Below are 66,758 nucleotides of genomic sequence, written 5' to 3'. Positions count from 1 at the left end.
AGAAGTCTGACTCATGTAATTAGCATGAACAACCACAAAGAAAAAAGTTCCTTCCATCTGGCCGGTCCTGTCCAGGTTAATATATTTATATCTTGATGATTTTTAAATATTCAGATCTGGTCTCCTGTCCTGAATGAAAAGGGAGGTGCTGATACTTCAGTGGGTTCTTTGAGATCAACCTCCACCCCTAGAAGCTGATTCCTCAGGTTTTAAACACCAGCAGAACAAATATAATGGAGGAGAAGAGAGTCGGCTGTTTTAGGACAGTGTTTTTCAACCTTTTCTGAGCCAAGGTAATTGTTTTAATTGAAAAAATCTCGAGGCACACCACCAACCAAAAATGTCAACAAAGATACTCTGTAGCCGCCTATGTTACATATATACAGTCATTTTTATCAAAGTGTCTTGAATAGGAATCAAATAAACACAAAAATATATTTTTATCACATTTTACATTTCTTATTTCAAATTGTACTTAACATGTCCACTTCAAAAATACACCTGAACACCTGAACAGCCACAACACTGTGGTGTTAAATTTAAAGAAGTTGTAGAAAACTTCAAAGTGTTTTACAAACTAATCCACAAGCATTCTTATAGCCAGAATACAGAAAATAATTCTTATTCTGAAAGAAGCAATAATATTTGGGAAACATTTCACTGTTACAATATGAAGATTTGCATGTACAAAATGTCTATCTGTATATTTTACCCATCTAGTGTGAAACCTGTGCATGTTTGGATGAAAGCAGCTGATTTCCTGGCAGAAATTGAAGAAAGACAAAGCTCTTCCTCAACAGCTCTCAGTCTGTCTGGTTTCAGTTTTTATAGTATCCAGGCTTGAGAAGCTCACTTCACACAGACATGTTGAGGGAAATGGACCCATGTTCTTTCCAACTACTGCTGAGCTTCACTGTCTTTTCCATCACTGTCGTCAGTCTTGCTAGATACGATGGTCTCACACATAGACATTAATACGTAGACGCCTCATGGAGCGGGTCGGCCCGTTGCAGCGATACGTAATCGCGTCCGCCATATTGAATGTGGCATCTCTGCCAGTAAGCTAATACAAATGAATGGACCGAACTTCAGAAAATGCCGTTCCACAAAGTATTTTTAGCTAATGTTCGTCATCGACCCACTCACATATAAACGTGAATATATTTGGAAATTAAACAATCACCAAAGACAACATTTATGACTTTTAATATATTTTAATTGTAATTTCTGAATAAAGAAAATAAATGTGAACCTATAATACAATTAATTTTGATAAATCATTTTTATATATACAGTTATCAACATTTATGAACATATGTACACACACAGATGTCAATATATTAAATAATAAAATATATGTATATATAAAATATATAATTTATTTATTAAATAAAAAATATTTTATTATTCAAATAACAAATATATGAATAATATATAAGAAATTATATATATATAGTCTTGAACAGTAAGGTTAATTTTCTCCTCTTTTCTGCTGAAGAACTGTGTGTGTGTTTGTGTGTGCAAATATGCACACACAAACACAAATATATATAAATATAAAGTGTGTGTGCATATTTACTGAATGTGGAATATGTGCCAGTAAGCTAATACAGGTAAATGGACCGAACTTCACAAAGTGCCGTTCTACAAAGTATTTTAAGTTAATTCCTGTCATTGACACATTTTCTCACACATTAATATATTTGGCAATCAAAGAAATGACTAAAGAGAGTTTCTAACTTTAAAGAGCACAATTAAATTAAAGAGCACAATGTTTTACTTGATAGAAACGATTCTGATAATTTTTATAATGACATTGATGAACAGACACATATTTACAGTGTTTTATTGAAGAATATATTTACATAATTCCATAATTTAATGTACATTTAACATTTCAAGACAAGAAACAAATAATTTTCCTGTATTTATTTTTTATATATTATTGAGAAATGACTTTTGATTTATTAATCAGTCATTGTCAAACATTAAACTACATATTTTTCTTACTTTTTTTCAGATAATTTACAGAATGTCAACTCTGCTATTGACAGCAAAGAGTGAAAATAATTCCAACAGTCAATTATTTTTTATTTCATTATATAAGCTACATTAATACACTAATACTTCACATTGAGATATTTAAAAACACACAAAAAGTGAAAGAATAAAATATTTATTATACTGGGAACACTGGCCACAGGCTTCAGTCTGCTGGTCTCACTGGGAGAACTCAATGACTTCTGAGACGTCCAGGTTCTCAGGCTGAAGCCGAGGATAAAAGAGAAATGATCCAAAATAGAAACTACATATATGTTTCCTTGACATTCATAACAAGCCATTTTCAGCATGTTGGGCTCTGACTCGTAGCATCTTTATAGCTAAATACCGACATGGAGAAGCTGAGCTGGAAACAGACTGAAGAGCAGCAGCTCCAGCTCTGATCCTGACTGATCTTTCCTCACTAAATCCTCTGGTTTCTAATGAACTTCTCCTCTAACAGCGGTTTCTCATCAGCTCTCATTAGAAAACAGTGTGAAAACGTTAGCTGCTATGCTAACAATCAGCGGCTACTTTGGGCCAATTTAGCTACATAGGAAATATTTCTCTGTTGTTTAGAAGCGAATTTCTGGCTGCAAAGTAATTCTGATCTTTCATCCTTACCTGGGGAAGGTGATGCCAATAAATCCAGTTTGTTTCGTAAAACGGTTGAAACACACAGAACAGGACTGAAGGAGCTCCGATCCCTGCTGCCACATACAAGATGGCGGACGCAGTTACGTAGGACTCAGCGCTTCATGAGGCGTCTACATATTGATGTTTTTGCTCTCACCTCTACCTGTAACCATAGACATAATATAAGACATATTATATTATGTCTATGTCTGTAACATTCATGGATCACTAATTCTCTTGTTTTAATGCAAAATGCTCTGTACCTACTGCCATCTAGTGGTAAGAAAATTACATGATTACACCGCTAGCCACTACTAGCCATGGTTTCGTTCACACCGAGCTGAAGTGCAGCGGCTTTATTTCCCTCCTGTAGTGGCAGATCGACAGTCCTCAACTTAAAAGCTGCATCATATGAGTTTGAAAACATTTCTCCGCCGTGCCTGCTGCTAGCATGTGGTTGTTCTAAATGAAAATCAACGCGTTCTTCTTTGATTTACAATTTTGACTTCTAATGATTCACTTCCTGCTAGAGAGCCCCCTGGTGGTTGAAGAAAAATACACAGAAAAGCTGCACTGGGCTACAATCCGCAAGGTTCAAAGTTTAGGAAAAAAGTAGCAGCTTATAGTCCAGAAAATACGGTACCGTAGGTGAAATTGAATAATTTCCACGGCACACCTGACGATCACCCACGGCACACTAGTGTGCTGCGGAACAGTGGTTGAAAAACACTGATTTAGGATATAACTGGCATCTAGAGGTGGAGCTGGTGATGGCGGGCATCTGAGGAAGAAAGTCTGCCATGCAGCTGGAAAGTTTCCTCCAGCCGATCATATACCAAAGAAGATCTGAGAGTAAAGCTGGAATCTGGTTCTGCCTGGGTTCTGAACAACTCCTGATCAACCGCCTGGTCTGGGTCAAACACGCCTCAATGATGAACCCCAAGATCGTCGTCATTCAGTGCCCCCCCCCGTCTAACAGTAACAAACGGCAGCAGGAAGAAATATCGGTTGGTATCGGCCTGGTTTTATTCATCGGACTGGTACAGATGTTGGTGCCAATATATTGTGCTTCCCTAGATGCTCAAGCTGACTTCTGTCCAAGAAAACTTCAGCTTTCAGTTTTTCACTCTTCCTGTGGCTTTTTGAGACGAGAGTAGAAAATGTGTCTGACTTGATGCTAACAGGATTAAAGAGGTAAAATATCAGTGTAGACGGTCAAAGCTTACTCTCTGCTGATCTCTCTCTTCACCTAATGAACTAATCAGAGCAGGAGCCGCGCTGCTGGGTCCGCCTGAAACGCAGAGCTTCGCTCAGGAACGCAGTGCAGCATCTGAAGGATCATCCAGGTCCTGATCCAGGCCTGTCTGGATTTAATCCCACTTTTTGAACAGTGAATTTCAGGTCAACCGATGGAAAGTTTCAGGAATGACGTCTGTCCGCCAGTTTGGTTTTAGGGAACCATTTGTCCTGGTAGGGTGGAGGTTTGGACGGAGGCCTGGACTCCATCTACAGAAATCGGCCCGGAGAGACGTTTCCAGAGCTGAACAGCTGCTGATCCAGATCACTGAGGTCTGCGTCGCAGGAAACGCCTCAGCTCCTTTCAGCCGATACGCCGATGGAGGGAAGCAGCCTGGCAGCAACGCAAGAGTTCAATTGTTCTAATCCCAGATTACACAGTTTAAATGCTGCTTTTTAACCTGAACACGAGTCAGTGGTTCTCACAGACTCAACCGAGTGTGTGTGTGTGTGTGTGTGAGAGAGACAGCTGGCTCGTCTGACTTTGCCGTGACATCTGGGAAACCCTCCGGTGTGCTGCCATGAACGCTGGTTGATGTCGCTATTTAAATGCAAATGTGTGTGTGCTGCATCACTCTCTCTCTCTCTCTCTCACACACACACACACTCGGCAGAAAAACAATATTTTATTTCAAATTCTTTAGAGCTTTATTTAAATGTCACATTGACATTTTTCAACTAATAAAAAGTAATTAAAATATAACATTTATAAAATTTATCTGAAATAAAATTACTTCTATAAAATGTAGTTTTAAGTCAGAGAATTTCCTGGTTTTATGTATTTGGGAGCTGCAGCCTGTCGGCGCGGCTGCAGGACCCGGCGGCAGACGGGGAAATGAAATCAGGAATAATTTGTCCGCCGGCTGCAGCTGATGGATGGAGCGCCGACACTAACACGGTTTCTCTTTATGGAAATGAGATCAGATCCAGAATATCTCTGTTTTCCTGATGAACATTCTCAGAATGAAATTCCTGTCTCCAAATAATTTGCTCTGAATTAATCTGAAGTTCCAGGATTTAATCTGAGGAATTCATTCAGTGCAGCTTCAGAGAAATGGGGAAAGCAGAAAATATTAAAAACTATTTTATTTAAATTAGAACCCAGATAAAGTGAAACTGGTGAGTAATTTGTGGTTTTTGCTTGAGGCCCGGCGCACTCCTCTTCCTCCTCCTCCTCTTCCTCCTCCTCCTCTTCCTCCTCCTCCTCTTCCTCCTCCTCCTCCTCAGACCTGCAGACAGCTCATTTATTGCTCCGTTTAAATTGAATTATCAGCTTTTTATTACGACGCAGAGCGAGCCGCAGGCTCTGATCCTCATTACCCAGCATGTTGTTGTTACGGAGTATTGATCAGGACTGATTGATCGGAGGCTGGGAAGCTTCACAAACTAAACTCTGGGAACTAACTCCTCTTCCTCAGCTTCCTCCTCTTCCTCAGGCTGGAGTAGACCTGAGGCTCTGATAAATTCCCGTCTCCCTCTGCGGAGCTTCTTCTCCTTCAGCTTTTTATTTCTCCAGAAAAACATGAAAGCCCTCCGCCTCCTCTTCCTCCTCCTCCTCGTCTTCCTCCTCGGCCCGCCCCTCGGAGCCTCGGAGGCCCCAGTGGAGCGGCGGTGGGCCGGAGCGCTCCGGCTGTGAAAAGCCTTTTCTCGCTTCCTGTCTGACGGTTCGGAGTTAATCAGCTGAACGTAACGAGGCGCAGCGGCTGCTGCAGCAGATGCAGCGGCTGCTGCAGCCGCGGTTCTGTTTCTCCAGTCTGAACATAAGGATGGAGGAAGCCGTCAGCAGAGGTTCTGACCCGATCGGACCTCCCCTCCCGACCCGCTCAGGCAGGTTCTGTGGACCTCGGCGCTGCTGGACAGAACCGGGTCCTGGATCTTCTTGTCCGGGTCAACGTTGGGTTTTGTGCAGAACTTGGATTTGGACCTCCCGGATTCTGACCCGGTTCTTCAGCGATGACCTCTGACCTCAGATATTCGGTCCTGGCATCTTCCTCTGGCCCGTCCAGAACTAAAGACACGACCAGAACACGTGATCCAGGCGATGGTTCTGGGTTGTTCCAGCAGTGACCCGGTTCATCAGCAGATTCAGGTTCTTCTGGGTCAGCGGTACCAGTCAGGGTTCTGTTGGGTTTTCACAGAACTCTGAGATCTTCTGTTGCTCAGGTTCAGAATTCTTCTGGAACCGTTTGGGTTCCGGTGCAGATGGTTCTGGTTTGCTTAGGTTCTGATTTGGTTTATTTCTGGTTCGGGTCCGGCTCGCTGTTTGAAGAATCGATCCTCTGACCCGTCGGACCTCGGAGGTCCTGATGGGTTCTGGCGCTGCGTTTCCATGGGAACCAGTTCAGTAACTGGTGGGACTGGTGCAGCACACACACTGCTCCGTCAGTGTGTCGCCCCCCTCCTCCCCCCCCCTCTCTCTCTCTCTCCCTGTGGGTCCAGGCCCCGCCCCCGGCCCGCCCAGGCCCCGCCCCCGCCGTGATGTCAGCGGCTGGGAGGAAGACCCGTGGGGTTTTTGGGTTCTGCCGTCCAGTCCTGTGGGGCCGCAGGGCTGAGAGTTTGTGGTCCGTCCCGGGCGGCCGCCTCGCTGCTCTCTTTGGGGAAAAGCCGAGCGCTGGGCTTCGATTCGCCGTCCGAAGTGTTTCCTCTGAGGATTCTTCCTCTCTTCCTCCTCCTCCTCTCCTCTGCGGGTTCATCATGTCGGCCGACTGTTGAATCTTTTTTCTGTCCTTCCATCGCCTAAAGTTGAATAAAAGAGAAAAACAGAAAGTTCTGAAGCCAATAAAGAACTTTTCAGATCTCCCAGTTTTTGCTCTTAGTCCTCCATTATTAAAATGTCTTCCGCCCTGAAGCTGCGCTCCATCCAGTAGCGCTGCGTTCCTGCAGTCCAGCTCTTCTTCTTCTGGTGTTTTTTTGTTGGGAGATGTTTGGGATCCAGGACAGCCTGCCTCGCGGCGCCGCGGCCGGCCTGAAGGAGGAGCCGCTGGCCGTCCGCTCCTGGATGCACTCGGCCGGCGTGGTGGACGCCAACACCGCCGCTCAGAGGTAAGCTGCTGCCGCCCCAGGGGATTCTGGGAGCTGGAGTCCCAGCTCTCCGCTCCGATGTTTACAGATGGGAAAAATTCATTCTCCTCAGACAAAATCAGTCCACTGACCGTCTGCTGAAACTTAATGTTAATATTTATTATTCTGCAAATGGAGGAAAAAATCTGGTTAACACAAAATGAAAAAACTGTTTTAATTAAAAATGAAAGTTTTCCTGATTTTAAAAATGATCAGGTCAGAATGTGTGCTACGTTTGAAATGCAGACAAAATAAATGTGTATATATGTTTATGTATTTTTTTATATTTGAGAGAAAAATACATTTGATTTTGAGAAAGCTGTAAATGTTTTTCCTGAGGAATCTTTAAAATAATTTATTTATGGCGTTTTAACTTGGCTGCCAGTTTCCACCAGAAAATAGATTTTCAATCTTTATGGGACTTTTCTGGGGAAACAAAGATTACATAAATAAAAAATTGAAGTTCTCCTCAAATCTGAGATGATTTTTATTCCTGTGAAGGAAAAAACATTTATAGCAAGTTATTAAAATGATTTTTCTTCTAATTATTTTAAAAAGTCTGCATATATTTCTATTTCGTAAGTGGAGCAGGCTGGACTTCTTTGCAGCGGCTGCGTTTGAACATCGTTTCATCTCCTCAGCTTGAATTATTCAATACACACAACTTCAATTAAAATAAATAAAATCATTCAAATCCCTTTGAAATATTAACACAAAGATTCAGGTCTGCAGAGCTAAAAGAAAACTAAAATAGAATAAAAGATCTACATTCAGGAACATTTATTTTAAGTCAGTCTTTTTATTTTCAAGTAAAAATATTAAAATGAATATCAAATGTGTTTATTTACATTAAATAAAATGACACTGAGCTAAATAAAACCTCAATGAATCTAAATTAATTTAATCTGAAAAGAAAATTATTTTCCACATTGAGAAATAAAATAAAAGATTCTTTAACACCTGACTGTGAGCGGCTGATTATTTCTGGGATTATACAGTAAAGTCCAAATTGAACCTTAATGTGATTCTGCACAGTAATTATTATAATCACACAACCCTTTAATAATACAGCTTATTATTCACTTTATGGAAAATCTAATCCCAGAACAATTATAGAAACAATTATGACTTTAAGGTTTAAAGTAAATATTTAACATTTAAAATATTTGTTTTAATAAAATCATTTAGCTGATTTATTGAGGATTTAAAATTATTTATTGACCAAATGTTTCAGTGTGTTTGTGTCCACTGCTCATTTTTATATTTCATGAACATTATTAAATATTGAAGTGTGTGTGTGTGTGTGTGTGAAACAAGCGCTCCTGGTGTTCTCAGTCATATTATAATGAGGAGCAGATTTACTGTCGGGGTCGAAGCTGCAGTTTGACTTCATCTCCATGAATATTAATCAGTCGTGACTCCACTGTGATTCTTAACTTTATTTCCTTTGACTAGACCTGAAGCCGTGCTTTCATCGCCGCACACAAACTAATCAAAGGCGCCAACGCGCATCCCAAACACGTTTCTGATGCGTGCAGCCAGGTGTGGCGACCTGCAGACTGTCCTCAGAGGAGCGCTCCATTCATGCCGCGCCAAACTGGTGGATTTTTACTGGTCACCAGTGGCACGATGATGTTTTAGATGAAGCTTCAGAAAAATGCATTCTGGTTCTGTAAAATCTGCAAATACTCTACAGATTTTACAGATAAAAACAAATGTGAGGATTTATTTTAAAAACACAATTTAAACTGAACTTTATTCTTATAAATGCAGGTTTCTGTCTCATCTCTGAGCTGCTTTTTTGTATGAAAGATGAATTGACTGTATAAAATAAAAATGTGTTATGTTACATGTTAAATCTATAAAACAGTGTTTTAGGTGATTTTTCTGCTCGTGTGTGTTCCAGCGGGGTGGGGTTAGCGCGAGCTCACTTTGAGAAGCAGCCGCCGTCCAACCTGAGGAAATCCAATTTCTTCCACTTCGTTCTGGCGCTGTACGACCGGCAGGGGCAGCCCGTTGAGATCGAACGCACCACATATGTCGACTTTGTGGAGAAAGAAAAGGTGAGTCAGACAAAGGCAGGGAGGAGCTGTGACACAAACCAAACACGCCCACTGGACATCAGAAAAGCAGATGCACCTGCCAGGTGACAGAAACCCCCAAACATCTGGCAACTTATAAAACAAACGCACCCTGAAATCTCATAGATGGATAAAAACATGAACTGTGAGCTTGGAGGTCAGCGCGTCTTAAACAAACTGCAGGCTGAATGAGCGTTCTTCTTCTGTTGTTTTAGGAGCCGAGCGGAGAGAAAACCAACAACGGGATTCATTACAAGCTGCAGCTACTTTACAGCAACGGTAGGTGCACTTCTTTCACTGTACAGAGCAGCTGAAGCCTGCAGACCAACATGAACATGGCCGATTTCTGCCTTCAGGTGTCCGAACGGAGCAAGACCTCTACGTCCGACTCATCGACTCCATGACCAAACAGGTGAGCGATTCAGGAAGTTCATCTTCCTCCTCTCCATATTATTAAGTTCCTGTTCTTCAGGGAGATTTAAGCTGACGACAGGAGAAAAACTTCCCACTGAGCACCAACTGGAAATTTTCTGTGGTTTCATTTACTTCTCATGTTTCTAGCAAAGAACTGATTTTATTAAAGAGTTCTGACAGTTCGGACGAACTGCACACTATTTCCACTGGTTCTGTTGGTGTGTGTGTTCTTGTTGGTTCTGGTTCTGTATGGTAATTCACTACTTGAAGCAAGGTTAAAAGCAGATATAAAACGTCATAACGACCATATTTTACTTTATATGTTTTTTAAAAAAATCAAAACAAATATTTTCTAAATATTCTTCAAATATAAAAAACAGAAACACTAAATTAATAACTATAACATTTATAAAATTAAAACGACTAACTAAAGTAAAATATGTTATCATATGAAAGTAGTGAAAACTATGGTGAAAACAGCAGATCAGACCGCTGTCTGGGTCCGGATCAGCCTGACTCACCCGGAACCGGAACAGAGCCGCTGGGTTTGGTTGTGGACTGGAGAACTGATTCCTCTGAACTCAGGCATAAAAATCCAACTCAGAAGCTTATATATTTAGATTTTTACCTTAACTGAAACCTTTATTTGGTTTGAAATTATGTTTTAATAGGTTCCATTCTGTAGAACAATGCCATAGCGAGAAAAAATAATGAATATTTAATGAGGTCAAATTTGATTACTTGAACGATTAAAATGTTTTCTTTGGGTCATCTCTCTCTCTCTCTCTTTTAATAAAATTACAAATTGTGTATGATCTCACATTCATTTATAACGTCCATGTGCCTATCATTAATATCTCAGCCACTCGGCTGTAAAAATCGTTCTTGCTTGCATCTGGCCTATCAGTCAGACTGGACCGGTGCTATTCTGATGCTAACTAGCCAAGCATGTCGTAGTTGCTCACCTTCATCCCGGAAGGAGGTAGGCTGGTCTGGGGGTCAGGACCGCTGCTGATTCAGACTCGTCTGCTGGTAAATGTGGTAAAAGGTACAACGACAACTTAATATATGAATTTATATCTTGCTAAGTATTTCCTTTGACTAATGAGATGTTAGACAAATGGAAGCTAACACTCGTCGGTCGCTAAGCTAACAGGTAGATAGTCACTCACCTCTCAAGGTGAAAAACTGTGTAACAGATTAACATGCTTTATTTCTTCTTTTTATTTTATCTCTCTCCTTTTTAAAAACCTGTTTTATATTTCAAAGCAGCATCGTTATTATTTGTGTGGTTCTCATTCTGTCTGCTACTAAACGCCGTCAAACGCTAAAGCAGAACAAACAATTTCAATCAGAAACAGGGGGGCGTTCACTAAATATGGAAGTTTGCTTTTTGTCTGTAAGTGGTAATATTTAACTTTTACAGGATAAAACAAGTAAGAACACAGCCATCATCATCAGTGTTATTATTGAGAGGGCCCCCCAACATATTTAAATACATTTTTTTTTAAATCTTCTTTTAGGGGGACCCTGGCAGTCAGGGGACCTTGGAAATGTCCAAACTTTCCCCCCATCCGCCTTATTCCGAACCCCCATGAGGCTTTGCGTGATTCATAGGCGCGACTTCCGCCGCAACCCGGAACCACCATTTGTTTACATGTTAGCAACTCGCTAACCGGCTTTCCACAGAGGTTTTAGGCTGTAAAATATGTGGGAACTCCAGCTATCACAGCTTAAATGCGGCAATATTCTTTTACTGCTACCTACAGCTAATGCGGGGAGGGATGGTGACTTGAAGAAATGGCCGCAAATAATCCGCACTAGCATATTTAGCTACTTCACTGACTCGGTTGCTTCGGATGCAGATGCGGGTTTTTCTCCACTGGCTTGTTGTCCACACAATACAGTGATCACACATAAAGCATTTTGGGTTCTCTCTTCAAGTTTAGAGCTTTTAGTCAAATTCTTTTTTGTTTCCTTATCTGTCGGTAGGCGATGAAAACTACCGCTTACCACAGAAACTCTGCCTTTTTGTTTCGGGAGCACATTCAAAACACACCTGCTGCTGCAGCCACAAACTAAACCTGGTCGGATTATTAGAGAACAGCTATGAACAGCACAACAGTTCCCCGAGCTTCACCAGGGCGTCTTACGACACTTTCCAGTGGTAAGTTGCTCTCTGTAACAGATTAATATGCGATTCGGTTCGGTTCTGGTCCAGATTCTCCATATTTCTCCGCTGATTTGGAGCGACACTCAGAACGGAGAACCTCGAGGTTCTGGTTCTGATGGATTAAATAAACCCAGATATTTTATTTTGTCTTATTAAAAAAAAGTATTGCTGCCCCAAACATAATGATAAAGACTCTGATCATGAACTTTATTATTTTTTAAATTCAAACGAAAAATAAAATTCACCTCACACCGAGGTGATATGTAGTTCTGGTGTTGGTGTGTGTGTTCTGGTTGGTAGTGGTTCTGTTGGTGTGTGTTCTGGTTGGAACTTGTCAGTTCTGGTCGGTACTGGTTGATATTGGATGGAGTGGTGTGTTTGTTGACTCTGTGGTTTTCAGCTCTGGCTCTGTTGGACCAGAACCGGTTTGTTCCAGTTTCACCTCCTCAGCAAACATCTGGTCGGGTTCATGCTCACACACAGAAGCTCTTCGCGATGAAACTGAAAAACTGAAAAGTCAAGTGTGTGAAGCAGCACAGACACCAATTTCTGTTCCCAGCAGGCGGTCAGTTCCCCCTGCTGGAGGAGTCCTGACCTGCGGCAGCAGAAAGACCAACCTGTGTCTGAAGCCACAGGCCGACTCATCCCTCTGAAACTCCTCTGATCAGATTCCACACAGTCTGATCAGAGTTGATCACAGTCAATACACATGATCACTTCAATCAACAGATGATTCACAAACTCTTTAAATTTTGAAACCAGTGAATATTCCTGGAAGGAGTCTTTAAATGATCAGTTTAAGCTCTGATCATCAGCTGATCTCCAGCCTGCAGGGGTGCAGTCAGGACCAGTTTCTGTGTGGCAGGAGACTCCGTTAGCTGCCTGCTTCACTTTCTACTGTGACACTAATGGAAAGCACCAGCGCTTAAATCCAACAAGTCATTTACTTATTGCGCCTTTAGCGCTGCTCTGAGTGGAGACGTTTGGCTCCAGCTGCTTCCTTCGAGCCTCCAGTGGAACTCGCTCCTTCCTGTTGCTTCAGTCTCACTAGTCACCAACAATGAGTCCTAATTGAGACAAAGGTTCAACCTGCTCTCTAACTCGAGTCTCTGTTTCAGGCCATCATCTACGAGGGCCAGGACAAGAACCCAGAGATGTGCCGAGTCCTGCTCACTCATGAGATCATGTGCAGGTAAGAACACCTGGACTCACCTGACTAAGAGACTACAGGCTCTCCAAGCTGGAAACAACCAGAACCAAACCCTGTAGACTAGAGTTAGACCTCCAACCCCAGTTATACTCAAAGCTTAGGAATAAATGACTGAACTGGTAAAGAACCAGAACACCAGCAGGTACCAGTCAAATGTTACCTGATGCCAGTCAGTTCCCTGGTTGGTACCGTTCTATGACCTAACTGGTACCAGCACTCTCCCTCTTCTCTGCACCATGTTTGGGTCACAAGAACAGAAAAAACAATTGAGTTAGAGGAGAAGTTCTGGGGAAAAGTTTTTCCTGAATTCTCAATATCTCTGTTTCTATTCAAACAAATAAAAACATGGAGGGTTTCCCTAGGTTTTGTTACCCTGGAAAGGCACAAATATGCCAGTTAAGCGTTTCCTACTTCAGAACTTGTTCAGTAAATGTTTCCATCTACCCTGGCATGTTAACTGTTTTTTGGTAAAGCCAAAGGCCTCCTGAAGAGAGGCCTGCCAGTCTGCAGGTGATCTTCTTTAAAGATTAATCTGATGGAGCTGTTTGTCCTTCTTTGTGTTAGCCGCTGCTGCGACAAGAAGAGCTGTGGAAACAGGAACGAGACGCCATCAGACCCGGTCATCATCGACAGGTAGTGCTTCAACACACCCACAGACGGCTGATAACATGCTACCATGTGGTCCACCGCTGCTCCTTCACACACCAGCTAGCTGGTCATGACAGAAATAGAAATAATTCCACAGCTGGAGTCTAGATTTTCTCTGAGAAAAAACGACAACCATTAAAAGCATCATCAACATGTTGAAGCTGCAAGAGAACAAGAAAATGACAAGAACAGCTGATGTCAAAACACTGAAACACTAAAACACTAAAACACTGAAACACTAAAATACAGAAACACTAAAATACAGAAACACTGAAACACTAAAATACAGAAACACTAAAATACAGAAACACTGAAACACTAAAACACTGAAACACTAAAACACTGAAACACTAAAATACAGAAACACTAAAACACTAAAATACAGAAACACTAAAACACTAAAATACAGAAACACTAAAACACTAAAATACAGAAACACTAAAATACAGAAACACTAAAACACTAAAATACAGAAACACTAAAATACAGAAACACTAAAACACTAAAATACTGAAACACTAAAATACAGAAACACTAAAACACTAAAATACAGAAACACTAAAACACTAAAATACTGAAACACTAAAATACAGAAACACTAAAACACTAAAATACAGAAACACTAAAATACAGAAACACTAAAATACTGAAACACTAAAACACTGAAACACTAAAATACTGAAACACTAAAATACAGAAACACTAAAACACTGAAACACTAAAACACTGAAACACTAAAATACTGAAACACTAAAACACTAAAATACAGAAACACTAAAATACAGAAACACTAAAACACTAAAATACTGAAACACTAAAATACAGAAACACTAAAACACTAAAATACAGAAACACTAAAATACAGAAACACTAAAACACTAAAATACAGAAACACTAAAACACTGAAACACTAAAATACAGAAACACTAAAATACAGAAACACTAAAATACAGAAACACTAAAATACAGAAACACTAAAACACTAAAATACTGAAACACTAAAATACTGAAACACTAAAACACTAAAATACTGAAACACTAAAATACTGAAACACTAAAACACTAAAATACTGAAACACTAAAACACTAAAACACTAAAACACTGAAACACTAAAATACAGAAACACTAAAACACTAAAATACAGAAACACTAAAATACTGAAACACTAAAACACTAAAATACTGAAACACTAAAATACAGAAACACTAAAACACTGAAACACTGAAACACTAAAACACTGAAACACTGAAACACTAAAACACTGAAACACTAAAATACTGAAACACTAAAATACAGAAACACTAAAACACTAAAATACAGAAACACTAAAATACAGAAACACTAAAACACTAAAATACAGAAACACTAAAATACAGAAACACTAAAACACTAAAATACAGAAACACTAAAACACTAAAATACTGAAACACTAAAATACAGAAACACTAAAACACTAAAATACAGAAACACTAAAACACTAAAATACTGAAACACTAAAATACAGAAACACTAAAACACTAAAATACAGAAACACTAAAATACAGAAACACTAAAACACTAAAATACAGAAACACTAAAACACTGAAACACTGAAACACTAAAATACAGAAACACTAAAATACAGAAACACTAAAATACAGAAACACTAAAACACTAAAATACAGAAACACTAAAATACTGAAACACTAAAACACTAAAATACAGAAACACTAAAACACTGAAACACTGAAACACTAAAATACAGAAACACTAAAATACAGAAACACTAAAATACAGAAACACTAAAACACTAAAATACTGAAACACTAAAATACTGAAACACTAAAATACTGAAACACTAAAATACTGAAACACTGAAACACTAAAATACTGAAACACTGAAACACTAAAATACTGAAACACTGAAACACTAAAATACTGAAACACTAAAACACTAAAATACTGAAACACTAAAACACTAAAATACAGAAACACTAAAACACTAAAATACAGAAACACTAAAACACTAAAATACAGAAACACTAAAACACTAAAATACAGAAACACTAAAACACTAAAATACAGAAACACTAAAACACTGAAACACTGAAACACTAAAACACTGAAACACTGAAACACTAAAATACAGAAACACTGAAACACTAACATACTGAAACACTGAAACACTAAAATACTGAAACACTGAAACACTAAAACACTAAAACACTGAAACACTAAAACACTAAAACACTGAAACACTAAAATACAGAAACACTGAAACACTAAAATACAGAAACACTGAAACACTAAAATACAGAAACACTGAAACACTAAAATACAGAAACACTGAAACACTAAAATACTGAAACACTAAAATACAGAAACACTGAAACACTAAAATACTGAAACACTAAAATACAGAAACACTGAAACACTAAAATACAGAAACACTGAAACACTAAAATACAGAAACACTGAAACACTAAAATACAGAAACACTGAAACACTAAAATACTGAAACACTGAAACACTAAAATACTGAAACACTAAAACTTCTGGTAGCACCACCGGCTGGACTTTGTTAGCTAGCTAGCATTTAATTTATTGGGTTGGGTCAGCAGATTCAGGAGCGGCTAGATCTGGATGTGACTCTTTTAGTCATCCGCTACCGGCCCTGTATTACTGGGAATATGAAGTAATAATCAGTTTATTGTTCTGATCTGAACAAAACTGGAGCTGATAAACCAGCATCTGAGCGGGACCAGGTTCTAAAGAACTGGAAATGAGTGGCAGGAATCTCTCCAGTTCAGACATGATGGGATGATTCCTTTATCCGGTCCAAACGAGCTTCCTCCTCCTTCTCCTTTTCTTTCTCCTCCTCTTCTCCCTGTCTTCTTTTAGCCTTCCTCCTTCCCCCTCTCCTCTGTCCCAGGAGGAATCATGGGCTCTCCTCTCTTCACCTCCCCCTCTCCTCTCTGAGTATTAATCTGTCTCCCCACCCCTCTTCTGGTCTGAGAGCAGAGAGGAGGACCTGGATGGATGGATGGATGGATGGATGGATGGATGGATGAGTGCAGCAGGCTTTTGAAAAAAAGAAGTGGTGATTGTGCAGCAGCTCTTTTCTCCCCCTGCCTGCTCCAATGCATGATGGGAAGGTCTCCTGTGTCTTCAGCAGCGTCCAGTGAGCAGGAAACATGTCAGACTGCAGCTCAAACACTCGCTGCTTCATGTTCTGGCTGCAGCCTCCATGTCTGCATATTTCACTGCAGCATCACAATTATTAATATTAATAATTAATTCTGCTTCCATATTAAGATGATGTTGAATAGAAACAATCTCTGTTGTCATACAACAGTTCAAAAAGTGTTTAAAAATTATAGAGAAACAAGATTAACAACAGCTTATTTTACAAGATTACTAAAACACAGAAACACCATAAAAATATGGTGTAGTTATCAGAAACATAAATATATTCAATGCAAGCACAGTCCAGCTGAGCAATTATTGTTTAACTTAAAGTGAATTGAACATCAAAACAGCAACAGACTGTTTACGATGCAGTATACCAGAAAAACAGATCTATTAATAATAGTAGAAATTGTATTTGAAATGTCTAAATGATTGGCCAAATACCAGCAGGGTGTGAATACTTATAGGTTGTGCTGTGGGCAGAGATCTGCTGGAGGAAGGATCTGTGGTAACGCCGCTTTGTGCACCTGGGATCATTCTAAATGGTAAATCTCTGAGCTGCTGCTAAGAATCTAATTATTAACAGAAAAACATCAGTTTTTCATTATTTTGAAGTAGGTTGCACCGTAAAAAGGGTCGAGTTTCCTGTCAGTTCAGCTGCATCTGATCCACTGGACCTGTGGAAGAACAGAACCAGCAGAGCCTTCTGAACTGTCTGGACCTGGTCACCAGCGCTGAGCAGAACATCAGAGCAGGATCATCCCAGTGTTACCAGTCCGAAGGCTAGCAATCCCAGACAGCACAGGTAATCTCAGTTAGTCCTAGTCATGTTAGTTAATCCCAGGTTTTCACTGGGATTAACTGGAGAAGACCGGTTGTTCTCAGTCAGTCAGATAACAAGGAAACAGGTGAGGCAAACTGGCAAAGGCTAACAGAAGGATCTGACAAGGAGAGAAGGAAGCTGGCTGTCTTAGAGCTGCTGGGAAGTGATTAGTGGCTGCACTGAGTTCCTGAAGTGAGCAGGAGTAATTACTGACAGAGGGATCTAAACGGGACAGGTGAAATGATCTGAAGAGCAACAGCAGAAAGACCGAACTCCAAAAGACAGAAAAGCAGCGAAAGAATTCAAATGGTAGAACAACGAGGAAACAGTGAACAGAACGTAAAGAATCTGAATGTTAACAGGAAATAAAGACACAGAGTCTCCTGTCCCGGCCGTCCCTGAGGACAGTCGTGGTCATGGCGGTGAACAGGGACGTGCCCAGATGTCATCTGTTTGCAGTTGGACTGTGGGACGCTGCAGGTCTCTCAGGTTTCTGCTGAGTCTGCGTTTTTTGGGACCCGCTGACGATGCGATGATCCCATCTGAGGGTCGATCGTCTCTGAACTTGGTGAGAACATTTTAATGCTCTGATCCTCAGCCAGTTCCAGTTTCTGCTGGTTTCTAGCTGACGATGATGATGATGATGGGAGCAGCTCTCATCTTTCCATCTGAATTCCTGATGTGAGAATTTCTTGGCGGCGCGCTCTCTGCCTGCGAGGGTCTCTGGTGTGTGCAGCGTGGGATTATGGGAGGACGGTGTGCCGTCAATCATGCGGCGGCGTAGGTGTGAGCTCCCTCTCATGCTGCGGGTTGGCTTGGGACGGAATCTCATTAGCGGCCGCGCCGCAGGGTGATTGACAGCGGCATAATGTTTGGGGCCCCAGAGGGCCCCGGCCGGCTAAATGTTAAATGTATGAATGCATCGCAGTCGATGGAGAGATGAAGTGGAGCCGAATATTTCTGTTCCTGGGAAACAGGCGGGGAAATGGAGTGACCCTGAACACACCACCTGCTGCTGTTTCACAGACAGGAACACCACACACACCTGGACACACACACCTGGACACATCTCAACACACCTCTGGTTTCTCTGATTCTGGTACTGGAAATGTTTCAGAGGTTCTGTTCACCTGCCGGACCGTCTGCCTGCCTTGGCTGAGTTCGCCGCTCCTCCTCATCGTCACTGGACGCTGCAGGTGGTGAAGAACCTTGCTGCCTGTCTCATCAGTATTTAACAGGAGTCTCCTCACTCTGTGTGTGTGTGTGTGTGTGTGTGTGTGTGTGTGTGCGTGTGTGTGTGTATTGATCGTATGTACTGCAGGTCCCAAAGCATCAGTATTGATTAACTATTTAAAAAGAAACTGGTGTGTGTTTTATCTCACACACACTCACTGTTGCAATTTCAGGAGACAGTTTAACATTACATCAGATGGGTAATTAACCCCCCCCACACACACACACCCTCCATCACGCATACACACACCCTCCATCTCACACACACCTACACACACACACAGTGTGACTGACAGCGGCGTGTTTTTCCAGTTAATTGCTTAACGAGCTCTTAACGACCTATGTAATCAGTTAACAAGCTTTAGTGAGGAGCTAGTCGTTGTCGTCGTGGTGACATGTTTACAGGCCTCTGATGATGACATGGACGTCATCATCATCAGTGAGGAAGACGGTGTGGGTTGGAACAATTCCAGGATTCGGTTCTTTATGGATCTGGTTCTTTCAGGGCCCCAGTGGTCCACATTGATCCAGGTTCTACTGGATCAGTACTGTTTCCAGAACTGGGTCCACCTGTTCTTGTTTCCTGAACCGTTTGGATCAGAACGTGCTTGTGCAAACAGACTTAATAAAGCGCTGATGAGTGGAAGCTGCTGCCAGTCGCGCCTCTGACATCTGAACTCTTCTGGAACTATTTTCAGCGGCGGATTAATCTGCGTCAGGTTGTTGCAGCAGGATAATGAAGTGCTGATGGACCACAGAGCAAGCGCGACTTTAACTGTTAATAACCTGCTCTTCCTCCTCCTCCTCTTCCTCACTGAGACGAAGAACTAGAAGAGGTGTCTGCTTCCATTTACCTTGAAGAGCTGATGATGGACTTCTCATTATCTCATCTAATTAACTCTTCCTCCTCTTTTTCCTCCTCTTCCTCCTTGTCCTCTGGAGCTCTCAGAATCTGGAGACCGTGGTTCAGATGGTTCTGGAAAACTGCAGATGTGTTAGAGTGTTAGCTGGCATTAACATGTTTAGCTGTAAAATGTCAGAATATTTTCCTGAGTTACTTTGGCCCAGTCTGGCCACCATAGGAACATCTGAACCTGCTGGTTCTGATCTGGGTCTGCTTCAGTTTGATGGAGAGTCAAGAAATGGCCGGTCCATCAGAGACTGCTCCTTATTGTTCCGTCCAGCTTCTGCTGCACCTGCTTGTCAGCGAGGAAGGAGGAAGAGGAGGAAAAAAAGTTACGTTAGCTTTACCTTTAACTAAATCATTAATGATTTCTCATCAGAGTATCATCTCTGTGCTGGACTGACAAAGGGTGCAGCTGAACTACTGCTGCAACTTGGGGATTCGTCTGTTAGAGCGAAGCGACATCAGGAAATCCCCTCAGAGAGTTTTGGCCACTTCTGATCACTTCAATTTGACAATTGTTCCCCGATTTAAAAAGTTTTTTGGTAGTGGTGCTTGTAATTCCAGTGTCCACTGTAGTTCAGATTCTGCCAACAGATCAACATTGAAACCTTGAGACATTTGATCACCGTAGATGGAAAGTTGTTCCTTGGCACTGGCACACTGTGCTTGCTGAGCACGACAGATTGCTGCAGAGCTGGTTTCAGGTGACCTGATGTGGGTCGGCCATGTTGGTTTTGTTGGTGCTGCAGTAGAACCTCTCAGCGTTTCTGGATCATGTCGGCCGATCAGAGTTCTAACGACTGTTAATGAGCTCCGAGTACAAATGAGCCACAGATGTTAATTAGCAGAAATCTGCTCAACATTTGGTGATAATTAGAGTTACAAGCATAAACACATCCGACCATACACACCTGTATACGCATGCACACACACACGGACACACACACACTTTCTCATGTACAGATGGAAATTAATATCAGGACTTGTTAAAACCCTGAAACGTGTTCAGTTTCTGCCTGCTTGCTGTTTCCACTGATTACTGGAAGAACCAGAAATGTTCCCTCAGAGAGACACACACAGTGACACACAGTGACACACACACAGTGACACACAGTGACACACACACAGTGACACACACACACACACACACACGGTGACACACACACTATGACACACAGTGACACACACACAGTGACACACACACTGTGACACACAGTGACACACACACAGTGACACACACACTATGACACACAGTGACACACACACAGTGACACACACACTGTGACACACAGTGACACACACACACTGTGACACACACACACACACTGTGACACACACACACACACACACAGTGACACACACACACACAGTGACACACAGTGACACACACACAGTGACACACACACACACACACAGTGACACACAGTGACACACACATGCACACACACACCTACACACACACTCACACACGCACACACACACACACAGTGACACACACAGTGACACACAGTGACACACACAGTGACACACACACACAGTGACACACAGTGACACACACAGTGACACACACACACACACAGTGACACACAGTGACACACACATGCACACACATGCACACACACACTCACACACGCACACACACACACACACACACACACAGTGACACACACACACACACAGTGACACACAGTGACACACACATGCACACACACACCTACACACACACTCACACACGCACACACACACACACACAGTGACACACACAGTGACACACACACAAACACTGTGACACACACACACTGTGACACACACACACTGTGACACACTCCGTCTCAGTGTCGGAGTTAATCTGCTCTATGAGGTAGAAAATGTATCACAGTGTGAAGATGAATTATCCTGACATGAAGTGCAGTCGCACAGTGTGCCGCTTCTGTGTGTGTGTGAGTGTGTGTCACAGTGTGTGTGTTTTCAGTGTCAGAATGTGGATCTTCTGTTCTCTGAGGAGATAAATTTGCAGTGTGTCCTAATTTGCTGCTCGTAAATATCAGCGGTGATACAGCAAGTGTATGTCAAGAGTGTGTGCGTGTTGTGTTTTGCTTGTGTGTGTCTGTGTGTGTCGGGTCGTCCCTCCTTATCACATAACATATTGAGAGCTTAATCTGTCCTGCGTGGAGATTTACGGCTCGATTGTTCGCTGGGAGGAGGTGAAGAGTAGAGCGCTGATAATCAGCTCGAGATGCTGAGGGTTGCCATGGTGATAAGACTAGTCAGCTGATCACAGATCAAAGTTTATCTTCAGATAAAGGAAGTGTAACCCTCCGCGCTGGAGAACAAGAATCACATGATGAGGGTCACTCCAGGGTTTCTGGTCCGGGTTCTGAACATGCCAACCTGATTGGACCAACCAGTTCTGTACTGAATATCTATAGAACCAATCACCAGTGGTGTGTGTGTGTGTGTGTGTGTGTGTGCAGGTTCTTTCTGAAGTTCTTCCTGAAGTGTAACCAGAACTGTCTGAAGAACGCAGGGAACCCTCGGGACATGAGGCGGTTCCAGGTAAGACCACTGGACCGGCTGACGTACCCACAATGCACTGCAGCGTGTTGACACTGTTTGGAATAATATTATTATTATTATATTATTGATCTGGTCAATGATGAGGTTAAAGGTCACAGAGCAGCTGTTCTTGTGGAGATGTCATGGAACGTTGTAGATGTTGAGGAATAATGGATGTGTGCGATCATCATCCTCTGCCGGTTCTGACGGGCCTGTTTGTTTGCAGGTGGTGGTTTCTACAACCGTCAACGTAGACGGCCATGTTCTCGCTGTATCAGACAACATGTTCGTCCATAACAACTCCAAACATGGCCGCCGAGCTCGAAGATTGGATCCATCTGAGGGTAAGCAGATACAATTCTGTCTGCTGATCAGAACCAGATGGGCAGGATGGCCAGTGGGCTTGGTTCTGTGTGGGATGGACGGGCTGAAGGTTCTGTGTTGGGCGTTGACCTGACCTGGTGCACAGTGAATGCAGTCTTGAAGAAGCTGTGCCTGTAGCTGCACACGTTTGGGCTGCAGGAACCCAGAGCTGCATAGACGAGGCAGCCCAGTGGATTGTGGGTAAGAAGACCAGACACCTCCCCCGTCCCCAGAGAGGCCGCGGCTGAGTGTGTGTGTGTGTGTGTGTGTGTGCTTTCAGCCTCTTTAATTGCCCTCCTAATTAAAGACAGTCGCCATGGAAACCACCCCTCCCACCTTGAGTGCTGCAGAGTCCCGTGGGTCCAACTTGTCTCTACTCGCTTGTTTCTTGAATCGGCCGGTTTTCCCTCCCAGCCTCTGACAGAACCTCAAAGCTCTGAATCCCAAATCTGAGCGTCTGAACTTGAATGACCTGCGTTAAGAGTTTCAGTCGGGTTTCAGACGCGTCTTAGCTCTGAATCAGCGCTGCTGAAAGTCATGATAAAGGTTTTTCTGTTCTGGTTCTGTTAGAGCTCAGGTCTGGTTCTGATCCAGTCGACCACATTGTTCTCTCAGAACGGTTTGAACATGAAGGCATGAAGGGAACAGCAGTATGCTGGTTTAAATCCCATCTGTGAACCAGCAGGGTGGCTGGTGGAGTCCCACAGGGCTCTGCCTTTCTTTACAAAGTTTTTAAGCTATTTTGAATAATTAATTGATCATACTGTACAGTTTGATAACTAGGATCAGTTTCAATCATCAGTTCAAATGGTTATTTTTGAATTGCCTAGAGACGCCATTTGTTGCGAGTTGGAGCTGCATAACTAAACTGGATTGAATTGAATCAGTTGTGATGATTGGTCGGGCTGCTCAGCCGGGCTGTGATTGGTCGGGCTGCTCAGCCGGGCTGTGATTGGTCGGGCTGCTCAGCCGGGCTGTGATTGGTCGGGCTGCTCAGCCGGGCTGTGATTGGTCGGGCTGCTCAGCTGGGCTGTGATTGGTCGGGCTGCTCAGCCGGGCTGTGATTGGTCGGGCTGCTCAGCCGGGCTGTGATTGGTCGGGCTGCTCAGCCGGGCTGTGATTGGTTGGCAGGTCCTTTACTGACCATGTTTGTCTCCTGCTGCCTGCCCCTGCTGAGGAACCTTTCCTCCTGTCTCTTTCCTTCAGGGGGTTTACGGTCCTACAGCTCATGTGTCTCAATGGCAGATTGTTGGAGAGGCATCAAGGGGTCAAAGATTCGTTAGGAACACCTGGTGGACTCAGCCACGGTTCTGGCCTGGTTCTGTTCTTACTGTCCCTAGATCAGAACCGAACAGCAGAACACACACAGCAAAGCTAAACACAATAGAATAGAATAGTTTGGTGCTGTAATGTCATTTGAAATTATCAGTTATGAGATTAGCTGCTCTCTCTCTCTCTCTCTCTCACACTTTCTTTCATTTCACTTTATAATTAATCTGCAGCTGTACTTGAGAGGAAAGCGAAGCAGCTATTACTTAGTGTGTGTGTGTCTTGTGTGTGTGCTGAAGTTAGCGAAAGAGGATAAAAACCGCGACCCAATTAAGACGCGCCTTGTGTGTCCTCTTGTTATGTAGATGGGGGTTTCCAACCTGTGACTCTGGGCCTTCTCAGGTCACCAGATGCATCAAAGCGGGTCGCAGTAGAACTTCAAACCTGGATCTGACGAGTCTTTACCGACTTGATCCTGGATTTACTCTGACCCACACCGGGTCAAAGTTCAGCACAGAGGCTCAGATATTTACATACAGCTCCAATATACATCTATTCTATTCCAGTGGTGACCAGCTGGTGACTCTGGGTCACACGCAGCACCTTCTCTCTCCAGACTGTCGTCTCAGCAGGTAGTTTGTCCCAGTTTGGTGTTAACTGGTCTGTCTGTGCTCCAGCAGCCACTCCCTGTATAAAAGCCATCAGTCCCAGTGAGGGCTGGACGACAGGCGGCGCCACCGTCATTCTCATCGGAGACAACTTCTTCGATGGACTCCAGGTTGTCTTCGGCACCATGCTGGTGTGGAGCGAGGTAACGCACACCAACCAGTCACATCACCAGTAAGCACCAGTTAGATCCCAGTCAGATGCTCATCGTGTTTTATCGTCTCAGGTCAGAAGAAACAGTGAGGCCTTCATGTCTGACACTTGCTCTCCTGATTTCTGATTGGATGAACTCTACATTTAAAGGGGACACAGTCCAATAACACTGTCTGGTGTTTCTGATGTCTCTGTGTCCAGCTGATCACGCCCCACGCCATCCGGGTCCAGACTCCGCCCCGTCACATCCCCGGGGTCGTTGAGGTCACGTTGTCCTACAAATCCAAGCAGTTCTGTAAAGGAGCGCCGGGACGCTTCGTCTACACGGGTAATACTGGGACACATTGAGACAAACTGGGACACAAGGAGACACTTCCACAGCATAAACATGAAGAGCTTGTAGCAGACATCCATTCTCTCTGATCCATGATGGAAGCCGAATTGTTCCTCCTGAATCATCTAGATCAGGGCTTCTTAACCTTTTGACCCCGGGGCCCATTTAAAGATTAACCATCTATTGGTTTACCAAACTGATCTGGCTTTTGTTCTATTTGAAAATCAAATGTATGTATGGTTTACCATCAAAAGCATAACATATAAATTACAGCATGTGATAATCACAAGGGGCCTCATGTGTAAAGCGTTCATGCGCACAAAAAATGTTCGGCACCACATTTTACACACAAATCAGCATAAATAAAAATGAACTTTGCATCAAAGTTGGCGTAAATATACACACACTTTTTCCCTGGCGTGAAAATGTGCAGCAGTAACACAAACTTTATCTGTGGACAGTAAGAAACTATAAAGAGTCGCATAAATCCACAGAAACCTGATTACATTCAGTTATTTAGACCAGGAATCAAACCTGATCTCTGTTCATGATTTTAATATTTTATTGTTTAAACGATGAAACTGAACCACATTTATCCTCAGACAATAACCTGAAAAGTAAAGAAACTAAATGAAGGTAAAACTTCCCTCTGAGTGAATAATAACTTCCTCAGTTTGTCTCATGAAGATGTAACTCATCGTCTGAAAGCATCTGAGGCTCATTTCATTCTGACTGGAGAGAAAACAGGCTGATCAGCAGATGGATCCACCAGGTTCGGTTCTGATCAGGAGACGATCAGGTCCATCAGCAGCTGATCCAGGTGAGCCGCTACCTGAGGAGCTTTGGCTGATTGATCACAGATCAGATCCATCTGATGGTCCATCAGCGTTTAGATTCATCCAGACTGATCATCCTGGAGCTCAGAGCAGAACTTAGAGCGGTACCAGCGGTACCGGTACCGGTCCAGCTGCAGCCGTCCTCCAGTGGAGCCGCCCGCTTTGTGAAAGCGCCTTATTGACAGAAAGCATCTCTACTCTGTGAATGCAGCTTCTGCTGCTGATTCCTGTCTGCAGAGCAAACGTCCACATTCAGAGCCTCTCTGGTCTGTAATCCGACTGGAGGCTCTGCTGCAGCAGGTCCGACCAGGACGCTCTGCTGCAGCAGGTCCGACCTGGACGCTCTGCCGCAGCAGGTCCGACCTGGACGCTCTGCCGCAGCAGGTCCGACCTGGACGCTCTGCCGCAGCAGGTCCGACCAGGACGCTCTGCTGCAGCAGGTCCGACCAGGACGCTCTGCTGCAGCAGGTCCGACCAGGACGCTCTGCTGCAGCAGGTCCGACCTGGACGCTCTGCTGCAGCAGGTCCGACCTGGACGCTCTGCTGCAGCAGGTCCGACCTGGACGCTCTGCTGCAGCAGGTCCGACCTGGACGCTCTGCTGCAGCAGGTCCGACCTGGACGCTCTGCCGCAGCAGGTCTGACCTGGACGCTCTGCCGCAGCAGGTCCGACCAGGACGCTCTGCTGCAGCAGGTCCGACCAGGACGCTCTGCTGCAGCAGGTCCGACCTGGACGCTCTGCCGCAGCAGGTCCGACCTGGACGCTCTGCTGCAGCAGGTCTGACCTGGACGCTCTGCTGCAGCAGGTCCGACCTGGACGCTCTGCTGCAGCAGGTCCGACCAGGACGCTCTGCTGCAGCAGGTCCGACCTGGACGCTCTGCCGCAGCAGGTCCGACCTGGACGCTCTGCTGCAGCAGGTCCGACCTGGACGCTCTGCCGCAGCAGGTCCGACCTGGACACTCGAGGTGTTCAAACTGGCATTTTGTACGATCTCTTTATTTTTTTCTTTTTTATTATTTCAACTTTTTCTTTCTTTAAAATTTTTATTTTTGTGAGGTGACCTTATGTACCCTGAAAGCACCTTTTAAATACAATATATAATAATAATAATTATTATTATTAATATTTATACTACAAACAAGGCCGTTGCCATGGTTACTGCTTCACGTGGCAGCAGACTTCCAGGTATTTATGGTAATTTACATTAATATGTATTTATGGAGGCGACATCTGATTCCCACAAATTGGGATTTATAAAGGAAAGGTGCGCAGCCACGTACGTGCGCACGGCTTTATGCATCCAGATTTTCTGTGCACGCACTTTTCTAAAGTGTGAAAACTGCGTACTCTTTTAGCAAGAGGCCCAAGGTGATTTATTGATCATTTCTATGCAAACCTTCACAAAAGACAACATCTGAACAGGCCAGAAATTCATGAGACGGATCAAACTGCAACAGGAGTAAAATTAAAGGCTCATGTTCGGCCTTTAGCCATCATACCACGGCGTATCAGGGCCACTGTAGATATAAAGAAAAGGAAGAGCAGTACTAATGAGACACTTGTTCCTCTCGGACGCATCAGATCCAGTTTAGGTCTGATGGGGTGAAGGTCTCCACATGAGCACATGAGCATAGCTAAGAAACTCTATCATTCATCACTAGCCAAGCTGCTATTCCAGCTCACCACGAGGGGGCGTGTCTGAGTGAGTTGGGTCCCATTTGCAAATGGGTCTCATACCCATTTGCAGGGCTGAGAGACGTAGACATGACCCAAACTGGGCTGCTGTACCCAACGGGAAAATTAACCTGCTGTACCACCGTTCAACTGGACTGGGACCACTCCACCCAGTCTAGTGGACTGGTCCCAGTCCAACATGTGAAGCAAACAGGTGAATCTCAACAGCCCAACTCTGCTCAGTCTTGCAGTGGAGAACCAATATTTAGCTTTATACTGTACAGATCTAGAACTCGACCCAGAACAAGTGGAACCAACATTTAGTTTTATACCTCTCTAATCCAGAACAAACTTAAGATCCAAAGAAACCCCTTTTAGCTTATAAATTATTAGCTACTTATTCCTATTATACATGAGGAACCAATATTTAGTTTTGTACTTTTACCTTTTTGTCTTTCTATTGGTTTTGTCATGTTGGATTGGAGTTTCTTGACCCACATGCAAGTTCACACATGAAACCGGAAGATCTTTGATGCAGTGAGGATTTATTTACAGTGAATCTTGACAGTAATATTTTAATGTATAGGGAGAGCGGCAGGCTGTGGTGTCCGGAGCCCGGGACACCAAAGGGGTGAAAAGTGATGACGATTCTAGGAGCCCTGACCAAAAGGGGGCCCTCCACAATTTAATTATTTATATTTTGTTCATAGACATAAAATAAAAAAAATCGGGGTCCTGTCAAATACAAAATTAATCATATTGTATTTCCAAAGATTGTTTTTAGCAGTAAAAGTTTAATGTAACCCCTCCCAGACCAAAAAACACACATCCGTTTTTGCCCTGAACCCCCCTATCTGTGTTAAATGATTTGTTCCTGCTTGGAGCGCTTCAGAGTGACATATGCAGCTAGTCAGTAGAAGCTGCAGCTGAATACGGCGGCGACTGTGGCAGTTACTATGCTGCTAAGAAAAGTTATAAAATCAGGTTTTCAAACAAAAGGAGAGGGGAGGAGAAAGAAAAAGGCAAGAGTGTTAATTTAGAACCCAGTTCTTCTCCAGGAGAGGTGGGAAGACTGTGTGAGATTATCGACCATTTAGCATAATTAGCTTAGCTACAAACTACTGTTTGCCTCCTTTTCACTAGCATTTAATGAATTAAGGGAACAATTACCAACATATTCACATATTGAACTTGTACCTTTTACCACTTAGCAACAGGTGAGTCAGTCAGCAGCAGCTCTAACCCACGTCCCTCCTGACCCATCCTCTCCTGAGTGAAATTAAAGCTGCAGTAACTTTTATATATTTTTTTTTCACATATTTGTTAAAACTGTCATGTTGTGACAGTACGGTATGAGAGGTAATCTGTGAAAAATCTTTTTCCTCTGCCTTCTCCCAGTGCTAGAAACAACCAGTCAGTGGCAGGAGAGTTTTGGTGCTGTCAATTTAACCAGTAATTCAGGAAGGAGATGGAGGAGATTGATTGTTTTCACAGATTATCTGTCTCATGACAAACTGCTACATCATGACAGCTTTAGCAAATATGGAGAAAACATATTTTTATTAAAGTTATGTACTGCAGCTTGAATAAAATGCAGCTACAAAGCATTTTTGAGAAGTCTGGATTACTTTATGTATATTTTGTACGTTGCTTTTGACTGTTGCTCATGGGGAGTCATTTCAGTATCTAATAGAAAAAATGTAAGCAACCTACTTGCACACTGGATGTGGACTGTTGGATGTTAAATTCATGAGCAGTAAATATTGTGCTAATTATCAGTATTGAACCACAGAAAGCAAGGCAGATGCAGGCCTTTAAAATTGTGACGCTTTTTATGGGTCAGATAGACTCAAAAATTGTAACAGCAGCTGGTCAGGGGGGCCCAAACAAATTTTTGTCAGAGGGCCCAAGATTTCTGGCATTTTCTTCCGCTTGTCCGGGGTTGGGTTGCCGGAATAGCAGCCCAAGTAGGAAGACCCAGACTTCCCTCTCCCCAGCCTTCTGATCCAGCTTCTCCAGGGAAATCCTAAGGCGTTCCTAGCAGAGGAACATCGTCCCTCCAGTGATGGGTCTTCCGGAGGGACCTGAATATCTCAGAACATCCTGAAGTGGCTCCTCTCCATGTGGAGAAGCAGCGGCTCTAACCTCAGTTCCTCCTGAATTACTGAGCCTTTATCTCTAAGGGGGAGCCCATACACCCTGCAGAGGAAACTCATTCCAGTCTCATGACCATAGATGTGGGTAGAAATGTTGATTGAACGGTTAATCGAGAGTTTGCCTTTTGACTCAATTTTCTCTTCACAATGACAGACCGATACGGCGCCCACTTCACTGCAGACGCTATGCCAACCCGCTGATCCATTTCTTGCTCTATGTCTTCCTTAGTTACAAACTAGATCCCAGGATGCTTCAACTCCTTCACTTCTCCACCGCCCTTTTCTGGCTTGAGACCCTTGGGTTTCGAAACACTGATTTTCATTCCTGCTACTTCACAGTCGGATGCAAACCGCTGCAGTAAAAGCTGTAGCTCATGGCCTACTGAAGCCAATAGAACCCGATTATCTGCAAACGGGTCCCCTCAACACGTTGGCTGTGCCTAGAAATGTTATGAACAGTGACTGACAAAGGGCAGCCTTGGCAGAGTTCAATGAGCCCGACTTTCTGCTAGCAATGCAGACCAGACTCTGGCGCCGGTCACACAGGGAAGGGCTTGGTACCCCAGACCATCAGAGTACCCCCCACAGGGACACGGTCCAATGCCTTTTCCAAGACCACAAAGCACATGTAGAGTGGTTGGGCAAACTTTCAGAATCCTCAAGGACACTTCTGAGGGTCTATAGCTGGCCTAGTGTTCTAGAACCACACTGCTCTTCCTGAATGCGAGGTCCAGCTATCCAGTGGACTCTCCTCTCCAGAACCCCTGAATAGACCTTACCACAAAGGCTGAGGAGTGTGATCCTCTGTTGTTAGAACACCCTCACCACCGATATCCACCAGCAGGTTCAAGTGTTTCTGTCGCGACAGGCACTGACCGGCCACAGCACCAATGATGGAGCATGGCCCACTTGGACTCCATGTTCCCACCTCCTCTGGAACATGTTCAACGCTCTCCTGATGGTGGGAGTTGACTGCCAGACATTCCCAGCAAATCCTTACAATACGGTTAGGCCTGCCAGAAACCAATAAACTATGAACACATGCAGAGTCCAATGCAGGGCGGTCCATTTCCACCAAGTCAGACCTGAGAGAAACAGACATCCCTTAATAATGGCTCCTCAGAGCAGCTGAGCGGGAAGCAGCAGGTTGAAGAGAAACAGCCGATAACAAAGTGAACAACATCAACAAGGTCACCGACAACATACACATCAGGAGAGACAACACACTCTGAACTGCTGCTGGTTCCGCCCTGTGGGCCTTCAAGGACTGAACACACACACAATGACACACGCAGACACACTAAACACACACTCAGTAACAGGCTGTGATGATGTATAGGACAGTCAGTCTAAAGCTTGTTAAATGCAGCTGAACCAAGACGGGATTATGATTCTCACACACACACACACACACACACACACACCCCCACACACACACACACACACTTCCAGCTCTGCTGCGTTCACTGATGCTCTGATTTATCGCCTCCAACCAGCTTAAGCTGTAATGTTCACTGACAGGAAATAAAAATCAAGATTGAGTCTCAGAGATAATAACGAAGTTCCTCTAGAATTTTGACCTATTGGTGGTTTTCCTGCTATAATTTGAGAGCACACGTTTTCAGTCTGAAAGGGTTTGGGTTAGCAGGACTTCTTGCACTTGGTAGCCACACAGGTTCACCCACTAGAAGGAAACAAACACACCCAGTCTAACACTTCCATTCTATTGGCTGAGAGGTTGCCAGGGGACGGTACTTTTCTTTTCCAAGCGCGAACAGAGTCACAAGTTTTGAGCATGAGGAGAAAGGTTCTAGAAAGCAGAGTGAAAATTTGAAAGAGAACAGAAGTTTGGAGTTCAAGCATTACAAGTTTTGAGAAGAAAGACATGAAGTCCTGCATTTGAGACAGAAAATGTGTGCTTTCGAAATATGGCAGAAAAATTCCCCCGTACAGATGACTATGATTCATTGTGACCCGAACAGAACCATCAGAACCTCTGGTTCCTCACTGACTGCAGAGGTTCTGACACCTCCAGCCTGAGAGAGAATGTAAACAGGGATGTTGGGTCAGAGGTCAGGAAGACTGCAGAATCAACCCACACCAGAACAGACACACAGTGTCAGTTATCACAGGTGTCCCAGTTCTGAACTTCAACTAGACCACTACTGACACCAGTATTTGCAGAACCTTAGTGACCTTCCTCCTCTTCCTCTCCCTCAGCGCTCAATGAGCCAACCATCGACTACGGCTTCCAGAGGTTACAGAAGGTCATCCCCCGTCACCCCGGAGACCCTGAGAGGCTGCCCAAGGTACAGAACCGCAGGGTACCGCACAGAACCACCCAGAATCTGAAGAACCTTCAGAACCTCTGGCAGAGGAAGCGATTAGTGGTTCTGTGTCTCCATCAGTGAGCGTTCTGGTCGGCTGCTCAGGCTGATAATCATCTACTGACTCTGCTGTTTAACGTCTCACACACACACACACACACACACACACGCATTCTGAGGATGTTTCCTGCTAAGGAGCTCAAACTGGATCGCTGGTATAACTCAGTGGTTCCGGTCCGGTTCAGGTTCTTCAGACTGGTTCTGCTTCCAGCTTATTGAAGACGTAGTTGTCATTACTGAGCTAACATCAGTGCCACGCCGCGCTCACATGTTCATTAACCCTGAACAGCAGGTCATGGTCAGCCGTTAGTACCCTTAGCTTTGGGCCCTTTAGCTGCAGTTCCTGCTCTAATGGAAAGGAGGCGCTGTGTGGAGGATCCTGTAAATGAAACAGAGCCATCAAAAAGATCGCTGGCTGTTACCGTCCAGACCAGCACCGCATGTGCGCGTGCGTGCGTTAAGCCCATTGGTAAACAAGACGGTTGAAACAGTGAAATCAGGTAATCAGGAAGTGCAGCCATGTGGCAAGAAAAGAGATTGGCACACACACGATTATCAGCCACCATCTTATCAGATTTCTATAAAAACCAACATGTGTGTGTTTCTGCTGATCTCCATGCAGTAAATATGCAGCTAACCGGCTGTTAGCGTGTCTGACCTCAACTGCAGGTCACAGACTCATTCAGACAGAGAACATCCGAGGAACTGATAAATAATGACATCATCAATTCAATAACTAATCCGATTAATGGAAGATCAAAACATGTGGATGGAGAACAACTAAACCAGTTTCTGTACTAGGAATACTGGAAATGTTCCATAAACCAGCTTCCTCTGCTTTCTCTTTTCATAAAATGTTCCTGATTCTTTAGGAATCTGATTGGATCAGAACTGGAAACTGACCTTTTCTGCTGATGCCATTGAATCTGCTGGTTCTGGACCAAGTGTCAGCCATTTTTGGGTCAGAACCGGTGCAGCAGGGGAAGGAGACGCGCTTCATTTTTTCAGATTATTGTTGGATTAATTTAGACTTTTATCTTCTTGTTATTTCCCCTGTTGAGTTGATTAGAGTTTATATTCTGCTGCTGAACCTGAAGCATCAGAGAGAGAGAGAGTGTGTGTGTGTGTGTGTGTGTGTGTGTGTGTGTGTGTGTGTGTGTGTGTGTGTGTGTGTGTGTGTGTGTGTGTGTGCATGCATCTCACTGTGTGTGTGAACATCAATCTGCTCTTGCTGCGACACTCAAATGTTTCTCTGCATAATCAGGCAGATCAGAGACAATCTGAATCTGAGAGCTTCTTCACAGGAAACCAGTTTCCTCCCAGTTTGATACCTAACCCCCCAACACTCCAACACACACACACACACACACACACACACACACACACACACACACACACACACACACACACACACACACACACACACACACACACACTGCAACACACACACACACACTGCAACACACACTTCAACTGTTAAGAAAATAAATTTAAAGTATACTAATTTTAAAACTTAACATGTGTTGATTGAAATAGCCTAATTATAGTTTTAAAATCAGTAACGTATTCTGGCCTATTGACCTTTATGTTACCTGTAGTTACAGCAGATGGTTTGCTAGGATCGTTTGAACTGCCTTTTGTCTGTGTGGGAAACAATCAGGAGAAGTTGTAGCTTTTCACACTCATGAAAAGCTGAAAACAGCAGGAGTTCCTGGCTTGAGAGAGGGTCAGAGATAGCTCCTGGTTGGATGAGCAAAGATACGCCTTATTTGAACAAATTAAAGATAAGAATACGCCTTTTACTATAAAACTTTCTACACAGAAGTAAAAAATTAGATTTGTGCTCGCAATTCTCCAAAGATGTCTTTACTTTTCCTTCTTTCCATTTATGTCAGGTAAATTAATGTATGTCTGTTGTTCTGCAGTTTCTTCTATTTGATTAAACTGCGATTCTGTGACGTCTGCACCCATGGACCTAAAGAAAGGGGGCGTTTCTTTAGGGGCCCAGAAACGCCCCCTAAAATCCCACGTGGCTGCATGTCTCACAAACAAAGCCTGGCGGAGCTTAGTGTCTATGTGTAAACATGGCGTCTTTCGTTTCAACTGACTCTACAAAGTATTTCTGAGTCGATTAGTGTAGCATTTCTGCCGGATTTTCACAAAATATCAGCCACGACAATGGACAGGGGAACCAACAAGTTCATGTCATCTTTTATGGACGACATCAAGATGTTTGAGCCACGGGATGCCTCCAACATTGAGCGCGTCACAGCTAAATGCTACCGGTGGATGAGGAAAACAGCAGATCCTCCCAGCCTCAGCATAAATATAGCTGTGGACAAGATCACTGATGCCTGTTGTTCTTGCAAGGCTGGGTAAGTCGGCATTCATGGTTTTGAGGGTCACTTTTGAAATCAGTGATTTCTGGTGTTAGCAAATGTTTGAGTGTGCCTAGGCCTGATACTCGGTGCTCGATGCTAGCGTGGCTAACACGATTACAGTTTAGTAAAAAGCCTTTTCAGGTAAAATAAAATCTTTAATGTATGTCAGATACGGTACACATTGCATATTGATCTGTTCAGCTAACGTAAGACTGTGTAACAGACAGGCTTCAAGGTAGAAGTTGTATCGGTACTGCCGTTATGCTGTACTTAGCTAAAAGGTTTTCATAATGGATGTGTTAATTATTGACTTTCTTTTTTCATTCACTAAACACACAGAAAGCAAAGTAATAATACTTACATCACAAACTCCTTTGTTCTTATTGATCTTACGACGGTTGAGCTGCAAATGCGGTCGTGCACAAGCTTTGATCCAAGCTAGGCATCCCGTTTCAGATTTGGGAAATCTGTGAATTTTATTTCCACAAATACGATCAGGATACCTGACATCGCCTGAACAGATTCCCCACTGACAGTGGAGAACCGTTCTTATTTGAGTTCTGTCGCAAAAACTTTCTGCCGGTCTGCTAGTCCATAGACATAATATAAGCATAGACGCCTCATGGACCGTTCCGGCGCAGGAAATACGGCGGCCATCTTGGAGCGGTATACCCTCCTACTGTGCTCAATCAAAACAGCAGAAGATGCCTCAGCACTGAGGGATATTGTTGTTCTGATCGATGGATTATTGATGTGAGGGCTCCACAGACAACATTTCACATGTAAGATGGACATATTATTGTGTATATGTTGTGATTAGAATATTACTTTACTGTATTTATGTCCACCGGCGAGATACTACAGCTAATATTAGCTACAGTGCTTGGTGTAATACGGGTTCAGCCCCGCTATGAAGGCTAACTGAGATTCTGTACATCTAAAAAAATTAATTATTCTCTAACATTGACTTAGATTATTTGACACAAGGGCCTATATTAGAAATGAAACAATATAACACATATTATAAAACTTATATTATGTGTTATAACATTCACCGGCAAAGTTTACACAGGTGGTAAAGACTATTATTTATATTCTTTCACTCTGTCAAAGTAAGATACATCCTAAATCTTCTGCTTTTGTTTTGAAAGTTTCCTAAAGACACGATGTGAGGAAGAAGAGGGAGAAAGCTATAAAGAGAGACGGATTCACTGCAGGATGAATCTCACCGGATTTTGGACTCGTCGGCTGAAAAACATACATATATATATATATATATTTATATAATTCAGTATTAATCATTATTTATTTGTGCCATTATTGATCTTTATTTATTAGTGTTTGTATAGTTATATAAAATATGTATTGATATTACTAAATAATTTATTAAATAAATTATGAACGGCTGTGTGCTTTGTAATATGCTCTTCATTCATCGATACCAGAATATTCCATTCCTATTTTATTGTTATAGCCACTAAGCATATTTAAATATGATGAACTATGTATTAAAAACATACTTAAAAAATACAATTCTTTATAAATGTAGCTTTGATAGATGTTTGAATATGGTTTCCAGTAACAAAAAAGTGTGTTATGATCTATTAAATCCGCTGATACGTCATTGTGCTGCTAAACACATAACGCTGAGTGGAGTGGTGGACCGCTCCAAGATGGCCGCCCTAAATCTCGTCAGCGACAATAGGCGAGAGCGGTCCATGAGGGTCTATTCTTATATTATGTCTATGTGCTAGTCCACAATGTGTTTACTACTGTAGCTTGTGTTTGTGAGACGGTCACGCACGTGGTAGCTGCGCTGTGACGTCAAATGGACATTAGCCAATGAAACGCGGCCCCTGTGGTAAGGTCCACTGTTGTTTCTGTGTGGCTCCATGCGCCCCGCCGGGAGAACCTGGGATGAAGGAGATTGAGCCAAAAGAGTTTCTTTCTTAAGAAATATTATAACCTAGAATCTTCTTCAACACAACACTCACTGCAACACACACTCACACACACACACACACACACACACACACTGCAACACACACACTGTCAGACTCAGAGTGGCTCTAAAGCTGATCCACTTCAGTTTAATGAGCTGCTGAGAGCAAACACACATCTGACCTGCTCTGTTGCTCTGTGTGTGTGTGTGTAGCTGTGTGTGTGTAATCAGGCAGCGAGAGAACAATGCTTCATTTAGTCTTTATCTTAATTAAACACTCTCCCAGTTAATCTGCTGCTTTTCATTACAAACTCCTTCAGGAGGCTTTTCAATTAACCCCATCCATCCATCCATCATCCATCCATCCATCCATCCATCATCCATCCATCCCTCCATCCATCCATCCCTGCATCCATCCATCATCCATTCATCCATCCATCCCTCCATCCATCTTTCTCTCTTCTGAATTAATTTTTCTTTCCTCTCACACTGTGCTCTTCGTATTTGTCCATCCTTGATCTCTCTCTCCTTCTCCTTCTCTCTCTCTCTCTCTCTCTCCCTCTCTTGTTCTCTCTCTCTCTCTCTCTCCCTCTCTTGTTCTCTCTCTCTCTCTGTCCCCACATGTTTCTTCTAGTTTTCTTCCATCCTCATCTATCTCTTGTTCCACTGATTGTTGGGACAACAAAGAAATGTTGCAGAGCTGATTTAAAGCTAGTTTAACTCAGTCTGATGGACATGTGTAGCCACAGTGTGTTGCAGTGTGTGTATGTTGCAGTGTGTGTGTGTTGCATTGTGTGTGTGTCGCAGTGTGTGTGTAGCAGTGTGTGTTGCATTGTGTGTGTAGCAGTGTGTGTATTGCAGTGTGTGTTGCAGTGTCTGTAGCAGTGTGTGTATGTTGCTGTGTGTGTGTGTTGCATTGTGTGTGTAGCAGTGTGTGTGTTGCAGTGTGTGTGTATGTTGCAGTGTGTATGTTGCAGTGTGTGTTGCAGTGTGTGTGTTACAGTGTGTGTGTGTGTAGCAGTGTGTGTGTTGCAGTGTGTGTGTGTTGCATTGTGTGTGTAGCAGTGTGTGTGTTGCAGTGTGTGTATGTTGCAGTGTGTATGTTGCAGTGTGTGTTACAGTGTGTGTGTGTGTAGCAGTGTGTGTTGCATTGTGTGTAGCAGTGTGTGTGTGTTGCAGTGTGTGTGTAGCAGTGTGTGTTGCATTGTGTGTAGCAGTGTGTATGTTGCAGTGTGTGTAGCAGTGTGTGTGTGTTGCAGTGTGTGTGTAGCAGTGTGTGTTGCATTGTGTGTAGCAGTGTGTATGTTGCAGTGTCTGAGCAGTGTGTATGTTGTAGTGTGTGTAGCAGTGTGTGTGTTGCAGTGTGTGTGTAGCAGTGTGTGTTGCATTGTGTGTAGCAGTGTGTATGTTGCAGTGTCTGAGCAGTGTGTATGTTGTAGTGTGTGTAGCAGTGTGTGTGTTGCAGTGTGTGTGTAGCAGTGTGTGTTGCAGTGTGTGTGTAGCAGTGTGTATGTTGCAGTGTGTGTTACAGTGTGTGTGCTGCAGTGTCTGTAGCAGTGTGTATGTTGCAGTGTGTGTGTGTTGCAGTGTGTATGTGTGTAGCATTGTGTGTGTTGCAGTGTGTGTGTGTTGCAGTGTGTGTGTGTGTGTAGCAGTGTGTGTAGCAGTGTGTGTGTGTAGCAGTGTGTGTATGTGTAGCAGTGTGTGTGTGTGTTACAGTGTGTGTGTGTTGCAGTGTGTGTGTTGCAGTGTGTGTTGCAGTGTGTATGTGTGTAGCATTGTGTGTGTTGCAGTGTGTGTGTGTTGAGGTGTGTGTTGCAGTGTGTGTGTGTGTGTGTATAGCATTGTGTGTGTGTAGCAGTGTGTGTGTGTAGCAGTGTGTGTGTGTGTAGCAGTGTGTGTGTAGCAGTGTGTGTGTGTGTAGCAGTGTTTGTGTAGCAGTGTGTGTTGCAGTGTGTAGCAGTGTGTATGTTGTAGTGTGTGTAGCAGTGTGTGTGTGTTACAGTGTGTGTGTTGCAGTGTGTGTATGTGTAGCAGTGTGTGTGTAGCAGTGTGTGTGTGTAGCAGTGTTTGTGTAGCAGTGTGTGTTGCAGTGTGTGTATGTTGCTGTGTGTGTGTGTTGCAGTGTGTATGTTGCTGTGTGTGTGTGTTGCAGTGTGTGTGTAGCAGTGTGTGTGTTGCAGTGTGTGTATGTTGCTGTGTGTGTGTGTGTTGCAGTGTGTGTGTAGCAGTGTGTGTATGTTGCTGTGTGTGTGTGTTGCAGTGTGTATGTTGCTGTGTGTGTGTGTAGCAGTGTGTGTGTTGCAGTGTGTGTGTTGCAGTGCGTGTGTAGCAGTGTGTGTGTAGCAGTGTGTGTATGTTGCTGTGTGTGTGTGTGTTGCAGTGTGTGTGTAGCAGTGTGTGTGTAGCAGTGTGTGTGTGTTGCAGTGCGTGTGTAGCAGTGTGTGTGTAGCAGTGTGTGTATGTTGCTGTGTGTGTGTGTGTAGCAGTGTGTGTGTAGCAGTGTGTGTGGATCAGTGTGTGTAGCAGTGTGTGTATGTTGCTGTGTGTGTGTGTGTTGCAGTGTGTGTGTAGCAGTGTGTGTGTAGCAGTGTGTGTGTAGCAGTGTGTGTGTTGCAGTGCGTGTGTAGCAGTGTGTGTGTTGCAGTGCGTGTGTAGCAGTGTGTGTGTAGCAGTGTGTGTGTAGCAGTGTGTGTGTTGCAGTGCGTGTGTAGCAGTGTGTGTGTTGCAGTGCGTGTGTAGCAGTGTGTGTGTTATAACCCCTGGGGTTCAGTGATCAGTGTAAACATGATAATAAACCTTCAGGTCGAGTCGCTCGTTAAGCTCGTTAAGCATCTGCAGGAGTCATGTGACCTGGAAGCTGCTGGTGAAGCAATGAAGACTCTGATCTTCATCAGGCTCTGCTTCCCTCTGAGCAGCTGAAGCTGACCTTTGACCCTAATATCATCCACTACAGGAAGTGCTGCTGAAGCGAGCCGCTGACCTGGTGGAGGCGCTCTACGGCATGCCGCACAACAATCAGGTGAGCCGCACCTGACCGAAACCAGGAGGAACCCAGGCAGATCAGAACCGGAGGCACAGCCTTCTCCGGACAGCAGAGGAAGTCCCGCCCTCTGACGGCCGGCAGAGGTTTCCATTCAGAGGAACTGAGAGCAGACGGGCCGGCTCCAGTCGGGTTCCCGTTTCGGCTGATGTTCAGTGTGCGCTGTCTGTACAGGAGATCATCCTGAAGCGAGCGGCGGACATCGCCGAGGCTCTCTACAGCGTTCCCAGGAACCACAACCAGATCCCGTCTCTAGCGAACTCCACCTCCCACGGCATGATGGGAGTCAACTCCTTTGGCGGCCAGCTGGCTGTCAACGTCTCCGAGACGGGTCAAGGTACGAGCCGACTGTCTGCCGCTCAACACAAGGGGCGCCGTCCATGTGAGAACCGGTTCTGATCCCGAGGACAGGAACCTAGAACCCTGGAGTCCTGGTGGTTGTTTGGTTCCTGGTGGTTCTTCAGCTTGCTATGCCGGATTACCGTTTCCTCATCAAATTCTCTTGTTTAATCTATAACATTTTCTTCTTCCAGTGGGCTACAACCGGAACACCAGCAGCGTGTCGCCGCGGGGATACGTCCCAAGCTCCACCCCCCAGCAGAGTAACTATGGCAACACCGTCAGCAGCAGCATGAACGGCTACGGAAACACCAGCATGCCGAACCTCGGAGTGGCGACGTCTCCGGGTTTCCTGAACGGATCGTCAGCCAACTCGCCCTATGGAAGTAAGTACCCAGGGACCAGCGACGTGCGGTGAGGTTCACTGCTGGTGAGGTTCTGACTTATAACTTAGACACCACACATGTTATTGGACGTACAGAACAAACAACGCTGGAGGGCAAAAAGACTAATCATTTACATGTCATCTATAGCCGCGTTAACTCAGTGAAACTTAGAAATGTAGGTATTGATTTCGTGCTATGATCCACAGCAAAGGGAAAGAGGTATTTTCCACGCTGCATGCAGACTCGTTGCCATAGCAACTGACAACAATACCACTTCATGGTTTAGGATTTAACACCAAAAATCATTCAAGAAATTTGCGCACAGAAAAAATGTAGACTTTCATGTTGACGTCTGAAGAGAGGAGAAAATAATTCGCTGTACTTATTTACTGTGTGGCTAGCTCCATGGCTAGCTCCATGGCTAGCTCCATGGCTCCATGGCTAGCTCCATGGCTAGCTGACTGTGTCTTACTCTGCAGTTGTGGAGTCACAATATCTGGGATCATGAGCGCCCCCTGCCAAGAGGCAGGAGAACTGCCTGCCTCCCCTGGAGTCTGTTTTCTGCCGTTTCTAATCGCTCCTCCACACACAAAACACGATACACACACAGTTGGTGACAAAAAACACTGTACATTATATACATAAGCTAATTTACGGAAAATCAGTCCATATGTTAAATGTTGAGGCTCAGCTTCCTGCTGCCTCACTGGCTTCGCTTCTGAGCATTTGAATGGGAAAATGCGAAAATTCAGCGATTTTGAAGAAAAACTAATCAGAATTAGTTAAGCTAAGTAAAAAATAGATACTTTATAGTTCAAACCACAGGGTGGAAATAGCAATATAAATGGTTTTATTATTATATATTATTTTTCCATGACCGCACGTCACTGCCAGGGACTAATACTACCGTAGTACTGTAGTAGTGTAGTACCGTAGTACCGTAGTAGTGTAGTACCTTAGTACCGTAGTACTGTAGTAGTGTAGTACCGTAGTACCGTAGTAGTGTAGTACCTTAGTACCGTAGTAGTGTAGTACCGTAGTACCGTAGTACTGAGGTACCTTAGTACCGTAGTACCGTAGTACTGTAGTACCGTAGTACCTTAGTACCGTAGTAGTGTAGTACCGTAGTACCGTAGTAGTGTAGTACCGTAGTACCGTAGTACCTTAGTACGTAGTAGTGTAGTACCGTAGTACCTTAGTACGTAGTAGTGTAGTACCGTAGTACCTTAGTACCGTAGTAGTGTAGTACCTTAGTACCGTAGTAGTGTAGTACCTTAGTACCGTAGTACCTTAGTACCGTAGTACCGTAGTAGTGTAGTACCGTAGTACCGTAGTACCGTAGTACCTTAGTACGTAGTAGTGTAGTACCGTAGTACCGTAGTAGTGTAGTACCGTAGTACCGTAGTACCTTAGTACGTAGTAGTGTAGTACCGTAGTACTGTAGTACTGTAGTACCGTAGTACCTTAGTACCGTAGTAGTGTAGTACCGTAGTACTGTAGTACCGTAGTACCTTAGTACCGTAGTAGTGTACTACCGTAGTACCTTAGTACCGTAGTACCGTAGTAGTGTAGTACCGTAGTACCGAAGTACCTTAGTACCGTAGTACCGTAGTACTGTAGTACCGTAGTACCGAAGTACCTTAGTACCGTAGTACCGTAGTACCGTAGTACTGTAGTACCGTAGTACTGTAGTACCTTAGTACTGTAGTACTGTAGTAGTGTAGTACCGTAGTAGTGTAGTACCTTAGTACCGTAGTACCGTAGTAGTGTAGTACCGTAGTAGTGTAGTACCGTAGTAGTGTAGTACCGTAGTACTGTAGTACCGTAGTACCGAGGTACCTTAGTACCGTAGTACCTTAGTACCGTAGTACCGTAGTAGTGTAGTACCGTAGTACCGTAGTACCTTAGTACGTAGTAGTGTAGTACCGTAGTACTGTAGTACCGTAGTACCTTAGTACCGTAGTAGTGTAGTACCGTAGTACTGTAGTACCGTAGTACCTTAGTACCGTAGTAGTGTAGTACCGTAGTACCTTAGTACCGTAGTACCTTAGTACCCTAGTACTGTAGTACCGTAGTACCGTAGTACCTTAGTACCGTAGTACCTTAGTACCGTAGTACCGTAGTAGTGTAGTACCGTAGTACCGTAGTACCTTAGTACGTAGTAGTGTAGTACCGTAGTACTGTAGTACCGTAGTACCTTAGTACCGTAGTAGTGTAGTACCGTAGTACCTTAGTACCGTAGTAGTGTAGTACCGTAGTACTGTAGTACCGTAGTACCTTAGTACCGTAGTAGTGTAGTACCGTAGTACCGAAGTACCTTAGTACCGTAGTACTGTAGTACCGTAGTACCGAAGTACCTTAGTACCGTAGTACCGTAGTACTGTAGTACCGTAGTACCGTAGTACCGAAGTACCGTAGTACCGTAGTACTGTAGTACCGTAGTACTGTAGTACCTTAGTACTGTAGTACTGTAGTAGTGTAGTACCGTAGTAGTGTAGTACCTTAGTACCGTAGTACCGTAGTAGTGTAGTACCGTAGTAGTGTAGTACCGTAGTACTGTAGTACCGTAGTACCGAGGTACCTTAGTACCGTAGTACCTTAGTACCGTAGTACCGTAGTACCGTAGTAGTGTAGTACCTTAGTACGTAGTAGTGTAGTATCTTAGTACCGTAGTACCTTAGTACCATAGTACCGTAGTAGTGTAGTACCGTAGTACCTTAGTACCGTAGTACCTTAGTAACGTAGTAGTGTAGTACCGTAGTACCTTAGTACCGTAGTACCTTAGTACCGTAGTACCGTAGTACCTTACTACCGTAGTACCTTAGTACCGTAGTACCTTAGTACCGTAGTACCTTAGTACCGTAGTACCGTAGTAGTGTAGTACCGTAGTACCGTAGTACCTTAGTACGTAGTAGTGTAGTACCGTAGTACCTTAGTACCGTAGTACCTTAGTACCGTAGTACTGTAGTACCGTAGCACCTTAGTACCGTAGTACCTTAGTACCATAGTACCTTAGTAGTGTAGTACCGTAGTACCTTAGTACCGTAGTACCTTAGTACCGTAGTACCGTAGTAGTGTAGTACCGTAGTACCGTAGTACCTTAGTACGTAGTAGTGTAGTACCGTAGTACCTTAGTACCGTAGTACCTTAGTACCGTAGTAGTGTAGTACCGTAGCACCTTAGTACCGTAGTACCTTAGTACCATAGTACCTTAGTAGTGTAGTACCGTAGTACCTTAGTACCGTAGTACCTTAGTACCGTAGTACCTTAGTACCGTAGTACCGTAGTAGTGTAGTACCGTAGTACCTTAGTACCGTAGTACCTTAGTACCGTAGTACCTTAGTACCGTAGTACCTTAGTACATAGTACCTTAGTACCGTAGTACCGTAGTACCTTAGTACCGTAGTAGTGTAGTACCGTAGTACCTTAGTACCTTAGTACTGTAGTACCTTAGTACCGTAGTACCTTAGTACCGTAGTACCGTAGTAGTGTAGTACCGTAGTACCGTAGTACCTTAGTACTGTAGTACCTTAGTACCGTAGTACCTTAGTACCGTAGTACCGTAGTAGTGTAGTACCGTAGTACCGTAGTACCTTAGTACTGTAGTACCTTAGTAGTGTAGTATCTTAGTACCGTAGTACCTTAGTACCATAGTACCGTAGTAGTGTAGTACCGTAGTACCTTAGTACCGTAGTACCTTAGTACCGTAGTAGTGTAGTATCTTAGTACCGTAGTACCTTAGTACCATAGTACCGTAGTAGTGTAGTACCGTAGTACCTTAGTACCGTAGTACCTTAGTAACGTAGTAGTGTAGTACCGTAGTACCGTAGTACCTTAGTACCGTAGTACCGTAGTACCTTAGTACCGTAGTAACGTAGTACCTTAGTACCTTAGTACCGTAGTACCTTAGTACCGTAGTACCGTAGTACCTTAGTACCGTAGTACCTTAGTACCGTAGTACCGTAGTACCTTAGTACCGTAGTACCGTAGTAGTGTAGTACCTTAGTACCATAGTACCGTAGTACCGTAGTAGTGTAGTACCGTAGTAGTGTAGTACCGTAGTACCTTAGTACCGTAGTACCGTAGTATCTTAGTACCGTAGTACCGTAGTACCTTAGTACCGTAGTACCTTAGTACCATAGTACCTTAGTACCGTAGTACCTTAGTACCGTAGTACCTTAGTACCGTAGTACCGTAGTAGTGTAGTACCGTAGTACCGTAGTACCTTAGTACCGTAGTACCGTAGTAGTGTAGTACCGTAGTAGTGTAGTACCGTAGTACCTTAGTACCGTAGTACCTTAGTACCGTAGTACCGTAGTAGTGTAGTACCGTAGTACCTTAGTACCGTAGTACCTTAGTACCTTAGTACCGTAGTACCGTAGTAGTGTAGTACCGTAGTACCTTAGTACCGTAGTACCGTAGTAGTGTAGTACCGTAGTACCGTAGTAGTGTAGTACCGTAGTAGTGTAGTACCGTAGTACCTTAGTACCGTAGTACCTTAGTACCGTAGTACCGTAGTAGTGTAGTACCGTAGTACCTTAGTACCGTAGTACCTTAGTACCTTAGTACCGTAGTACCGTAGTACTGTAGTAGTGATACTACTGCAGCTTCCGGTAAAACGTTTTTCCAGAGGTTCTGATGACAGAAGGGGTCGGAGGTCAGCCGGCTCGGGGTTTCTCCTCTTCAGTTGCTCGTCTCCCAGCTGAACATGTCTGCCTCCAGTAAGCCTCAGCTCAGGAGTCTCTGTGTGAACTGGTTAAACTGGTGTTTGTTGTCTTCCAGTTGTCCCGTCCAGTCCCAGTATGGCCGTGTCCAACTGCAACTCGTCTCACGGAGTCTTTTCCTTCTCGGCCGCCGTCAAACAGAAGAGCGCCTTCGCTCCGGTGGTGCGGCCTTCAGCTTCGCCTCCGCCTCCACCCAACTGCTCAGGCGGGAACGCCAGCGGACTGCAAGGTGAAGCCCCGCCCCTTTGCTCCCACGCCGACCCACGTCTCCAACCTCTGTAAAACTGTATCTGATGTCTTTGCATTGAGTCAAACACCGTGCCAGACCATTTTCACCAGTTCGGTCCTGAACTGGTTTATTTGAAACCAGTAAACCCATCTGAACCAGTTAATTCCTCCGAACCAATCAGGTCATTTGTCAACCAATCGCAGCGCTTCGTTTTTAGCCCAGGGTTCGGCTCCATCAGGACGGCTTTGCCGCCATGTTTGTAGTTTTCTGGTCCTGTCCAATCAAACGTCTGCGGTTTCCTCTGTAAACAGAGTCCTGTTAGAGCTGCATGAGAGAGACGGGCTGCCATGTTTTATTCAGTCAGAGTCACAGATACACCGTCTGAACACACACACACACACACTCACACACCGAACCGGCTCAGTGTTCAGTGTGTGATGGCAGTATTTTTGACAGAGAGGTTTGTCCATCCTCAAATATTCATGCAGCGCGCGTGTGTGTGTGTGTGTGTGTGTGTGTGTGTGTGTGTGTGTGTGTGTGTGTGTGTGTATTTTTTTGTAATACCTTGTGGTGAGGACCATTTTCCTGACACATACTGTGTTGTGGGGACCACTGCTCCTTGTGGGACTGAGGCCTGGTCCCACAAGGGGAAACGCTGTTTTTGGGTCAGGGTGAGGACTAAGGTGTGAATTGAGTTTTGGTTGGTTAGGGTTAGGATGTAGAAATGAATGGAAGTCAATGGAAAGTCCCCACAAAGATAGCCACACAAACCTGTGTGTGTGTTAGTGTGTGTGTGTCCACTTGCAGTGTTACTTCTGAATGAAGCCGGTTTGAACAGTGATAAAAGCTGCAGTAGAAGCAGACATTTGTTACTAATATTTATTGTCACCGTAATTATTAAAAATAATAATCATTATTATAATTATTATTATTATTTTCTATGAGATATTACCTTAATTTAGTTTTTTTATATATTTCTCGTACTTTATGTTTGTGTGAACCAACACACGGTTACACCTGAATTTCTCCACTGTGGAACATTAAAGCAGATTTCTATTCTATTCTGCTGTTATTATTATTCTCACTATAATTAGTTGCGTAAAGCAGCAGGGGATGCAGTGGAGCTGCAGGACGAACATGGTGCTGGGAGGCGGGGCTAACACAATGACATTATGAAAAATTTAAAAATAAACAAACTTACGGAAAAAACAACACAAGAAGCCAAAGCGAAACACAAACCAGAAATCCTGGGAAACGATCACAGGAGTAGACGAGAGGATCCGGCAAGGAGTGACTGAGAATGAGAAGCTTAAATACTGGAGAGGGTGAATGCTGAACAACAGACCTGGGCTATGAGCTACCTGACTACAGGTGGAGGAGGGGAGCGTGGTACAGGGGAACAAGAAATAAATCTAACACTAAAGAAACATAATGAAACTAGAGTAACAAAGAATAATTATAAACATAACTAGAAATGCTTAGACTGACTTTAAAGGAAAACTGGAACAAGACAGAGCTAACCAAAAGAAGAGCACAAAATAATAATGAAACTAGAAGCAAATCAAACTACCAAAACATCCCAGAATCTGAACAGATAATGAACAATAAATGTTTTTATTTTATAACGTTTCTTCTCATGAGACGTTTCTTCTTGTGTTTCTGCAGCCATGTCTGGACTCGTCGTTCCTCCGATGTAGATCTTTCCTCACCGCCCTCCTCACCCTCAGCCTCAAGCAGCAATCACCTCAGAGGGGGGGGGCCAGTGGTCCCTGGAGGCGGAGCATCAGGCAGCTGCTGACCAATCAAAGAGCTGATCCTGTTCTGATTGGACAAAGACCATGAAAAAGACTTTTAGTGCAGCATTTTTCTGCAGGGGCTTCAACCTTCTGTTCTGCTCTGATGTCTAGTCTGTTAATGTACACCTGTGATGTCACAACTGGGATGTGACATCACTTCCTGTACCTGGGTGGGCTTGGTAATTATTTTTTTAAATGACAGATTAAAGGTAAAGCCCGCTGGGTTTATCTGATATTAGCAGGTGTTAGCTGTGCGATGCTGAAAGTGGGCGGAGCTAATATTCAGAGACCTCATCTGGACTCAGCGGGTCCATCCTGGTTCTGATCATCTTATTTAAAACCTTTCATTTCTATTTAAACAGAGTTGTTAAAGCACAGTTCTAAAAAAGCCCTCTGATAGAGTTAACTCTGCCCAATGCCTGCTTTCTGATGGCTACACTGTAAAAACTAACCCTGCATATTATCCTGAATAGCCACTGCAGTCCCGCCCCTTTCACACTGGGTTCTGTGATTTTTGCTGAGTACTCCTTTGTGACTGCTGTGGTTGATGACACGCCCCTCCGACACCATGGCAACCTGTTTTTGTATCATATCAAGATCTAGATATTTATATCAAATTGTTTTTAGTATCGATGGATGTTTGTCATGTCGTCGTGTTGTTGCCACACCAACAGCCCTGGTTTTATATCACGTGTTTATAGAGCTGCACCTGTTTGTTTTTAATGTGAACCATGTTGTAATTTCTCCACAGTGAATAAAGTCAGCAGGTCGCTCTGACAGACTGTTTCTTTCCTTCCCTGAAGGGATCAGTCTAATCCCTGGAGAACAAGGCAGACGGATGTTCTGTCCAGGTCAGCTTACAGTCTGTGCATATTGTTATTTGGGAAGGAGTGAAAATGTTACAGGAAAAACTGGATGCACACAACTCTGACCACATGACCGCCGTCGGCCATCTTTACCATCCTGACAAGAACCAGCGCAGGCCCGGCGCCACACTCCACCCACGTTACAGACAGGAAGTCCTGGTCTCTCCTCGTTTCTCCTTCCTGTCCTTCAAATGCGAGTTCATGTTGAAGGTCAAAGGTCATCGTGGGTCTCACATTCTCCACATCCACCCTTCGCTCAGCCCATTTTGGGTCTCGTTTCTGCCCTTACGGAAAGTCCGTGTCCGGACGGACTGTGGTGAAGTGCATTACCCATGATTCATTGCTGCATGTGACGTTTTGAGTTGAAAGACAAACTTATGGCAACGTTTTACTTTCATGTTTCCTGTTTTTAAATTCAAATTATTATATAACAAGGCACACATTAGTAATAAAAAGTTTGATATAAGCTGAGCATAAAAAAATAAGAAATAAAAAATAGAAGTTAACATTTAATCACTCTCTTAAATAAAACTATTTCACTTTAAAAATGGAGGTGATTTTTAGAAAGCAGTATTTGTGAATAAAACTTAACCAGAGGATTAAACTGTTAGATCAGATTTTATTAGGTTAAAACTTAAATATAAAGTAGATTTCTTGTGCAACATCCACTTCTGAAAAGCTTTCTGAAAACATTCAAGAAGTTGCAACAGAAAAAAGGTTTATTGCCTCAAAATCTCAGTCATAAAACTGAGAAATCTCAGTCACAATAAATTTTCAATAATTGGAATTTCTTCTGCAGAAAGTCATTATAGAAGAAACTTCATACATAATTATAAAATTGCCATCTTATATTTTTTGTGGCAGTGGAATTGATAATATAATGATAATTGTATCATCATAATTTATAAACAAAACTTTTCTTCTCAGACTAGAGGAGAAGAAAACTGATGTCGGAGCTCTGATGAATTTATTGTAACATTTTTGGTTCATAAAGTCACAACATTCATAGCTTTTTTTTAAAAAGGACATTTTAGTTTCATTAGTCTTATTATTTTTCAAATGTTGCATCAGGCATTTTTTCTATTTCTTTATACCGTATGTTTGTCCTTAACTTGATCTTTGTTATTAGCTCCACTTCATACCAAACTAACCTTTAGCTGCATAAAAGAGATGTTTTTTTAGTAACAGCTGAATATGTAGTCACATCTCTAATTAGTCAAATGTTATTGAATATTTTAATGTGTATTTTGGTGCCATTTTGGAAATGTGGCAATGTTCACAGAACAAAAAATGACCCAAAAACATCCGTTTTCAAAAGTAAAGTATTGAAATAATGTTTTTCACTGAACATGTGTGAATACATCAAAGGAGGTCAGTTCTCATGTGGTCCAGATGCAAATAAAGTGCTGCAATCGCCCTTTATTGAATTTCACACATCACAAACTTGGTTTTAAATATTCTGCTATTAGAGCAGAACAATCCAGTCCAGGTGTTGGAGTTTTTTAACTAGAGTAGCTTAAAGACACTGGAGCTGGTCAAAGATTAGGTGGAATCGCTCTTTAGCCATTTCCCGAATCGGAAGCCGCAATTGAAGACCAACGTCAGCTTCGTGTCTCTGAGGACAATGTCCTCATGGGACGTCTCTGTAGGAAACACTCTGTGTCTCTCGTTTGGACTCCACCATCACTACTGGCCTTTTCACCCAAAACAAAGAAAAATGCCCAATTTTTCAAACATTTCGCAGGATCTCAATAAAGTAAGTCAGGATTGTTGTTTTTTTCTCTTCTTGTCCCCTTAGCTTATTCTAGCATACGCATTACGTACTGTGACTATTAATTTATTTATGTAATGTTTAATATTGGAAAAACAAAATTATTAGAAAAAGTGTTTCTTCTGTCTGAGTTTATTTTTTATTTATTCGCTGCGAAAGCCTATTGGAATCAGGATTTCTTATTCTTATTTTTCCGCCACTTTACGCAGCTGCTTCGGGCCTTTAACATATTCAAAAACTCACCAAACTTGACCCAAAATTGTCCCCAGGAAAATTTTCGTATTCCAGTGGAATCACAAGTGGGCGTGGCCAAACTGCTCTACAGCGCCCCCTACCATGAGATGGGGAAACCGTAGGTCGTAGAGATCTGAAAGTCGGTACATAGGTAGATCCCCCCGAATCAAGAAAATAAGTATCTTGGAGCGGTGAACTTGGCGTACTCGCCAAAACAAACGAAACACTTTCACATAAAAAGGTCAATTGGCACCAAACTTGGCATGAGGGATCCTGGTTGGATGGCTGACGATCCTATGTCGTCATCGTCTGACCTCACTTAAGTCCCGCCCCCTCAGAACAGGACGTGACTTTCTTTAAAAGTTACTTGGAAAGCACAATCTCTGGCTCTGTTGACCTAATCAAGGTGATCTTGTGTGGGATGACTGATAACAAGTTGGTCTCACTTGCTTTAAAGCGCCAAGAGTTTTCAGTGGAGGGCGTGGCCGCAGCGGCGTGGCGAAGTCACAGGTCACGCTGCCGCCATATGTTCCACATGTTTCGACTGAAATCCACCAAACTCACTGAGATCGATCCTTGTCCAGCCCCCGACAGGAATCCAGTGCAATATTTGGTGGGCGTGGCCTATTTCCTCCACAGCACCCCCTAGAATATTTTTAAAAATCAGCCATGCTTTCACCAACAATCATGAAACTCAGTACACTTGTCCATCTTGATGTAAAAAAAAGTCTCTTGGAGCCATGGTTTCAACCCAACAGGAAGTCGGCCATTTTGGATTAAAGCTGCCATTTTGTCTATTTTATTGATGTCATATCTGAGCGAATTCGTCCTACAGCTTTTGAGATCCAGGCTTCAAACTCGGTCAGCACAATCTTGAATCATTGAAGTTCAAAAGTTATCAAAGGAATTTTCCTATGTCAAAGCATGTGGGCGTGGCCAAGCCTCAAACCTGACCATTGGCCATGATTCATCAATGTGGAAAAACTTCCCCATATGGTCCCAGCTGCATCAAACTTCATTTGTTTCATCACAGACCAGAGCTCATCACATTCCCATGGTCAATTGGTGGCATCACTTTAGCCCCGCCCCCGGAGAAGAAAATGAGACCAGTTAGGGGTGTTTAGCCCCTCCTGGACGTCAGCTTTCAGTGATCAATCGTTAACCATGAGACATAAGGTGCAGGAATTAGTTCTGATATGTTATTTAGTTGTGGTTTTCTTTCGTGAGCGGTTCTCACAGGTTGTCAACACCAGAATAAATCTTGTTTTATGTTTTACATCGTGCGTGAATCCCTGAGGGCTCTACAGAAGTTTTTACAAAGTTAAGATGCAGAATTTGCACATAGCCTTATATTTTATCTGTTTGGTGACATCATAATAAAATACTAAATAAGTAGCATTTTTATCAAATACTTTTACACTTTCAGCTTTTGTGCAGGTGGAGTTAAGGTTCCTACTGACATCCTTCTCCTTTGAAATGAATAAAATCCTCTTATTTCTGCTGAGCTCACAGCGAGGAACAGAAATGATTGGTCACAACAGAAAGAGGAGAGATGGCAGGCAGGAGGACGAAGATGATGAAGATGCTGCTGCTGATGAAGATGATGATGACGAAGATGCTGCCGGAGGTCCCCAGGTCAGAGTTGAGTTTCTGTGTGGTTCTGCAGTCGGTTCCAGAGTTTACTGGATCATGGATGTTTCATCTCTTTCCTTCCAGATTCTTTATTTCCGTCACATTTTGATTTTTCATTTTTAGAAACTCCAGGGATCGGAGGCATTTTGCTAATCTGAGCAGAAAAGCGTTTTCTGGTGACTCATGCAACCTTACATGTCATTTTCTTTATTTTCTATCAATAAACAACATGGTAATTTCATTTTACAATTTATAAAGATATTAAATTAAAAGCCTGTTTAGTCCGGGTCAGAACCGGCCATGAGGACTCATCAGCTCCACAGGTTTATTTCTGCATTTAGCCACCACAGCGCCCCCTGCTGGGCCTGCTGCAGCTGATGGATGTCATGTGATCGATCAGCTTCCAGCTCAGCTCATTATTAAAACACAGACCTGAAATGAATGTCAGTTCACACAAAGGCACAAACAGGAAGTTATTAAGATGAGTCACGATAACAAGAACAGCTCATTACAGCTTCCTGTCGGATTCACCTGAACCTGAGGAAGACAAGTGATGAAGAGCTGCTCTGACCCAAAAACAGCCGAGAGTGGAAGCTACAGGAACCAGAACCAGAGCCAGAACTGGTCCACAGAATTTCCATGTGCCTTCTTCTGCAGACCGCAGAGCTGGAAGGGAACAGATCGGGTTCTCTGTTGGAACTACAGCATCGAGATATAATACACCACTGACCCCTGATCTAGAGCTGTGTTTCTAGATGTGCCCTGATGAGCCGCACCGTTTGAGGACAGGAAGTGGTGGTTGCCATGGCAGTAGGTTTTAAATCAGGTAAAGCAGAAAGTCTCTCAGATTGTTTTCAGTTAGTTTCACTAAAAGTTTCTGATTGGTTCTGACCCGGTTCTGCTCTCATCAGGTGGAGTTCAATGAGCCCACAGGGGGCGCTGCGCTGCCAGACTGATGCTCTCCATTACCGCTGATCAATAGATCAGCTATTGATCGAGCCTGTATTGATCACTCTGTGCATGTGTGTGTGAGATAGAGACAGTCAGCGTGTCACACTGTCCCGTCCAGCTCGTTAGCACACCTGTTCCCCCCTTAGGGATTTTAATTGGATCGTTGAGAGTCACCTGACCTGTCTTAACGAGCAGAGACAAACTGACAGGTTCTTCAGGTGAAAACAAAGTTTCTCTCTGGAGATCAGCAGCTAACTGTTGCTGCTGCTGCTGTACGGGGGAATATTTCTGCCATATTTCAAGAGCACACTTCTTCTCAAAACTTGTAATGCTAATGCTTGAACTCCAAACTTATGCTCTCTCAAATATTCAATCTTTCTCAAACCTTTCTCCTTGCGCTCGTCTCTCTGCTTGAAACAGAAAAGTACCGTCACTTGGCAACCTCTCAGCCAATACAATGCAAGTGTTACACTGGGTGAGTTTGTTTCCTTCTAGATCAGTGTTTCTCCACCCTGGTCCTCAGCCCCCCTGCTCTGCATGTTTTAGATGTGTCTCTATTCCAGAACAGCTGATTCAAATGATTGCATGACCACCAAGTACTGCAGAAGCCTGTTAATCACCCAGAGATACAAGTCAGGTGGCAGAAGGGAAACACTTAAAACATGCAGGGCAGGAGGCTGAGGACCAGGTTGAGAAACACTGTTCTAGTAGGAGAAGGACGTCCCTGCAGCAAACAGGAAGGGGCGGGACTGACCGCTGTCAGTCTCATACCTTATTTGGAAATGGGACCATTGCACTCCGGAAGTGAAGGGGGCGCTATTTCCTATACTATCTGTGGTCTCCTGTTTTTATTTTCTGTTGAAATCTGTGATATATCTTCACCTTTAGGAAGGAATTGTACTCTCAGCATGTATTTGAACTTGTCTCTCTTATTTACTTCAGCGCAGCTCACAGATTTTAGCCAATGGGCTCTTTGGACGTACGGCGTTGACGTCACATCTCCAGGAGCCAATGCAGCTCACTTGTTTCCGCTTTGAGTTACCATGACAGCTAGAAAAGACTAAGTCGTATTTCAGACGCAAAAAAAGCAATACTATGAACGTTGTTGTCTTCCTAATATAATGGGCTTTTAAGCTTTCATTCATTTCCAAACAATCCTGAATTAAGAAGATGGTGGCTTGTAAATATTCGTCGCTACCAGTTAAAGCTAAACGCCACACAGCAAAGTTTGCAGCCTTCACTTCACTCTGGACTTCACTTCTGTATTCAGCCTGAAAGAGTTTATGGGAACGAGAGAGCAGACCAGAGCCAGACAGCAACTGATCCGCCTGTACATCCTGCTGTAAACACCGTCCTATCTGAGCTCTTCACAAGAAACAAGGTAATAAAACGAAATAACACGGAGACATGAAGCAACACAGTCATATTTTTCTAAAAGCAGCAACTTTGAGCCTGAACAGTCAGCGGAACCAGATCTCTGACATCAGGCTTCGGAAGTAAAAAGTCCGAACCGTGACCTCCCCGTTAGTCTGTGACACTAACGACAATAAACACAGTATACTTGAAAATAAGGTAAAAACATTGTCCATTACAATGTTTAGACACTTAACCCTTGTGTCCAGAAATGGGGTCCAACCGACCCCACACACGTAAAACTTGTATTATTTGCCACAGTCCTCTATGGGTGCGTTCACACTGCAGCCTGAAGTGACCCAATTCCGATCTTTTTGACATAATGCGACCTGTATCCGATCTTTTCATGGCAGTGTGAACAGCACAGGTCGGATTCTTTTTCGAATGCAACCCATATATCCGATACGTATCCGATTCAAATACGACCTAACGTCCAGGCTGCATTCATCCAAACTGAACGTCACTGATTCTCAACAAATCTCACTATTCTGCGTCCTGACAAGCGCAAGCGGGAAAAAAAACAACTATATGAGGATTAAGTTGTTAATATGTTGCTCCGGTTGGACAACAACTTCAAATGTGTAAGCTAAGCTCCACCGTTAGCCTCCATGTTTACTTCCGCAAACACTGAGCACTTCTTCTTTTTATGGTGGTTGGCAGAACACTGAGAACGCTGACGCTATTGCGCCCTCTACTGCGCATGCGGGACACTTCCAGTTTGCCCGTTCAAACTGCAGAACGCATACAGGTCGCATTTACTGGCAGTGAACGGCCCCGGCAAAAAAAACCGAAATTGCCAAAAAATCGGAATTGGGTCACTTCAGGTGTGAACGCAGGCTACGTTTACCTCAGTCCTCGCACGGACAAGGGTTAAATAGCACATTTTTACAAGAACAATGTCCGAGAATATTGCCTACTAGCATAAGCTAAGGTTAATGTTAGCCACAAAGTTTAAGAAAGTAAAACTCACCTTCGTATCAGTGAATGTATAACGAGGCGTACATCATAAAACCGTTCTCCAGCTGACTTGTTGGGGCTTCGGATCGACCAAGCCCTGCAAGTGCCGAGTGTAAAATGCCATTTTCAATAGATCGGAAACAACTGAGCCGCTTTTCCCCGAACGTGGAAGCTGATATGCAAAGAGCCCATACTGTAACTTTCTGTGTACGTCTACATCTGCTCCTTAGTCGCATCTTTTCCGGTCTACTACTGCCTCTAGTGGCATGGAGGTGGTAACACTAGTATAATTACATTGCTAAATGAGAATTATTTATTATTAATTTTTCATTTCCATAAGTAGGTGGACCTAATTAAATGACCTAAACAAGACCTCAGAGTGGTTCCAGTTTCTCTCGATGGCCAACCTGTTGAAACTGAGGCACATATTAAATACTTTGGGTCATTCCTGGACAGTCAGCTCAACTTTGCTGAAAACACTGACTACAGACGCTGTGAGCTCCGGGATTTCGTTGCTTTGTACTTGTGACGGTGCAATGACAATAAAATTGAATTCTATTCTATTCTATTCTATATTTTTCAGAAATGTTCTCAGAAACTCTTAAGGAGATCCAGCACTAGCGGAACAAGTCAGCGTCAGGCCGGGGGGCGGGGCCAATCACCGGGCCCCTAACCAATCACCGGGCCCCTTACGTGGAGTGAAACTGAAACTGTTGAGCGAGGGGGGGGGGTGTATTTAACATTAAATACACCCTTCTCAACAGGCGAGGGCGCACTTTCTCTGTCTATAATCACATATTTCAATGACTTGAAAACATTCCTCCCTCCCTGGCACCTCCAGGCCCGGGCCCCCATCCGGCCCAGTTTGGGGGGCAGCAGCCCCCCCAGGCCCCCTATAGCTCCGCGCCTGAGATCCAGTGATCTTTGGGTTAGCCAACTAGAGGTTGTGTACAAGACAATATTGAGTGTTTTAACTTTTCATTTCCTCAGCTGCTTTGGTCACATGAACTGCAGAATAACAGACAATCTGTCAGGGTGTGGGGGTTGAAGTGGTGAGGAGAGAACGCTGAGACCCAGGTTATGGTGATGATGATGTATTTAATGGTGAAAAATAGCACACAGTCCAAGGCAGGCAGCACGGCAGGAACAACTAGCACGCAGCTAAGCACCGGTAGCAACTGACTAATGGACTAGACGAGACAAACACTAACCAGGACTTTACAGTTCTACTGGCGAATCACACGGAAACATACACAAGCCAGGACTTAAACAGTTCTACTGGCGAGTGCTTCTACGACGAACAGACTACGACAATAGACAAACTTAGACAAGGACCCGACGAGGAACACAGACAACAGGAGGGTTTAAATACACACGGGGTAATCAGGGGAATGGGACACACCTGGGGAGCAATCAACGGGGAGGACAGGACAGAGACTAACAGGAACACAGGACTGAACACAGAGAAACTCAAAAATAAGCACACAGAAACACGGAACCTAACACAATCTTTTAAGAGTAGTTTCAATGACAGGCAAAATAACAGGTAAATAGTGGTGAAACCAAAAACATCTCTGTCTCAGCTGTTTGCTGAAAGAACATGAAAGATGCCAGGAATATTTTAGCAGAGATCGTCCATCCTCTTTATTCATCAGTTTTAACCTTCGAGCTCATGAAAGTGTTGCTGTGTTCCTCTGGCACCAGAGAACATCGATTAGACGTCATTTATTGATGGTGCAATAATAACTTTTAACCAAACTAAATTATAATATTTACCTACAGCATGCTAAGTGTTTTACCCTATGCACAAATTGTTGATAATGTGATTCTATGAATATGTTTTAGTTTATAGTGTTAGAGTCAAAGGAAAATTTCCACCTTGATAGACTAAATAGTTTCATCTTATTTTTCTTCTATATGAGACTCTACCAACAAAAAAGTCTCTCAGTATATTATACATGGCACCACATAAGCCAAAAATATATAAGTATCTGTTTAACAATCCTAGTTGTAACAACCAGATTTATTATTCTTTTGTGAATCTAATTAATTTGTTCATTATTGACTTTTGCTCTACTAAGTTTCTTATGTATACATGGTAAATTGTATCTTTATCATAGTTGATCGTGTTGCTTTTCATGCCTCCTTATTTAATTTATTCCTCCTATAATTGATGGAGATATATAGATATTATTTATAATATATAAAGGTCTTGTTAATGTAATTTAATTAGCTCTACATCCTTACAAAAGTGAACAAATATGGTATTTTATTAGATAATTTATCTTTTATGGTACCAATAATGCCGGAATTCAATAATAAAGACTTTGTGCTATTCTCATTTAGTAATTATATTGTGTTACCACCCCACGCCACTAGAGGCAGTAGCAGGCCCGAAAAGATGCAACGAAAGAGCAGATTTAGAAGTACATCGAAGACACAAAAGTACAAATCCCTGCTGAGAGTGAAGCTCCTTCAATCAGTGCTCCTCCGCAGCTCTGATTGGCTCAGCAATGTAACGTGATCCTCTGCAGCAGCTCTGATTGGCTCAGCAATGTAACGTGATCCTCTGCAGCAAGTGAAGGCAAAGCGGGGCGTCATCACGACTTTACACAGGTGTGTCTTTACCTCCGCGGCAGAGGCTCCGCCGAACCCGAGACCGACTCACCGAACCCCTGGGGTTCATCGAACCCAGTTAAGAACCACTGATCTAGAGAGAAATATCTGTCTATCCTATATAAATATAGGAACAATCTAGATGGACAGATATTAATAGAAAACCCATTAATCTGATAAAAATCAGCAGCCATTGTTTTGAATCCTTAAAGTGTTAACTGACCTTTGAACCCTAACCCCTGGCAGAGGGATGGGTGGCGTCATCAGGACGACAGAAGGACTGTTGTCAACTTATCCACTTTGTTGCTGTGTTTATCAGTTTTTCAGATTCCTCTGTGACTTTTTTTCCAAAATAATAACTAAAAATAAGCGAATAATTTAGCGAGTCTTATTCTGTGTTGTGTAATGTATTTATATTGTGTAAAAGATGGCTAGAGAGAGGAAACAGTTGGCTCTAAGCTTCTGGTTTGTTTATGTCGTCATGACTAACAACTAACATAGCAACTGTCATGACAGCTGGGTACAAACACCAACTGTGGACATGTAGAACATGTACCTGGTCACACTTTCAGCAACATGTTGTGGAGACTTTTATGGCGACAGGTTCTGCAGCCTGTCTGTCCTGAGCGAGTGGCTATTAGCAGCTATTAGCAGCTATTAGCAGCTATTAGCAGCTATTAGCTTCTGCTGCTTTCTCAGCAACGCAGCCAGTCTGACAATCATTCGTTCAACACCAAACCTTCACCAGTAGTCAGAGCAGAGCAGACCCGTTTCACTCTGTGTGTCCACATTGCAAATAAAAAACATTTATGTAGGGTTGCCAGTCGCCATGGCAACCCTTGCTACTTCAAATTCTGACTTTCATTGGGCGGGCAGGGAGGGAGGGAGCGCTGACTCGCCCACTAGAAGGAAACAAACGCACCCAGTTTGTGCGTTTGCGTTAGCCAATAGAATGCTAACCTCTCAGCATTCTATTGGCTGAGAGGTTGCCAGGCAACAGTACTTTTCTGTTCCAAGCAGAAAATGATCTGCAAGCCAGCAGAGAGGTTTGCAAGAGGAGATTTGATCCGAGCAGAGACACGGGTTTTGAGCGCAAGGAGAAAGGTTTGAGAGATCAGATTGAATATTTGAGAGAGCAGAAGTTTGCAGTTCAAGCATTAAAAGTTTTGAAAAGAACTTTTCAAAAAAAAAAAAAGGGGGGGGGGGGGCTGGGAGGTTTGAGCACCTGCCCCTTTTGCTCCGGTCAAATTTTATTTTTTTTGTTGGTATTATTATTTCCTAAGCCCTCTTCTGACACATAATAACATGTACTAAAATTATTAGTACATGTTATTATGTCACCTTGTTACCTGTGACCTCCGGTCACCTTGCTACCTTTGACCTTTTGCCTGTGACCCAGTTGCCTCTCGCAGTGAGATAAGGCGGCTAACTGGAGCTGAACGTAGCGAACATTCAGATCACAGATCAGTTTTTGGTGAATTAAAACGTTTTTGGTGAATAAAGTGGAGCAGACCTGCTGCTTGTCAGATGACGGAAAACGTTGAAGTCTCGTTTCTGCTTCAGCGGTTTAAGCAGAGAGGTAATGAGATACAACAGACACTGACAGGCCTCTGTCTGCCTTTCTCTGAAGAACTACTGAGGGGAGGAGACAGCCAGGTGAGGAGAAACTGTTCTGATCTATCATTCAGTGTTTTTATCATACAGACATCAGGCTGTTGTTGTTGTGCTATTAGCTAGCTGCTAGCTACGACTTTGCTAGCAAAGCTAGATAAATAAAATCTTCTTCCCTGTATCGTTAATGATATCAGTCATTCTTCAGTATTGATTATGCAATAGGGGAACATCGCCCGTCCCAAACCGATCATCTCCATAATGGATTTATGTCTAATTTCCTTTGCTGCATAAAGTACATGGCATTTATTCTGGCGTTAGGTAAATGTACCTTGAAGGAGAATAACACTTAAATAAAAGTCCAACAAGGATATTCATTTAGAATTAAAAATAACTCACCTGAATTACCATGATAGATAAAATGTATGTAATAAAAGTCATTAATGAAGGGAAAAAACTCAACCAGACTTTAAGTTTAGGGTCTGGTTCTCAGAGTATGGAGTTAATTTATTTCCCCAATTATTCAATAAAAAAATAAACTCAGTTAAGTAAAATAAAATTGTAATCAAAACTTTTGGAATTGTAATGATTTCTTTTTTAAAAACTAAAAGTTTTGTTTAAAAAAATGTTTTTTATTAAATAACTCATTTTTGTCTCGTGAACTTAAAAAGTTATTTTCCAAACAAACTTTTATTTGCACACATCAGAAATCTTTTCATGTGAGAATCACAAGCAAAACTTTGAGTCACAAACAAAAACTTAGAATATCAAGAAAAGATTTCTGACGAGCTCAAATAAGTTTGTTTTGCAAAAAAAATTCACTTCATGAGACAAAAATGTGTGATTTTAATTTTAAAACAAGTTTTTAAGCTAAACTCAGCAGCTTTTCTCATGGTGACATGCATTAATAATTACATTTTTGCTTCTTTTTCTTTTTTCTGCAGTTCCACCTTAAAGTTTGATGCAGCTCTGCTTTCCTGAATGGACCATCTTCATCTCCACTGCAGCAACCAGGCAGCTCTGTTTTATAGATTACAGTCACTAAAAGGTTGCATTGGGCCTTGTTTACATCTTTAATAGTGTAATTCTGTAAAGACAAAATATGTAAATCAGAGCTAAACCACCAGCTCTGATTTACATATCTTGCTAAATTGCAGGTTTGAATATTTCAATACTTTCCTATAACAAAATAGACCTGCAGAAAGAAATTACTAATGAAATATCTTACATATCCATAGTTGTATGATCTATATAGGGATTTTCCTTAGCTTTGATTGTATATCTCACAATTTTGTAAATTATCATTGTTTATTAAACTCTGAAAGCTGAGAGGCTTTGTTCATATTCTGTCCTAGAAGGTTAGATGGGCCCTTTTTTTTGAGCACCTGCCCCTTTAGTGGCCTCTGCACGGGCCTGGCCACAAGACAGTCTGCAGATCAATCAGCCAATCACTGCAGCCACTCTGTCGCCGTGGCGACCAAGGTGAAGGCGTCCCCAGAGAGCCGCCATGTTTGTTGATTAAACTAAAAACGGACAAACAAAGAGACAAAACAAATTAATTACTGGCAAACACCTGAGAGCGCTAACGAGGCTTAACGAGGTCACACTGTGTTTACACAGAGGAGGCCACAGAGAGCGATGCGTGCGTGTGTGTGTGTGTGGGGGGGGGCGTGCTAGTAGGATGCTAACAGGATGTAGCAGCGTAAGCATAACGTTCCATCAGCTTCCAGAACAGAATCAGAGCTGAATAATAGATGCTTCAGAGACACTAAAAGACTGTCTGCTTTAATAAAACACCGCGTGTGTGTGTGTGTGCATGTATGTGTGTATGCGTGTGTGTGTGTGCACTGAATGAAACATCAGCTGCCATGTTAACAGATGAATTATAAATCAACACATTAGGGAACCAGTTTGTCAATCACACAGAGACACACTGACCCACAAATCTGGCTCAGAAACAGGTGGGGGAGGGGACCTAGAGTGGAGCCTTGCAGCAGGATGGAGGTGGCGAGATATTAATATCTGTAACTGGATTCGTTGCTCAGACAGCCGGACGCTAAGTGGGTTTCATAGCTCTAACTGTGATCCATGCCCGTTGTCACGGCGACACGAGCGATTATCATCCTGCCTCCCAGATATTAGACCCAGAAACACTGAGAGGCCCGGCCGGCCCAATAGAACCCAACAGGACCCAACAGTACCAAACAGGACCCAACAGCTCTGAAGTTCTGATTCTGCTCCAGATGTAACGGAACCAGAACTTTCCATCAGGTCTACTTTGTCTCTTCACTCACCAGGAAGGTTCTGGCCGGTCTTTGTGTTGTTCTGGGTCAGTGGTGGTTCTGGTGGGTCCTGTTCCCGACCTGTCAGCTTCTAGTTCACTGATTTCTGTGTTTGGACTTCACAGAGAACAAACTAACTCTTAAATTAATAAATCACACTTTATCTGGTTAATATTTACATTCTCCTGATGATTTAAAACTTTTAGATGTGATTAAAGAAGGAAAACTTTCTCCCAACTCAGATTCATCCTTTCATATTTATAGGCTTTTATTTTGAACTTCCTGACTGAATTACAACAATAACAATTATTTTACCAACAGAATGAATCACCTCACACACAGAAGATATTGATCAGGAATTGATCAGTGTTTGTTGTTGCTCAGAGGTCGAAGGTATTGATGAGGACAGACTGTGTGTGTGTGTGTTTTGGGGTCAATGGTGTTGCTGTTCTTAGTTGCTTTCAATGCAGAATGAATCTATTAGATTATATTCATTATTACACACACACTCATACACACACACACACATATATATATACCTGCGGAGGGTGAGAAGGGAATTTATATATAAAAAAATAAAATAAAATAAAAATTTTTTTTATATATATAAATTCCCTTCTCACCCTCCGCAGTCTCTCTCTCTCTCTCTCTCTCTCTCTCTCTCTCTCTCTCTCTCTCTCTCTCTCTCTCTCTCTACCAGAGGCCTGGGAGCTTCAGGTTCTCCTCCAGTATCTTGGCTGTGCCTAGAACTGCACATTTCTGGACTGAGATGTCTGATGTTGTTCCTGGGATCTGTTTGAGCCACTGCTCCAGTTTGGGGGTGACTGCCCCGAGGGCCCCGATGACCACAGGCACCACTGTGGTCTTCACCTTCCAGGCCTTCTCCAGTTCCTCTCTGAGGCCCTGGTATTTCTCCAGTTTCTCCTTTTTCCTGATGTTGTGGTCACTTGGTATTGCTACATCCACCACAACGGCTTTCCTCTGTTCTTTGTCCACCACCACAATGTCCGGTTGGTTCGCCATTACCATCTTGTCTGTCTGGATCTGGAAGTCCCACAGGATCTTAGCTCGGTCATTCTCCACCACCTTTGGGGGTGTTCCCCACTTCAATCTCGGGGCTTCCAGTCCATATTCTGCACAGATGTTCCTGTACACTATGCCCGCCACTTGGTTAGGTCGTTCCATGTACGCTTTCCCTGCCAGCATCTTGCACCCTGCTGTTATGTGCTGGACTGTCTCAGGGGCCTCCTTGCCCCTATATATAGATATATATATATATATATAATTTTTTTTTTTTTTATATAACTGACTGTATAGGTCAATGGGTAAGTCCAGTATGGGTCCTTAGGCAAGACCCTTTGAGCTATATAGCCTACCTCATACCATGAGAGACATTGATAAGCACGACATGCCGGCTCAGACGTCGCCCGGCCAAACAAGGTCTGCGTCAGGTGCTGGGGAACCAGAGCACCTTGATGAAAAATGGGCTACTGGAACAAGACGGAAATGGGCGAGAGATGAAAACATGGATCTGTTGGAATGCTACTACTCAAGTAACCCTAGTCAGAGGGGTTACATGCAAAGACTGTGGGAGGAATGGTTAGTTCGACATCCCCAGTCGACACTAACTGCCAAACAACTAGTAGCTCAGTGTTCCAACATCCGCAAACGGCAACTGCTATCACAACTTGAGATTGATGAGGTACAATACAAATGCTACGGCAAGGGGGAGGAGCCAGGACACCAGGTCAGAGGGGAGTTAACTACAATTCCCCGCCCAGAAACTGTATGTAGCCACAGTAACGAATGAACCACCAAAGCTGAACATGGCAGCAACTGACCTGAGAGAGAGAATTGTGGCCCGAATGAACACCATGCAAACCCGAAACCAATGAGCTGTTATACAACTCAGCATCAGTGATCCTTGAGATGGTTGGCTATAAGAGCAACCATGAGACCCGATACCCACCATGGAAGAGACGGTTAGAGGCTAAAATCAAGATAACAAGGAGGGAAGTGAGCCAACTGTCAGAGCTCCAAAGGGGTGCAATGAAAAGATCAGTACCTAAGAAGTACAGCCAGATGCCCATACCTGAAGCACTCGAAACTGCCAAACAAAGACTCCAAGCCTTGGCCAGCCGCCTAAAGAGATACACAAGAGAGAATGAAGCCAGGAGGATTAACCGGCTCTTCTCCACCCAACCAGCTAAAGTGTACTCTCAATGGCAGGGTAATAACAACAGAGCAGACCCACCAAGGCTGGAGACTGAACAATACTGGAAAGGCATATGGGAAAGGGAGGCGTCTCACAACAGCAGTGCACAGTGGCAAACCTCTCTATGAGAGGACCACAGCAACCTCCCTGAACAAGCCCCAGTAACCATCACTGTGGCAGATGTCCAAGAAAGAGTCTCAGGTATGAAAAACTGGACAGCACCAGGGCCTGACATGATCCATGCCTACTGGCTAAAGAAACTCACTGCCCTCCATGAGCGACTGGCAGCTCAACTGAACCAGCTGCTACAAAATGGGACTCACCCTGAATGATTAACTGAAGGGCGCACAATCCTGATCCAGGGTTCAGTCCCATCCAACTATTGGCCAATAACCTGTCTCTCTACACCGTGGAAGCTCATGTCAGGCATATAAGCGGCTAAGATAAGTGGGCACATGGATAAATACATGAGCACGGCACAGAAGGGCATCGGCATAAGTAGCAGAGGAGCCAAACACCAACTCCTTGTAGACCACACAGTCGCCCGAGACTGCAAAACCCTACACACCAACCTGTGCACCGCTTGGATTGATTACAAGAAAGCCTATGACTCAATGCCTCAGTTGGATCATTGAATGCTTAGAGATGTACAACATCAATAGGACTTTAAGAGCCTTCATTGCAAACTCGATGGGGCTGTGGAAAACCACCCTTGAAGCCAACTGCAAACCACTTGCACAAGTGTCCATCAAATGTGGCATATACCAAGGAGATGCTCTGTCCCCACTGCTGTTCTGCATAGGCCTGAACCCCCTCAGCCAAATCATCAACAAGACTGGCTACGGATACCGACTCAAGAATGGGGCCACAATCAGTCACCTCCTCTACATGGATGACATCAAGCTGTACGCCAAGAGCAAGCGAGACATCGACTCACTGATCCACACCACCAGGATCTACAGCACTGACATTGGGATGTCATTCGGACTAGAGAAGTGTGGCCGGATGGTTACAGAGAGGGAAGGTCGTCCAAACTGAAGGGGTCTCACTCCCAGAAGGAACAAATAGCAGACATTGAGGACAGCTACAAGTACCTGGGAATACCACAAGCAAATGGCAACCTCGATGAGGTCACAAGGAAAGGAGCCACAGCCAAATACCTCCAACGAATAAGGCAAGTCCTGAGAAGCCAGCTCAATGGCAAGAACAAGATCTGTGCAATAAACAGCTATGCCTTGCCAGTAATCAGATACCCGCAGGAATAATTAGCTGACCAATGGAAGAGATGAAGGCCACGGATGTTAAGACTCGGAAGCTACTAACCATGCATGGAGGGTTCCACCCCAAATCCAGCACCCTGAGACTGTACACAAGCCGTAAGGAGGGAGGCAGAGGACTAGTGAGTGTGAGAGCCACTGTCCAGGATGAAACATCCAAGATCCATAAATACATCAAGGACAAAGCCTCAACGGATGATGTGCTCAGCGAATGTCTCAGGCAATGGGGAACAGAGGACGAGGTGCTGGAGGAACCATCATGGGAGGACAAGCCCCTACATGGTGTTACGACTGACGGCGTAAAGTCAATTATTAAATGATGAGTGTGCAGGTGCCCGTCCTTGATTGGTTCAAAGAAGACGACGGAGATGTCCTATTGGCTGCTTTCCGGAGGTGACGGATATAAAGGCTGCTGAAGCGGACTTCCTGTGTTCCATCCTCGACTTGTCTCCACCGGCCACACCCCTTTCCTTTGTTTGTCTGTGTTGGAGTTCTGGAGTGTAGGAGTGAGCTGCCGTTTATGTTTCCTTAGTTTTCTCATGTTTTTCTTAGTTAGGAAGGTAAGTTTTTGTCTTTTGGTTTATTTGCTTTTGATTAGGTAAGTTTCTGTTACTATTTAGGTAGTTTCCTTTTGTTTGTTGTTTTCGGCGATAGCTCACTCTGAAGTCAAGTACTCCAGTGGGAACATCTTTATCAAATACATCTTTTTAAAATAAATAATTATCAACTGATCAATTTTGTGTGTGTCGGTTGCTGAGATCAGAGGAGGATGGATCCTTCATGTTGCGACCTGGCTCCCCCTAGACTGGTCGTAACAATGGGATGTACCACCGACAAATAACTGAAGTGGCTGATATCAGGAAATCCTACCAATGGCTGGAGAAAGCTGGACTCAAGGACAGCACAGAGGCCCTCATCCAGGCTGCACAGGAACAGGCCCTAAACACCAGAGCAATAGAGGCTCAGATCTACCACATCAGACAAGACCCAAGGTGTAGGTTGTGCAAGGAGGCCTCTGAGACAGTCCAGCACATAACAGCAGGGTGCAAGATGCTGGCAGGGAAAGCGTACATGGAACGACATAACCAAGTGGCGGCATGGTGTACAGGAACATCTGTGCAGAATATGGACTGGAAGCCCCGAGGTCAAAGTGGGGAACACCCCCAAAGGTGGTGGAGAATGATCCTGCGGGACTTCCAGATCCAGACAGACAAGATGGTAATGGAGAACCAACCGGACATTGTGGTGGTGGATAAAGAACAGAGGAAAGCCGTTGTGGTGGATGTAGCAATACCAAGTGACCACCCTTGGTATTGGTGGCTTCCATGTTGTAGAGAGACAGGTTATCGGCCGATAGTTGGATGGGACTGAACCCTTTGAGGGATCCTTCCCTGGTGCTGTCCAGTTTTTCATACCCGAGACTCTTTCTTGGACATCTGCCACAGTGATGGTTACCGGGGCTTGCTGTTGTGGGACGCCTCCCTTTCCCATATGCCTTTCCAGTATTGTTCAGTCTCCAGCCTTGGTGGGTCTGCTCTGTTGTTGTTTCCATGATGGATATCGGGTCTCATGGTTGCTCTTATAGCCGAGCATTTCAAGGATCACTGATGCTGAGTTGTATATCAGCTCATTGGTTTCTGTTATGGTGTTGGTAGGGATTGTTCTCAATGCTGCATTCACATCTTCAATGTTCATTTGGGCCACAATTCTTTCTCTCAGGTCAGTTGCTGTCTCGTTCAGCTTTGATAGTTCGTTCATTACAGGGGCTGCATACCCAGTCTCGTGGTGGGGAGTTGTAGTTAACTCCCCCCTGACCTTACATCCGGGCTCCTCGTCAATCTCAAGTTGTGATAGCAGTTGCCGTTTGCGGATGTTGGAACACTGAGCTACTAGTTGTTTGGCAGTCATTGTAGACTGTGGGTGTCGAAGTAGCCACGGATTATATATATATATATATAAACCATAAAAACACTGAGACCAAACTAAGCATTTCAACTGAAAATGTTTAGT

General features: G+C 43.7%; 1 protein-coding gene across 1 annotated transcript; it reads left to right on the top strand.

Moving 5' to 3' along the window:
• The first annotated feature begins 6,421 nt into the window (after nucleotides 1-6,421).
• Nucleotides 6,422-47,700, top strand: LOC106906007 (transcription factor COE3-like). The gene is made up of 16 exons (XM_088016560.1): nucleotides 6,422-7,014; nucleotides 8,939-9,095; nucleotides 9,329-9,392; nucleotides 9,470-9,525; nucleotides 12,819-12,892; nucleotides 13,475-13,543; nucleotides 22,165-22,246; nucleotides 22,473-22,590; nucleotides 24,556-24,689; nucleotides 24,899-25,025; nucleotides 31,917-32,005; nucleotides 39,363-39,428; nucleotides 39,624-39,786; nucleotides 39,983-40,174; nucleotides 44,957-45,127; nucleotides 46,793-47,700. The coding sequence occupies exons 1-16, from the start codon at nucleotides 6,893-6,895 to the stop codon at nucleotides 46,822-46,824; spliced, it is 1,716 nt and encodes a 571-aa protein (XP_087872686.1). The 5' UTR covers nucleotides 6,422-6,892; the 3' UTR covers nucleotides 46,825-47,700.
• Nucleotides 47,701-66,758: the final 19,058 nt, after the last annotated feature.

The sequence above is a fragment of the Poecilia mexicana genome, unplaced genomic scaffold (genome assembly GCF_051168715.1).
Source record: "Poecilia mexicana isolate PSO_F unplaced genomic scaffold, ASM5116871v1 scaffold_19, whole genome shotgun sequence".
NCBI lineage: Eukaryota > Metazoa > Chordata > Actinopteri > Cyprinodontiformes > Poeciliidae > Poecilia > Poecilia mexicana.
Note: the sequence above shows the minus strand (reverse complement) of the source record. Positions and strands in the feature narration are given on the sequence as shown.

Coding starts and splice junctions, on each gene's coding strand:
- LOC106906007 (XM_088016560.1), top strand. CDS start 6,893: ATGTTTGGGATCCAGGACAGCCTGCCTCGCGGCGCCGCGGCCGGCCTG. Junction 39,787..39,982: donor CGTCTCCGAGACGGGTCAAG/GTACGAGCCGAC, acceptor TTCTTCTTCCAG/TGGGCTACAACCGGAACACC. Junction 40,175..44,956: donor AGCCAACTCGCCCTATGGAA/GTAAGTACCCAG, acceptor GTTGTCTTCCAG/TTGTCCCGTCCAGTCCCAGT.